At 27.9% G+C, this 58,768-nt stretch overlaps 2 protein-coding genes across 3 annotated transcripts; one reads left to right on the top strand and one right to left on the bottom strand.

Moving 5' to 3' along the window:
- Nucleotides 1-536: 536 nt before the first annotated feature.
- Nucleotides 537-44,470, bottom strand: LOC147815962 (plexin domain-containing protein 1-like). The gene is made up of 11 exons (XM_087156673.1): nucleotides 44,312-44,470; nucleotides 19,785-20,293; nucleotides 15,192-15,332; nucleotides 15,040-15,109; nucleotides 12,943-13,065; nucleotides 12,800-12,853; nucleotides 10,643-10,707; nucleotides 9,327-9,417; nucleotides 4,133-4,228; nucleotides 1,568-1,753; nucleotides 537-577 (listed from the first exon to the last, which is right to left on the bottom strand). The coding sequence occupies exons 1-11, from the start codon at nucleotides 44,397-44,399 to the stop codon at nucleotides 537-539; spliced, it is 1,464 nt and encodes a 487-aa protein (XP_087012799.1). The 5' UTR covers nucleotides 44,400-44,470.
- Nucleotides 44,471-44,561: 91 nt separating this feature from the next.
- LOC107455446 (DNA excision repair protein ERCC-8) lies at nucleotides 44,562-57,149 on the top strand. Of its 2 annotated transcripts, none has more exons than XM_016073013.4 (5): nucleotides 44,562-44,692; nucleotides 46,275-46,453; nucleotides 49,951-50,052; nucleotides 53,103-53,296; nucleotides 55,671-57,149. In XM_016073013.4, exons 2-5 carry the CDS (start codon nucleotides 46,281-46,283, stop codon nucleotides 56,387-56,389), a joined length of 1,188 nt encoding a protein of 395 aa, XP_015928499.1. In that variant the 5' UTR covers nucleotides 44,562-44,692; nucleotides 46,275-46,280; the 3' UTR covers nucleotides 56,390-57,149. The 2 variants fall into 2 exon arrangements, with proteins under 2 accessions (XP_015928499.1, XP_015928498.1); XM_016073012.4 differs by having other exon boundaries at nucleotides 44,682-44,853.
- Nucleotides 57,150-58,768: the final 1,619 nt, after the last annotated feature.

Genomic DNA, 58,768 nt, shown 5'->3' with positions numbered 1-58,768 from the left:
AGAAAAATGCGATTATATGCATTATTCCTAAACTAAATTTGCTTTCAGCAAATTAGTAAAGGAAATAATATTTATATGTTAACACATACATATAGATATATACATATCAAACGCGTTTCAGTAGTGCAGTAAGAAAGATATCAACGAAATACCCTATATATTAACGCAATGAAAAGGGCGATAAAAGTGAAATTTTCATATTACAAGAATTCAAATCGAAAATCATAAAAATTTGTAACGCCAGACGGTCAAGACCAACGTGTGCTACGCGAAAGTTCTTTTAAAAAATAAAAAAAAAATTATCTTATTTAAAAGGGAAAAAAAATGTCTATCAAACAAAAGAAAATTTAAATCTCGAACGAGTTAACAAGGAAACCAAATTTTAAAAACAACAAATACTTTATAGCGCTTTCCATCAAAACTGAACACAAAACAAAATGCTCTAATGGTCGCAGTGGGGAAAAAAATCTACTCCATAACAATGAAATAAAATAAAAAAATAGTAAGTGAAAACAGATCTAAGTGAGTTGTGCAAATCAGAGGACAATTACAATGACACGGCATGAGCAGGCTATGACTAATAAACCAAAAACGAAAAAAAGCATCATAAAAAAAAAGAGCCCACATGGGAATGAAATGTTGCAAATTTATAGATTTCCGCACGTACAATTACGCACGCCGCCATGTCTCTATTATTCGAGTCTGGAAGAAAGGAAATGGCGAGAAAAAATAAAGTCACTCATCTCGTGAAAAAGGTCAACTGCCCATTTAAACTTTCACTTTCTTTTTTTGTCACATTATCAAAAATAACTGCAAAGGGTGGAAATATTGTTGAGTAAATGATGATCTTTGATAATATGTACCCGTTTTATTTGCAGAATGACCTTATTTTTCAATGATTTGGAAGATTATGACGAACTAAAACATTTTTTTTGAGGGAAATTGGAACATAAAAGACCCTTGCTTTTCCATGATTTGGAAGCTTATGACAAACACATTTATTGCTATTGCATATAAAATGGAATATACCCTGAATTATCCGTAGGCTAAAATTCTGTTATGCAGAAATAGCAAATTTTGCCCAAAGAGATTGCAAAGGCCCCGTGATATTTTTGTTTGAGTAAGATTCCATCAAGTAATATTTTGGCCGTAAAAAAAAAAATTCAGCTTGGCGATGTACGTAATGCACCACGGAATTCTTTTATATTTTTATTGATGACAAATAATATAGCGATAATGCATTTAATATAAGTTTGAAAATATATTGTTGAAAAGCCAATTTTATCAATGAAGACAAGTTTTAACGGCTGTAAAAAATTTTTTGACAATTTGGTGATTTTTCGAAGAAATTGTTTATAATGGGTTGACTAGCAACTACATTCTATGGGTTATTGCGGGAAATAACTATAGAATATCGATACATGGGAGAACATAACGTAACAATTGTTTAAAAGAATACAACGAGTATAGTAAACAACTATTGCATCGATTTTTATAGAGAAAAATTTAAAATATATATATATATATATATATATATATATATATATATATATATATATATACATACAATCTACCAAAAAGAAGTAGTGCTGTAATATATATATATATATATATATTTTAAATTTAGCATTGAGCCAATCTTGACGCATTCTGTCAAGCCCATCAGAGCAACGCCTAGTAGCTTGACACCAAACGCAGTCTAATCCTGCGTCAGCTGCCATACAAGATTCACAATCTGTGTAATAGATGCAGGCTAAAAAGAAAAAACATCAATTGCATAATTAGAAAAGAAATTTTATTTCTTTTTATAAGGCTTTCTAAACTTATTTTTAATAAATAAAATTCAGAAAATTGTTAAGTTGTTCAGAATAATCCATTGCAATTTTTTTTCTTAACCTTTGTAAGTAATACTAGGGTTATCTAATATGTAACAGGGTTTAACTTTATTTTTTAAAATAAGTAGTAAAATTTGCTTATTCTATAATACTAGTAGCAAAACCAGGGTTCATACTAGAATTGCTTAAAGCAATATCACAATACATTTTGTGTCACAGAAAATGCAACATTACCAATAAAGATTTTACTATACTGTATTAAAATACTTACATTATTGCCTTAAAAAGATTACTAAATAGTCACCATTGTAATAACTAATAATATTGATACTCAGATAAAAGTTCATACAACAGTTTTATACTATTTTCATGCTACAAGACACCTAAATATGTTTTATCATCAAAATTATGCACTAAATGACTTAGACAAAATATAAGATTTATAAATTTTTGTTTCGAGAACTAAATTTAAATTTTATTATTGATGCAGTTTTGACTAAAATAAATATTACATTACAAGATGAACAATAGAGTACTGCCCATGTAAACTTAATTTTTCATCAAATTTAAATGGCGTTTGCAACAAGGAGTCTTTTTATAACATGAACTCAGCATAACAAACCATGGATTACCACCCACCATTCATTGTAAACCTCAAAAAGGGGAGAATACAAGAAACTGAAAAGAGCACTATATCCTCAAGTAAGGGCATTGGATTTCACATAAAAGGGTACGGTTCTTTATAGATCCACAGTATTCAAAACTCTTGAAATTTTTGTTTCTTATTATAACTATGCATTGTGAAATTAATTTCTGTAATGCCAGATCTAAAATAGTCAATAGCAATAGTAACAAGATTTTTAAAAAGATGGGCGAAACAAGATAACTGTACTAACTGTCGAAAGTAAGATTGGGAAATCGTGATTTATGACGGCATAGTCAAACTTAAGAGCATAAATAAATGATTTTTTAAATTTGAAATTTGCACATCGTATTAAAAATATTGTTACAGGTAAATATTCAATGTCAGAATATTATGTTGTATAACAATGAAATAGAACTACTAAACACGTCAAAAATTATTATTGCTCAAATTTGAAATGTGGAAAGGCTTATATAAATAAAAAATAACTGCTAAGAAAAAGATTAAAAAACTGATCGTTGCAAATCAAGCACACTAAAAATTTATCACTAAAATTAATAACTTATGCGATGTAACAATATTGTAATTAAATACCAGAATTTTAAAAACCACAAGAAAATAGTCCAAAAAGTGATAAATAACTGGCAATAAAGGGATAGTAAAGGATGCTTATATATAATATAAGCATAGTGAACAAAGCACATCAAGAAAATATTACACAAATCTAAAATTCTTGTAATATTACATCAGATTTACAAATAAAATAAATCTAAATTCGAAAAATCTTGTGATAAGGTATTAAAAAACTATAATAAAAAAAAACAAGAATTTAATAACAATTTCTGGTACAGAATCTTTCTGTAGCAGCATTCGATTCTTTTAAACCAGAAATTTGCTACTTGCTAGTTAATAAATCATGCGCTGATGTGTAAGTAAAGGCATACTGTTCCTTATCTTAATGAGAAGTAATTAAAAATTCGCCATGAAATTTTAAACAATTTACAAATTAAGTCTGCAAAATAATTAATCTTAAATTATTATCAGTGACATAGTTGGCTAAAATGTTGGATTAAAAACTGCATAAGAACAGTTTTGTTTTCGAACCATTTTATAAGTAAAGTTCATGGAATATTAATAATAAAATGAACAGCTACATGTCAACATGCAATTTATAAAAATAGAAAGTAGTTATAAGGAGTTAATTTAACAAATAAATTCATCTGTACAAACATAATATTGCAAAGAAATAGTAAATCAAAGTAAGAGGCTATTAACAAAGAACTAAATAAATAAAAATAAAGAACCAAACTATGGAAATATCGCTAATAAATTATGGAAAAAAATAACAATAGCAAACAAATGATACAAACTTTGATAAAACTTCAAAAACTTTTAGCACTCTTTAAGGCAAAAAAAAATGACAGATAACAAATTATTTCCCAGTAATATTAAGTAATTTATGCAAAATTTGAATGCTAATTTTATCATTTTTCTTAAAGATATTGTAAATGAATAAGAGCTGGGATTTTATACATCAGTAGTAGAAAACAATCTTAATTATTTCCCTCTCAAGCAAAGCCTTATATCATTTAGCCTAAGAAATTAAAAAAAAGTTACATTTTTATTTACTAAAAAAAAAAAAAAAAAAACATACTTTTTAAGGCAGTGAAAAGAATAGCAGTCTTGTTTGTAATCTCTTCTTTCTTCATATCAATTCTATGATATTCGTAAATAGTTTTTCTGCGGATAACTAAAAAAATAATATGAACATTTTAATTTTACAATAATATTGCTTTTACTAACAAAATGCTTACGAAAAATAATTTCATATTTTAAAATAGAGCTATTATTATCTCGAAAGGTAACAACATGCAATATATTTTGGATATGAAAAAAGTACTACCAATACAATTGGTTAATAAAAATGAAAATATAAAATTTTAATTAAAAAAATATTCAGACATAAAAAAATATATTTATATCTGATTATATTTTAAATACACTGTAAATTTCATCCCTCATTTTTTGGATTTTCATTAAAAATTATCAAATTTAAAATTTTACTTTAGAGCACAGATCTCATACCAAGAACACATATTTTAGAACTATATTTGGACAGAGGGCATAATTTTTTTGATACTATTTTGATCCTAGGGCTAAAAAATACCACCATAATACTGGAAGTACCTATTACACCTCCTAAGTGCTCTGAAGAACAATTTAAGTTTTAATCAAACTATAGTGATTAAAAATCTGTTCTTTAATTTCACAATATAATTCCTCTTAATACTCTGACATGGGATGTTTCAACATCAGCATTTCAGTTGTTGTGGTACACAAAATAAAATTATTAATCATTTTAAGAGAATGGGCATTTACAACAATCAGTCTTGCCATAAAACATTAGATATAATTTTATAATTTTGCAGCTAGATCTATTAATTCAATAAATAACTCTCATAAATCAATTTTTCTTTTTCAGATCAGAAATGGAATACTTTCTCAATTCGTTAACTTTTGTATCTCAAGCAATACTAATCATTAAAATTTTTCTATTTGAATAAAATATAACTTCCAGATTATATAACAGTACAGTACTACAGAACAGTGAAGTTTAATTACTGCACCATATTTTTTAGGGTCAATAAGCATATATACACCGTAAAGAATCTATGGGTGGGTTATTGAATATAATTATTGTCCCCTGATATTTTTTCTAAGATATTGTAAAGAAGTAAATATTTCTGATTTGTATAAAATATAACAACTTTAATAAAATATGAATAGTTTAATTGAAGAAATAAGATTTTTTTATCTGTTTAGGAAATACTGAAGTTCTGCAATTAATTGTAAATTTTGTAATTACTGTCCCTATTTGAAACGCATTTAAAGGGGACAGTAATTACCTCAGGGTCTAGAATTATTTTACTTGGAAAACTTTTAATGTGTTTGATTAATTTGGTAATGTTATCACATATTTAGTTTCTTTTTTGTCAGATTTCAAGCAATAATAGAAGAATATTTGACAATAGTAACATTGTTAGTAAACATATTGAAATATTTTAAAACTTGAGAGTAAATTTAAGACAGCTATTAATATTAATATAAATTAATCTACTTATAAGTGTTTAGATAATTATAAATATATTTTGTGTTTAACTGTGGTTTGATTTAGAATATCAAAATATTAACTTTGTAAAATAAAACTGAATAACGAAACAAATGTATTATTTTTTAATTTTAAACGTATTAATTTTTAGCTATTTATTTTATTAAATTTTTAATTGGAAATTTATTTGGCATTTTTGTATTCACTTTTTATTCTTATTATGAATCAAATAATTTAGAATATCTGCACAATTGCTTGTTAAAATTTTTGCAATGTTAACATCTCAATTTTGTAATTTAAATTTTGTCAAAATTACCTTCAAAAAATTAAATGTTATAAAAATTTGCCATTTCTGTTTTAATTGCTCATGGATATTTCTTAATATTAGATAAATTGTATAAATATAGGTGATAAACAGAAGATCATGAATTAAACTTCTTCCAGAGTTAACATTAATTGAAATTTTACAGCTCTGCTTAGATGAAATGTAATTGCATGCACAAGACATACAAAAAAAGGGAAATAAGGTTTAATTTAAATAATCACCCCAAGCCAGATTTCTGCACATTTATATGAAATAAATTACATTTGGAAACATAAAACAAATACTAGTATTTTTTTTCATTAAAAAAAACACATCTTAAAAATACAAACGAGAGTTTTAGCTTTAAATTATGTGTTTGTTTACAAAATGTCGTCTTACTTAAAGTAGTATTAAGGATGGTTTTTGCAACAACAAAAAAGTAAAAATTTTCTTACAAATTCTGCATATTTCTTCAAAATTCTAGATATAATCTAATTTTGTAAAAAAATTAAATTTTAAATTAAATATTATTTAAAATGTTTTCTTATAGTTACTAAATAATTAATTCATTAAAAATAAGTATTTTCTTCATGGGCTTTTAAAGCGTGTAACTAAGGGGACAATAATTAAATTTTTCTATCCAATAACAATTTAAAACTGTCACTAAATTTTCATTTTTGAAGTTTTTTCATTGCTGGTTGTTAATATCTATACTTAAATATATGGTCTTAAGAAAAAATTATCAATATTAAGTTCATTATGAGGGGACTAATTATATTAATATTTATATATTAGAATAATTAGTTATCTCATATAATCTATATTAGTCAAATTTATTATGTAAAAATATTAAATTTATTATAAAATTGTCAATATTACTTTATTGTCAAATTTATTATAAAATAAAATATTTGTCAAATATTAATTAATCATATCTATATTAGTCAAAAGTTAATATTTGGAGAAAAATCACATTAAATTTTATCAGTTGAATATAGAATATGTAACAGGAAATTGTGCTTTTTTCTAACATTTACTGAAAAAAGAAAATTTTTTACTATCGTTTCACTGCAGCAAACACACCCCCCGAAACAATAGTCTGACACCATTGCTTCTGGGATTTAAAATACTTATTTAGAAAAAGGCTGTTACCAAAACTCAATCAATATTTCATAGCTGCCAAAATTAGGAACACTATATGCGACAAAATTATATGCATCAATTACAAGAGTAAGACAAAAATTTAACTATTAAATAATAACATTAATAGACATATATTTAAATACCTCATGTAAATTAGTAAGATAAAACTATAAACACTTATCAGGGGTGATTGTGAGCCCAAGTCAAAATTCCAGAAAATTTCTTGAGTTAAAAAAAAAGTTTAAATTGAAAAATTAGAAAAAAAATTCAAACATGTTTTTTTTTCCTTTTTCTCAATATTTCTTAGTTTACTTAAAATATTTTTAAAATTTTACATATACCTATATCATTTATACATACCTACAATGACCTTGAGAAGTAATTAAAATTTACAAATATGTCTTTCTTTCTTGAGTTTATGATTATAACAATTATTTACTGATAAAAAATGAATATTAATCATGAATATAAGCTTATAAAGTATATCTCTGGCTCTCCCTTACGAACAAATAAAATAAACTGCGTTTTTAAGCTCCACCTTTGAAAATTTGATTTCCGGAAACTTCTGTGATCAATGATTCTTTGAAACGTCTGAACCTTCGATATCCGGAAACTTCCGGATCACTATTAGCGAAAAATCCGGATTTTTTCCGGAGCACAATCAGCCCTGACTTATCTTTCGTGGGAAATTTATAATATTAATATTTTATAACTAGGAATACCGGTATAATAGTTTAAAAACAACCATTACCTATTAATATATAATTATTCTTCTCCAGATTATAAAACACAGGTAAATAATAATCTGCATCATAAACAAATATTTTTGATGCAAGTGTTTAAATACTACAAGACATTTTTTTAAAAAATAATAATAGTTTTTAAAGATTCAATTTAGTGAAATGATCAGCAATAGCTATTGGAATAGTATTTTCCAATAAAAAGCTACTAAAAATTACTTTGGCACAATAATCACAGAAGCGCACTTACCGCGATCTTACAGCAATTTCACGAAAATTTGGATTTTAATAAAAATATATCAGATTTTCGGATTTGATTTAAAAATTAGGAACGGAACCAATTCGAAATATTCTGAACAGTTGGCAGCTATATAACATTTATTAAAAATGAAAAATTTTTACTATCGTTCCCACTGCAGCAGATATAAACCCCGAAAAAATAGTCTGAGATCACTGCTTCAGGGATTTAAAATAATTATTCAGAAAAAGGCTGTTACTAAATCCCAATCAATATTTAAAATAGAAAAACATGTCAGAAAAATCTGCTTAATAAATTTTTCTACTAATTTTTCTTTCTTCTTAGCTAAATACAGGGTATCTGCTACATTTTAGATTTTCAAATTCATGACTTTTCATGACTAATTCCAAGAACTTTTCATGACTTATTGAGGTTACTATTTTCTCCGACAAAAACAGAATAATAAATTTAAAAAATGTTCTAATAACATTCATTGAAATGATAAGTATAACCAAAACTGTTTTACTCTGCATCTTCATATTTATTGATTTTAAATTCAAAAAACAGAGTAGAGAAAGAGTTGAAGCAATAAAATAGCTGAAAAAATAATAGCTGAGCAAATAAATTTTTTTTTTTCTGCAGAATTATATTCTAAAGGTAATTTTCTTGTTCATCAGAAAGGAAAGAAATACTCTTGTTTTTTCTATTCTCATTTCAGAGTTAAAAAAATTTGCCAAGAATTTTAAATTGATAAAATAAAAATAATAAAAAAAAAAATAATAATAATGAAATCACAGAAGTTTAAAACATACTCCACTCTAGAAATGATATTTTTTCTTTAATTTTTTGAAAGAACACCATAATTTTTAAAGAACATGATAAAAACATTTTATACTTTAATAAAATATGAATCTGAGTAGGGATTTTGTTACAAATTCAGATATTTGGAACACCATGATATGGGGGGGGGGGAGCAGAGGAATCCCATTCTAAAAATAAAATTTTTCGGCGACCTAACTCCATGACTTTTCATGATTTTTTTTTTAAAAATAGTTAAAATCATGACATTTTATGACAAATTTTGTTCAATGACAAAATTCATGACTTTCCATGATTTTTCCTGACTTTCCAGGTGCACAGATACCCTGTAAATAAGAAATTACGAAATGTTTTTTACATATAACAAATATATTGTAGTAATAAATATATTGTAGTAATAAATGTTAGTGATAAAAATTCGTATAAATGTTAGTGATATAAACATATAACAAATATATTGTAGTAATAAATGTTAGTGATAAAAATACGGCTTACAATAAATGACTCTATCGATGACATATGCATCTGACAATCCAACTTTAACAGGATGGGCATCATCACCGATTTCTGTGACTCCCAAGGGGAGCTAAGGAAAAGATAAAAGGAAATATATAATGCATTAATCAGCAGAAAATTCATTTATCAGATGCACGGATGAGAGTAGTCGGAAAGTAAGACAGAGGAAATCCAAGAATGAATATACATACATATTATAAATCCCGAATACAAATTCAAAATTGGATGAATATGAATCACATGCCGGATTTTAAAATCTTGTGAATAAGTATTGCAACATTTGATTTTAAAATGGGAGAATATGAATACCGATATGTGGCTTTTAAATCATGTGAATATGAAACTCAATATTGGATTTCGGGTAAATACGAATCGCGATGCATAATTTTTAAATCGCGTGAATTCGAATGTCTAATTTTTAAATTACATATAAATACGAAAATCGATGTTTGATATTACAACTGCATAAACGAATCGACATTGGATTTTAAACTCTTGTGAATACGAATCACCACATAGGGTTTTACAAACACGTAAATACAAATTACGTTATTGGATTTTTAAATATCGTAAATAAGAGTTGCAATGTACGATATTTAAATTGTGTGAATAAGAATAGAGATATTAGCAGATTCTGGGCTTGGGTTTTCTAAAAGGGTTGTTTGTATTGGTTTTGTTTAGCCATAATAAATAAAATTTACAAGATTAATTGAATAAGGGAATAAATATTTTCACCGCTAATTCACCGTTTTTGTTTTAAAAATTATTATTTCGTTTGCTTTTGCACCAGCAAACAGGAAGTAACACCTGAATTACGAAAATACGAGCTATCTAGCGAGAATGACAAAAATACGGAAAATCTTATTTTTTGCGAGTTAAAGCGGAAAAAATAGCTAAAATAAGTACAAACGCAGAAGGGTTGGCAGCTACATAGTTTGAATTTTCTGTTTCGAAATTTGAATTTCTGTTGTTCGAAAATAAATATAATAATTTTATTTCAACGACAGAATTTTCAGAAAAAGCAGAATATTTATTTTTAAAAAAAGTTAACTTTTAGAGAATCAGAGTTTTTGATAAAAAGGCAGAAATTTGAGAGATAAAAGCGGAAATCAGCTAAAAAGCGGAAAAATCTCATCCCTGCAGATGCTACAAAGCCCATGTAAAAAGACTTTCAAGTCACAAAAATTTTATAATTTAAATAATCATTTTCGAAACTAGAAATTATTTAAACACAACAATTAATATAAGGAAATAATTATCAAATAGATTAAATCTTTTACTAAAAAAGAACTTACATCCTTGTAGACAAATATGATGTCTCCATTATTCTTTAAAATACATTGAAATGTGAAATTTCCTCCTAAAAGAAAGGGGGGGAAACTGATTAAACTAATATTGATAAAACTTTAAAGCAGATACTCAAATATTCATAAAAACTAGAAGAAAACAGCTGAAACTCTAAGAAAATAGCAAATTAAAAAGAATATAAATATTTCAACATGGCAGACTAAATCAATGATAGAAATATAAGTAAAATCAATTTTTTTTAGAAAATATGATAGCATTTTTTTACGATGCGATTTTCTTTAAATTTTAATAACATAATTTCTTAATAATGTTAGAAACAGGATGACAGGTGCTTACTTAGACCAATCTTTTCAATTCAAATGTCATTCCTGACCTGCGATAACCATAGCACAGAGATCAAATATAGGCCTTGTTTGAATAGTAGTCTAACTCCACTCATAAAAAAATTAGTGTAAACCAAATTTTTGTGTTCGTACAAAGCATTTTTTTATTTTTTTATTAATAATTTTTTTAAACTATTTTTAATTTATTTTAAATACATTTCAAGCTTATTTATGCTTTAAAAGCCAACAAATATAATAGAGTTTCATTGACATTGAACAAGATAAGAAAATTTCAATGTTTCTTTCTCCCAGTAAAGCAAATGTCGATTAGCTTCATTACAATAAAATCTTCAAATTTACTGATACATGACTAAATAGCTCATTTGACTTCCGAATCAGGCACCCAATTCAAGATTATAGAAATGAACATCAACAGAAAGCAGTAACACATCACAGCCAGTTATAAATTAAAATGCTTTCAATAAGTTATTAAAGGTCATCATGAAGCATTAGCTTATTTGTATTCTTTTAAGGTTTAAGGCAATATAGTAGAATAGTTTAGAGAAGCCAAGACAGATTATGGTAAACAAACTAAAAAATAATACACAAAATACAGTGGAAATTCCCACATCTGGAATTGTCAGGACTTCGGAAAGTCCAGAAAACAGATTTTTCCAGATAATAGATCTTTAAGGTTAACATCAAAACATCCTTATTAAATACAAAATAACAAGTAGACCATATGAACACTAATTTCAATCAACGAATAAACCCTCATAGTTTGACTGACTTCCACATGGATTTTAAAATCACTTGATTAGATTCTACAGCTAAACTGCCTGGCTTTTACAATCATTTTTTCGATTAGTAATTAAAAAGACTTCACAAGACTTATTAATGATTCACCAACAATCTGAGTGGATTTACGATCGCCTTTATGCCTGCTATTGCTATGGATTTTCATAGTTTTTTAATGCTATATTATCACACATGGGGAATTTAGAATCATGCATTTGTGGAATTAATTTTTGAGACACTCAATTTGTGATATTATTGTCCCCGTCGTTTTGTCAATCGCATTTTCCAGTTTGCGATTTCCACATTAGTTTTTAAAAATTCAATTTCATTTTTAAAATAATATTAGTAGATCCACAAAATGATTTTGAATAATCACTTAATGATTGGCTTAAGTCATGACAATTTCATCTCAAATCTGCTATTTTTCCAACACGTTAAACTTTTGAGAGAAGCCCTGAAAATAGCGCATTGAGAATCGCCACCTTTAAGAACCCCACGAGGAGTCACGTCCCACAGACAGACCACCTACTAGATGGCTCAGCAACATCGATAATGATCTGAAAACCCTAAAGATTATGAATTGGAAGGGAGTTGCCTTGGACAGGAGACGCTGGCATTTGTCAGCTGTTGAGGAAGGGGCTGTTAGGCTGACAGAGAAGAGAAGAGGTTAAATTTTTGCCCACTTTGACGTTAAATGCGTGATTCTTGGCGGTAACGATCCTTTTATGCGAGACGGGAGAACAAAAATAAGAGAGTTTTTTTTGCACTGTAGTAAAATTTTCAATTCCGTTTCAGTAATATCCAAATTTATTTTTCATATAGCAGAAATCTTATTAAGAATTGAACAAAAATCTGAAGTCAGGTTAATATCATAAAGAAGCAGAAAATTCTCAACCCTACATATTTTGCTTTTAAAAAGGGGAATGAGTTTTGTTCATTTTGATTGTTGAAGAGGTCCTTCCTATAATCTGAAGTCTGGATATAGAACTTCGTACTGTAGTTAAAAATAAAAAAATACTGCACCTTTCTTTTCATCTTGTAAAGTAACTTCGTGCCATTCAATAATAAAAGCAGTACCTGGAAAAACAAGGATACATGTCACAAACATAATGGAATGGCATATGTCAACAAATAAAGAATATTACACACTCTTTAATGCAACCTACCATTATCACAGTATCTCACTGTTGACTCGTTACTTAGACTAGTATCAAAATTTGCCATAAGTGGTGCAATGTATTGGGTAGCAGCTAACCAACTATGCATGTAATCTCCCATGTATATAAATCCTAGGACAAAAGTTAAATTACAAATCTAAGAATATTTTTCAATTAAAAGCTACAAACTGTCAAGTTTGCATCAAAACAAAGTTTTTAAAAAAAAAATGACAAAAGAAAATAAAGCTGTTAATCCAGTGTTTTCATCATAGAAAAAAAATGGGTGAGAATTTCTCACCCTTTCTCAAAAACAGGGTGAGATTTCAGAAAGTTAAGTGAGATTTGTAAAAACTGAAAAAATACAAATAGACTTGGAAAAAAAATTTCTTTCATTATAATACATTTTTAATGTCTTCTATTTTTTAAAGCATTGAATATTCTTGCTGCATCATCATAGAAGATTTTGCCTTTACTAGGTATTTGTCCATCTTACATTAGTGCATAAAAAATTTGAACGTCTTACATGAAAAAACCTTACCTGCGGTAAACACGTGGTTGCAGAGAAATGTGTTCTGAAAGGGGTTCCGTGGTTCGGAGAGGTTGTGTTCTGTTGCTCGAAAAAGTTCTGAACAATACTGGTAAATAGGGAATCTAGATAACGGGGCAAATGTTGAAAATAATGAAAGATCCAGGAAGAAAAGTGAAATGGATTTTATTCTAATTGGCGTAATTCGAAGCTTTTTCCAAAATGCGATAAATTCGCGAATTTTGAAATTGATTTATAGAATGCGCGAATTTCTCGCGGTAATCATTTTTTAATGCGAGAAAAGAAAAAAATATGCGAGATTCTCGCGTTCTCGCTCTGTAGTGAAAACACTGGTTAATCACAATAAAAATCCAAAGAAAACTGTCAAATTAAATTCCTATGGAATGCAATTTTAAATTATACTATTAAAACCATGAATAACTTTTTCAACAAAAAGGAAAAAGGTTGGCAAAAGCAAACACATTTTACTACAACCTCACATTACAATAACCCTCACATTGTGATGACTGATAAATAAAATTTATTTGCTGACTCTATTTTAAAGTCAAATAGAAGGTCCCCACTAAATCATTCAAATATAACAGCTGAAATTTGGATTGGATATTTTTTTCATTCCCACTAAAACTACTTCGGAAATCCGTGTTTGATATTTTTGTGCTATCAAAGAAAGATGCTTGGATTGAGTATCTGTCTATTGACAATAATGGTTTATAAGAAATTATTTAAATCCTTACTTCCTTTTTCGTTACCACATAGTATGTCTTGAATTCTTTTAAAATAAGAAAGACTCCTAAAAATCTTCGGTTTATTTAAAACAGAAAACAGGTTCTCAATTTTTAAAACATAAAGTGTTGAAAAAAAGATGAAATTGACTTACCTGAATATAATTAAAAAAATCAGCATTAAAAAACTCATGATTCAGTATAAAGTAATTTTGTTCCAATTCTTCAAATTTCAGTTTTCCAAGTGTTTTTCAGCACAAAAATTACCAAACTTAAAAAGTTAAGAAGTATGTTTAAAAACTATTTCTCATAACATATAGTAAAAAATACAATTTCAGATTATTCTTTATTAAACCTATTAAAAATCCCCCCCCCCCCAAAAAAAATCTTTGTCAAAAAATAATTTTTCAAATAATACTTTACGGAATATTCGACCAAAGGGGCGAATATTCGTTACACCCCTAAAAATATTGCTATTTAAAATTTTTTTTTTAAAAAACATTAAAATTCCATTAAAATACTGAATTTAATAAAAATATAGCTGCAACTTTTCCTAATTACACTAAATCTCTTTAAAAACCTTTGAATAAAAGAATACCCTTCCTGTGAGATCTGTTTAAGAGTAAATCAAAGTCGAAAAAGATGGTTTAACTACTCAATGAGAACCATCTGGGTAATAAATAATTGAATGAAACTCATATGAAAAATGAACAGGCAACTATGCTTACTTTCAGAATATAAAATAAATTTAAAAATATGAGTAATACATAACATAAAATTCAAAATAATGCTATTTAAGAGGTTTTAAAAAAATAATTAACTGAACAATTTATTTACCTCCAGTTGCAATCGTGATGTTTCTTAAAGGATGGCCATAAAAGGGAAAATCAAATGTTAACACCACAGTCTGTTAGAAGACAAAAAAAAAGTTTGAAAACAGCAATAAAAAAAATCATGTACAAGAGTGAAAATATTAAATTTAGACTCACTGCAGCTTTTCGATGGGAATCTGAGAGCATTCGATGGACAACAACTTCTGATTGAGGTAGAGAATCCAAATCCACCCAGTATGCCATTGCTTGAGCACCGTGCAAAAATAATGTAGAATTGTAATACACATGATGATCTTCCTAATAAGAAATTCAATTAAGTTCACTATTAACAAGTAATATTAAAAAAAATTTATTTTAGTTACTTTTTGTTAAATAATTCACATTTTTTCTCTTATATAAAACTAAAATTAATTCATTAATTTTAATATTTGAAAAAAACTGCATTAACATCAAATATCATCCAGTAAAAGCATGAAAAAAATGTATTTGAAATTCAATAGATGAATAAAAAGCATTTTATTAACGATTGAAAATTGGAACAAGATATATAAATATATAAAGAGAGAGTGTGAACTAATAGTAGGAATTGGAAGGGGGGGAAAAAGGCGTGTGGTATCAGACAACTGTAAAAGTATAAATTTAGTGATGTGGTCCACCGTGTCATGTCCTTTAATTGAATTTCAGTGATACAGCGAATACAAAATAATTAAATATTTAAATGTGCGCAATAAGCCATTTTTTTTGGTTCAAATAGAGCTATAAGATAGGAATTATCACCAATGTTATTTTTAAAATATATAACAAACTGAATGGCTTATAGTAAAATTTAAAACAATAACTAATACTTAACCAATCAGAAAATTCCATTTTGTTTTTCACTCATCCCTATTTAATTAATGAATTAATATTTGGAAAAAACTTTATTAACATCAAGTATCACCCACTACCAGGGTTGGCAAGATTTTGCCGCAGGTGGAAAAAACCATGGTAAATACCGGTAAAAACCGTCCTGGCAAAAACAGGTTTTTGTCAAGTAAATTGGCAAAAAGTGGCAAAAACCTATATTTTCCAAGATGAGAGGACAAAAACACATTTTTGGTACAACATTATTCCTAAAATTGAAACATAAATTAGAAATATAAATAGTAATTACAAAAAAATTAACAAAATTATTATTCCATAATTAAATGATAATGTAATAATATATCATTTTAGTAGTTTAAAACATTATTGATTGGAAAATTTGTGATTATTCTTTTTTGTCCAGTGAAATGAGCTTATTTTAAATTAATATAACTATAATTTAAAGCATAAAATATCTATCAATATATGTAGTTAATTATTGTACAAATAATAATTTTTTATAATAAATAATAATATTATACAAATAATAATATTTATTTATTTGTAAAAAAACATTTATTTTAGGATTCTAAAATGAAAAGATCACAAACTTTCAATCTTTTAAAAATTATTACCATTATATTAATTAATATGTTAAAAATAATTTTTTCATGTAATGTATCAAAATTATTATTCCTTATGATTGATTTAAATTTGTTTCAAGTATTTTGTAATAATATTTAATCAGCAATTTAGATAATTTGGTTTTTGCCGGTTTTTACCAGTTTTTGCCGGTTTTTGCCACTGTCCTGGCAAAAAACCCTTTTTGCCGGCAAAAACTCTAACCCTGCCCACTACGAGTTTTAAAAAATGTATTGGAACTAGTGTTGATGAATAAAAAGTATTTTATTAACAATTGAAAATTTGAACTAGATATTGGGTGAGTGCGAACTAATAGTAGGAATTAATAATAGATTGTAAGCAGGGAAAAATAATAAAAAAAGTTCATACTTAACCGACAGATTACGCAGATTTGTTTGACCAGCTACGTGGAATTACATTTTTATGATGCATTATTTTTTCATTTGAATGATATTTTACTTCGGTATTATAAGTTAGAGTACTATCTGTTTATTGATACTTTTGTGCAGTACTGCTAATTAATCAGTTTCTTTAAGCAATTTTGCAACTGTAAAAAATGACAACATTAAATAGATTTTTTGATGAAGGTAAGGAAATCTATGTGGATAATTTATCAAATGTAGAAAGTGGTGATTAAAAATATGCATAGTCTGCAGCTAGAAATAAAAAAATAAATAAAGCAAAACAAGATTTGAAAATACCACTTTTGTCACGTAATACTTCTCAAAGATGAATGTTTTACCAAACAATTACAAAATAACTTTGCAAATTTTAAGAAATAATGTTGATTTAATAAGGCTACAAAGCTTTAAGACCATGCATGGTAGTGCATGTTTATTTAACTCTCAGGAAAAACTAAAAACCAAGAAAAGCAGACAGATTTGGCCCACCTGTTTTAAGTATTAAAAAAAAAAATTACCAAAGAGGGCAAAAAAAAATTTCTATTAAATTCAATTCAATTTAAGGTGCAAAAGCTCCTTTCTTACATTAACATCCAAGCAATAATCCCTAATTTCATAAAAACAAATATATAAACTATTCCTCTTTTATCTGAAAGATTAATTTTTCAGATAAAAGAGGAATACAATAATGACAATGTAATTTAATGCTTTTTTTACAATGACTTTCATTATATTGCATATTTTCAAACATAACTTTGTTATCAAACTCTAGCTAGCCTATTGTAACAGTGTAGGAAATTTTGTTTTAGGTTAACTAAATTCTTTAAACTGAATTTGTAATATGTAATAACAAATTTAATTATGAGCAGTATATTATGGTATAATTAATAAAGCAATAATTAGTTTAGAATTTACATAACTTTATCATAAAGCTAGTGACAAAAATTTACATTTCTACAATATGAAGAAAAAAAATTTGATTTTTGATTGAAATAAGACAATTGTAACTAGATCAAAAAATACCAACACATATATTACTGAAAGGAGTATCTTAAAATATGGCTTTAACTTATTAAGTCAATAAAAAAACATGAAATTTTTTTAAAAAAATAAATAAAATTAGTAAAGTAGTAAAATTTAATTAAAAAACACAAAATTCATAAACAGAACATGAAAATGGCACATCATTTAATTAGGCACCATACTATACTACCAAGCCCCTTATAATAGTATAAAAAATATCCCACTGCATTGGCTGGTTATGCACTACTTATCCTGATTTAATTAAGACCTCCTTAATTTACAGCAACAATATTTTTATTAAACCGAAATATAATCTGGAACAAATTTCTTTCAAGGTGCATAGCCAAATCTTTCAACAAAACATAAGCACCTTTTAAGTACTCTTTAAGCACTCAAAAAAATATTTTTAAGCACTATAAACATTAACAAAATGCAAAATAAATTTCAAAGACTTTACACGATCACGATAAAATAACAAGTTTCAGACAAAGAACTCTTTTCTTGATTATATTAGCCACCATAAGATCAAGATTTTTCAGTTCGATTTCAGAGGGTGGAAAATGAAGCCTGAAATGGAGAATATCTTGCAAAATGCAGCAGAGTTGCACATGGGAGTGCTAAAATCTCACCAAAATCATCTCAGTAGACGCACAAACGGACTCGGAAGTATTTCATCAATCATGTAAATTGATTGACGCTTTCATATGCTATGGACCAACAGTACGCCTAAATGGATTGTGGGTGAATGAATTGTGAAAAAATTTAATAGATCAATGTGAAAAGGACGCCTTTGCATAATACATGACGAAAATCAATAAAATATAATTTTTGAAAATGGGAAATTAAGCACTTTTTAGAAACACCTAATGAAAAAAAGCACCTTTTAAAAATCGAAGGGGGCTTCTAAAATTCGAAAACAAGTACTGTTAAGCACTCCTTAACACGTTGAATGCCTTGGGGGTCACCGGTGACCAGCACTGAGTTTGTTGGTAGTGCCACGGGGGTCGGGTGACCGGCAAAGCCAAGATTATTAGAAACACATAATTCGAGTAAATTTTTAATGCTTTCAATATTTTTTTTTTTTACCGTTACTAAAATGGTTTGAAGAAATTAATGCAATATAGAACACACAAAAATAGTTTTATTTATATACATATATAACATGTAACCTTAACACGCTGAATACCATGGGGTCACCGGTGACCTCAGTGAATTAAATGCGTCACGAATGATTTTATTTTATTTTATAACCGTCGTTGAACAGCCGACCCAATTTTATAGGTTTACGACTTCTAATGTTCAACACAATAGCCTAGTAATTTTGAACCCAATCCAGAAGACAAGGGAACTCCTGGATCGAGTATTGGGAGAAATCTGCCTTCGTGGAGGGCTTTTTAATGCAGCTAACCCTCATCTGCGTTACATGAAGAGGAAGCACAAGAACCTCTCACGGTTAGCCTGACGGCAAGGGGACTCTAATCCAGGATCCGTCTACCACTGGAGGATATTTCACGTCAGCACTATGGTCGGTGCAAGCCTGATGTGGAATTCGTATGGACTGGGGGATTTGAACCCGGTTCGCCTCAGTGGAAGACGAATGCTCGGCCCCCTGAGCCATCGCGGCTCCGTCACGAATGATTACAAAAATTAACTGTTTTGTTGTAAATAATATTTCATCAAAATATGCAAGGTATACTGAGAAAATCATTTTGGTCAGACGGGCAAGCCATGTAAAATTAGTGTGACATTCAACGTGCTAAAAATGCAATGCACCATGTCATTTCAAAAAAATACATAACAGTAGAAGTATTTTAAAAAGCAAAAAGTACTGAATACTCACAGTAGTATTAGTAATACTGGGTGGTCTAGTAGGAGGCATTTCAGGCATTTCTGTAGTGCTGCTGCTGCTGTTTGTAGAAAGAGTTGTGTTTGCTTCTGTTGCATTTGTCACCGCAGAAGCAGTTGTTTCACTTGTAGGAAGAATGGACATTGTTGTATTAGGCACAGTTGAGTCAGTAATTTTACTAGACGATGTAGTACTAATATTCTCACTAGAATGTGGTGCTTCTGTTGTATTAACAATGGTTTGGGTAACATTGGGTAACCCTGTAGTGTTTTCAGTTTTAGCTTTTGAGTCATATTGTAATGTTTTTAACTGTATGTAACTATTATCACCACCTAACTTTGTGGTGAGTTTCTTTTCAGGCGTGGAAAATGCCTTTTTAATGGGTGTGATAGATCTTTTTACTAGATGATAAGTGTTCCTAGAAATATCTTCTTTAGTCAAAAAGTTTCCCTCATAAGTCTGTAAATTTAAAACATTCATGGATGGAATAAATCTAGAACCTCCTAAAATTGAGAGAAACAATACAAATTAGCATAACTAGGAGACATAATGGAATTAACGATTATGTCAACCTTCATCTATCAAAAGGTACCTCCAGATAGAATCAAGTTAACATGTCTTATATAGTACTAGGAGGCTTCGCCCCCTTCTAGCTGGCGCTCGTCAACCCCGAAACTGCTTTCGCAGTTCATTTCGGATTGCTTCGCAATCTGATGCTCGCTTTACTCGCTCATTGGATACGTTCTTAACGTCTAGCTTTTGTATACTTATTTGAACACTGAAGTTCCGAAAACTTTTCACTGTAGAAAATTCTAAAAATGTGCATTTCAATATTAATTTAAAATTGAAAACAGTTCGCATATTTTTCTTAATCACACTATTCTAAATTTCAGTTGTTGAGAAAAGTAACTGTTGTAAGTTTTGTTTTAAAGTCTTTCCCACCAGAGGGCTAAAACCATGTGTTGTAAAACAATATGAAATAGTACTGAACGCTGGATGCAAAGCATCGGCTTCGATGAAGATAATTTTGTGAGAATTTTTTTGATAATACGGTGAGAATTCACCGGATTAGACATATGATGCTCACTACGTGCTCTTGCGCGCCGAAGCCTATCAATGAAAACTGTTGCCAAGTGCCAACGCGAGAAAAGAAATATCATCGGTTTTATTGATACATACGTATTAGCGTTTTACATAATATAGATAGAATTGGTAATTTATATTTTTAGTGGTAGTTACGCCACAATATTAAGAATCATATAGAGATGAAGACCTTTAATATAATTTTAATGTATCAAAATAGTGGTTAATACAATTCAGGGCTTAAAATTAATGGTGGCCCATAAGCTAGATTCAACTAAAATTAATAAAATATTTATCACCAGTCCCCCCTTGGACTAGAAATTGATATAAAAGGACTGTGTTTTTCTGTTTTCGCCTTATTGTTACAAAATAGTATATTTTATCAAAATTATGAACATTACATATTTTTCATGCTTAATTTTATAGTTTTATGTTTATTTTAAGTTTAATTAAATAGTATTAGAAAACCATGTGTTCCATTAGTTTCTTAATAATCGAAATTGAAGTAACTGCTAAGGCACTGTGCAAAATTTCCATTCAGAGAAAACTTAATAGAGTCAGGCTTTTAGTGTGCTAAAGGAAAAATCAGGTCAACCTTATCTGACTTTTTCTTTTTCAAAAAACATATCTTTATCTACGTTTTTATTATGACGAGGTAATTAAGAAGCTTTCTATTAGACTTTAATCTTCACTTTTCTTGAAAATACTATAATTGGAAAGCTGATATGTTTAGCTTTAAAATTTTCTTGCAAATCTTATGCGTCTTATTAATCTAAATGATAAATTCTTATTTTTTCTGTTTTGCTTTGCGTTTTTTTTTTTTTTTTTTTTTTTTTTTTTTTTATAGGAGCTTTTATGATAGTGCTGCATTTTGAAAAGCGTTTCAGGTAGACATTATCTCTTTTAATGCTTTATGGATTTTTTTCTTTGCATAAAAGTTTTCTTTAAGAATTAAGAGGATAATTTTTCTTTCCTGTTTCTTTTTTTTTTCTTCAACCAAACAATTTTAGCATATTTCCCCCCCCCCCCTTTAATAGCTGTTAGTATTCAGTCAACTTTTTTTTGGCTGAATATTCGGCCTCGTTGCATCCCTACTACGGATCCTGGGTAAAGGGGAGAACAGAGAAATATGTTCGATAAAAAAAGAAGTGCCCGCTTAGAAGACGGGATTGAAAAATTCAAAAATCTAAAGCTGAATGTATTTTTACTAAATTAATATGACAGTTAAATGCCATTAATAAAATAAGTATTTTGATATTTTTATGTTAATAAAGTCATAATAAATAAAATTCAAAGATAACTGTAGAAAAATGCGATTATATGCATTATTCCTAAACTAAATTTGCTTTCAGCAAATTAGTAAAGGAAATAATATTTATATGTTAACACATACATATAGATATATACATATCAAACGCGTTTCAGTAGTGCAGTAAGAAAGATATCAACGAAATACCCTATATATTAACGCAATGAAAAGGGCGATAAAAGTGAAATTTTCATATTACAAGAATTCAAATCGAAAATCATAAAAATTTGTAACGCCAGACGGTCACGACCAACGTGTGCTACGCGAAAGTTCTTTTAAAAAATAAAAAAAAATTATCTTATTTAAAAGGGAAAAAAAATGTCTATCAAACAAAAGAAAATTTAAATCTCGAACGAGTTAACAAGGAAACCAAATTTTAAAAACAACAAATACTTTATAGCGCTTTCCATCAAAACTGAACACAAAACAAAATGCTCTAATGGTCGCAGTGGGGAAAAAAATCTACTCCATAACAATGAAATAAAATAAAAAAATAGTAAGTGAAAACAGATCTAAGTGAGTTGTGCAAATCAGAGGACAATTACAATGACACGGCATGAGCAGGCTATGACTAATAAACCAAAAACGAAAAAAAGCATCATAAAAAAAAAGAGCCCACATGGGAATGAAATGTTGCAAATTTATAGATTTCCGCACGTACAATTACGCACGCCGCCATGTCTCTATTATTCGAGTCTGGAAGAAAGGAAATGGCGAGAAAAAATAAAGTCACTCATCTCGTGAAAAAGGTCAACTGCCCATTTAAACTTTCACTTTCTTTTTTTGTCACATTATCAAAAATAACTGCAAAGGGTGGAAATATTGTTGAGTAAATGATGATCTTTGATAATATGTACCCGTTTTATTTGCAGAATGACCTTATTTTTCAATGATTTGGAAGATTATGACGAACTAAAACATTTTTTTTGAGGGAAATTGGAACATAAAAGACCCTTGCTTTTCCATGATTTGGAAGCTTATGACAAACACATTTATTGCTATTGCATATAAAATGGAATATACCCTGAATTATCCGTAGGCTAAAATTCTGTTATGCAGAAATAGCAAATTTTGCCCAAAGAGATTGCAAAGGCCCCGTGATATTTTTGTTTGAGTAAGATTCCATCAAGTAATATTTTGGCCGTAAAAAAAAAAATTCAGCTTGGCGATGTACGTAATGCACCACGGAATTCTTTTATATTTTTATTGATGACAAATAATATAGCGATAATGCATTTAATATAAGTTTGAAAATATATTGTTGAAAAGCCAATTTTATCAATGAAGACAAGTTTTAACGGCTGTAAAAAATTTTTTGACAATTTGGTGATTTTTCGAAGAAATTGTTTATAATGGGTTGACTAGCAACTACATTCTATGGGTTATTGCGGGAAATAACTATAGAATATCGATACATGGGAGAACATAACGTAACAATTGTTTAAAAGAATACAACGAGTATAGTAAACAACTATTGCATCGATTTTTATAGAGAAAAATTTAAAATATATATATATATATATATATATACATACAATCTACCAAAAAGAAGTAGTGCTGTAATATAAAATAAATAAACTAGTTAGATAGATACTATCATGTGCAAAGACTCGTGGAAAATAATTTAAAATATTGAATATAAGAAATACTTTTTATTTCTATTTAATAGTGATTTCCAGCAATCGATATCTCTGAGATCATCAATTGATATTTGTAATGTAAGGAATCAAAATAAAAAAAAAACTTACATTCATTTAATTGTCCGGGTCACGCATAAAAAAAGGAAATCCTGGCGCGGGTACAGAACAACGCGTTGCAAAGATTCAATCGGCAATATTGATTTGTTTCAAACACGAAATAATGTTTAAACATGTTAGAAAGCATCACAGAAACTTCCATAAAAAAAAATTTTAAAAATTTAAATTTAGATGAAAATAAATCTTTCTGAACACACACCACAGAGAAATGACCACTTAAAAATTGACATGTTCCACTAACTAGATTTTTTTTTTTAGTGCACCAATACCTCAGATGAAAATCCTCCGAAATTTCCCTGACTTTCAGAACTGTTGACATAAATGTTTTTATTTGTTTTTTAAGTTGACACTTCTCCAATTATTTTTTAAGTTGACACTTCTCCAATTATTACAAGCAAAAACCAAACGAGGAAGGAAGAATTCAAACAAAAAGACATGTTTTCTTCTTTTTAAGTCATTTATGACATGTCAAGAGAGAAAAAAAACATGTAAAAGCGGCAGAAAACCTTTGTTGACACTTAACATAATTATTTATGACACAGTTTTTTTTCATTAATGAACAAAATAGTTCTCATGCTGTTCTATTTTGTATTGGATGTTAAATCACCTTTTTGCTTAAGAATATCTTAATTTAAAAGATTGCTTCAATAATATAAAATGCATTAATAAAGCAAAAAGCTTTATTATTTGAGCTACTATATATTCAGGGGTCTGTCCAGACATTTTGTGAAAGGTCCGTTTTTCGTGAAATTGTGAAAAAATCACTCACATTCTTTCAACCAGGGTCCGCTTTTATGAATTTGTGCAAATAGGGACCGTTATTGCAAAAAAAAAAAACTTTTTCAAGGAGTTTTTAAATTGTAAAGACATACAAGATTATGCTCAACACTGTAAAATTATAAGTAAAAAAATTAAATTTTAAAAAATAAACAACAATTGCTGTTTCTAAATTAGAGATGCAACATACAAATATTTGGTTTTTAGCCTATACTGCTGAATGCAGAATATTAATTTCGGACGAATAATGGAAGAATCGTCGGCCGAAGACAAAACTTAATTCGTTTACATCCATCTTTCTTGTTTTCTGCCCTGGAAAGGGTTTATTCGATTAACAAAACAATAATGAAGATAAATAAATTTGTGAAGGGTCCGATTAAAAGAAAAATCATTTTGTGAAGAGTCCGTTTTTAAGTTAAGATATTTTGTGAAGGGTCCGTTTTTAAGTTAAGATATTTTGTGAAGGGTCCGTTTTTAAGTTAAGATATTTTGTGAAGGGTCCGTTTTTAAGTTAAAATATTTTGTGAAGGGTCCGTTTTTATGAGAAGATATTTTGTGAAGGGTCCGTTAACGGACCCAAATTTCTTCTAAACAGACCCCTGATATTGATCCACATTTGAAACAAAACTAAGCACCGAATTGTTCATTTTTTTTAGGGAATTTTTTTTTTTTTGTTTTCATAGGAGCGAAATTAGGGAATTTCTGTGATTTTTACTTATTTGGGAAAAATTCCATTAATTATCCCCGCAATTTTTCAGAACAAAAAAGTAGTTATCAGTTTTCATGGATTCTCCGCTCCCGCAGGCACACTCTTTTCTTTTTCTATACATATCAAGGTTCGTAGCCAAATTATTCAACAAAAAATACAAACATTTTAAGCCCTTTTCAAGTACTCAAAAAATATTTTCAAGCACTTTAAAAAAAAATATCATAATTTGGCAGGGTTGGAAAGTTTTTGACAATTGACGGTTTTATCTTGTTTTAACCGTCAAGTCAAAAGAAAAAAAAAAATTTTGGCATTGTTTTGAAATTTTGAATCATGTAAAACGAATGGCGTTTTCATAAGCTACGGACTGACAAAATGACGAAATAGCTTGGGGTTGAATTGATTGTGAAAACGTTGAATTAATTGAACAATGTGAATAGTGTCTTTTTGCATAATTCGAGGCGAAAATCAACATAACATGGTAATGGGAAAATCTCATATTGAAAAAGGGAAAATTAAGCACTTTTTAAAAAACACCTAATTAAAAAAGCACTTTTAAGGGCTTTTAAAAATCGAAAATAAGCACCTTTAAGCACTTTTTAAAAACGCTACGCACCGACATACATCTTTTAAAAAACAATTTTATACATTAAATCTAAACTTACAATCAAGATTAATAACTGATAGTTTAACGAACCACAAATAAAATTCCACACAAGGAATGGAATGACTGATAAAAAATAAAAAAAATTATCGTGGAATTAATGAAGAAATCTCCGTTTTAAAGTTTCGATGCAATCAATGTTGAGAGACATCTAACCACGAATAATAAACAAGCCATAAGGATCATTAATAGCTTTTATAACTTCAGACACTCATAAAAATAGAAGTTAACAAAGGTCAAATCGTTTACATCATATAAGTTGAACGAGCACGTCACCCTTATGAAACTAAACAAATAAACGCAGACAATCCAGACATATAAGGTTAATGATAATCCCCATTCATTAAATAATAAACAAACACGTTCTTCTTCCTCTCATTCAGACATGCAGCTGAGATAAAATTTTGGTGGATAAAATAAAAACTGATCTAACTTTTCCTCAAAAATAACTTGAAATTAAGTGTAGAGTGCCAATAACAATAGCAAAAAGAAAAGGAAAACCTGAGTAACTTTCGATCTAATGATGGGATTTTTCACGTTCTAACACGAAATGGTTCGAAAGTTTAATCTTAAACATGCTAATTAATTTGTACAGACGATTGTTCAAGTTACAAAAATAAGACACAAAGGCGTACGTTGACTGAATAAACATACATATTTGATGTGCATAAACACTGTAAGAATGTCCGAATCCATACTTCATAATCTTGAATTTAATATACAGTAAGCAAAATGCAAAATAAATAATAAAATAGGAGAATAAATAAAATAAATAGAAATAGACACTTGAATAAATTATTATCTAATGATCCGATTTTCATGTACAATGGAATCGTAATTGTACAGATGATTATTTAAGTCACAAACGATGTCAAATGCAACAATAATTAAAGTGGTTGATCCTTAATAGTTAGGGTAAGCATAACTTTTTAAATTTAGCCAATGTCTAAAACATTTCACAACATGAGTATCGGGTTCTAGATAATTATGGTCATAAATAATATTAATTCATAGTGGTCATAGATAATATTAATTCATAGTGGTCATAGATAATATTAATTCATAGTGGTCTTAGATAATATTAATTCATAGTAATCTTGGATAATATTAATTCAAAAATCTCACGTTAAAACCAGAGAAATCGGCATGCATGGAAATTAGACACAAAAACGTACTTCGACATTTTATTTTTTTTTAACGCACATAATGACTCGACTAACATATGAGTCTCTGAATCTAGTCTCTAAAATTAATTTTAAAAATTAATATATATTGCGCGAAATAAAACAAAAAGTTATGAAATCAGTCAGAAAACCAAACTTTTTCTGAATATAAGCATACTTTTTTTTAAAACACTTATTTGGAATAAACTGATTAAACACGCTCCGCACCATGTTTAACAAAATCAGTGCAAATAATTCCCAAATCGTTGACTGTTTTGTAGAAAAATCAGATGCTTAACATTTTATATTTTGCATTAGTATTATTACAACATTTATATTTTAACGTTAACATTTCATATTTTGCATTACAGACATGAGTTAAGCCTCGTTCAGGCTGACGCAAAGCGAAAATTCAAGATATCAATATTTGAGCAAGGAATTAAGCTATCCACAGACACGCATGTTTGCATAAGTTCAGATCTAAGACACAGAATTTTAAAGTGCAGCTTCAAAATTCAGATTTGAATCTCAGTGCAGAAAAATGAAAGTTAAAAACTTAAAAGAGTTGGCAGCTACGCAATAAATAATTATCGAATACAATAATATCGCGATCGTCAGTGACAGAAATATCGAATACGATAACATTTTGAATGTTTCTTGTAACTGCATATAATAATTGAGTATGATATAAACAAGAGTATTGCTAAGTTTCGTTTGGGAAACAAAAATATTCATCGATGCAAATTTATTAAGGGGCCTGGAAATTCAGAGGATATCGTGATTATCAATATTTACTGTCGATACAACGTGATAGTAAATTTTGATTAGACATGTATCTCAATAAAAATGAAAAATACTGAAATGATACGGTGCTGGTCAATTTAGAATCACAGAAAAATAGCACCGGAAGTAAAAACCACGGAAAAAAGATCACATTAACTATTATTAAAATTTAACTGCCGATTCGTTTTGGCTCATTGAACCCAAATGAAACGTAATTTAATCATTATTTGAACGTAATTACTTTTTTTTTTTTAAAAAAATGATAGGAATATGTAATACTTTGTAAATTTTACAGCAATTTAATATTATTATTATTAATCTTTAATTGATTTCCTTTAAATATATACATATAATTTAATTCGAATTAAAACTTCAGTGCATTTAAACCTTGACACAAATTGAATCGGTTGTTTAATTAGCATAATTACTAACTAGGCTTTTTTTTTTTTTTTTTCTTTTTTGGCCAGAGCAGATTTATTACAGGGTGCGTAGCCAGATTTTACAACAAAAAATAAGCACGTTTTAAGTACTTAAGCACGCAGAAAATATTTTTAATCACTTCCAAAACAAAATCATAATTCTGATCTGTGCAGCATTAAAATTATTTTTTTCTATCGTTTAAAGTTAACAAAAACTTTACATAATCATGATAAAATAACTAGTTTCTGATAAAAATTGGAGAGAAAATTGTGAAAATCTTGCATTTTTTTGTAATTTAGAACAACAATCGATACGGCAAAGAAAAAATCTCTTTATAAGAGACAGAAAATTAAGAGCCATTTACAAACACCGAAAAAAACGCACCTTTAAAAATCGTAAATCAAAATTAAGTGCCTTTAAGCACTTTTTAAAAACGCAAGCACCCTGTATTAACAAATTTTGTGATATTACTAAGATTAGCCAGAGGTCTATTAAGAAGAAATTAGGGTCCGTTAACGGACACTTCACAAAATATCTCCATAAAAAGGACCCTTCACAAAATAATTTATCTTTTAATCGGACCCTTCAAAAATTTGTTTATCTTCATTATTGTTTTGTACGAAACGAACTAAGTTTACCAAGTTTCACTAAGTTTAAATTCAAAGTGTAGTATTCTAAGAAAATATTTCTGCTTCTAAAAGCACCGTGAGCACATTTTTGATATCAAATGATAATTTTGTAAATAAATAATTGATAAATTTATATTTATTCATAAAATTAATTACTAGAATAATATGTAAATAAAAATTCATTTCTGGTATTTTTTAAATAAAATATTATACACTTAAGAATAAGTTTACATAATGCGTAATGTAGCACCCACATCGGTAAGCTACAACAGCGCCACCACATACAAGCCAGTGAATGCTCAGACTTCGAATTAAAACGAAGTCTGAGCATTAACTTCGAAGTCTGAGCATTCACTGGCTTGTATGTGGTGGCGCTGTTGTAGCTTACCGATGTGGGTGCTACAGTAACACATTAAAAGTGATACATTACTAAGTTGTGTTATTTAAAATATGTCAATTGAAATTATTAAAAATGTGAGTGATTTTGTTTCCATTATTCGTCCGAAATGAATATTCTGCGTTGAGCAGTATAGGCTAAATAACAAATATTTGTATGTTGCAACTCTAATTTAGTAGCAGCAATTGTTGAGCATAATCTTGTATCTATTTACGATTTAAAAAACTTCTTGAAAAGGTTTTTAGCAACTTTTGCAATAAAGGGATCCTATTTGCGCAAAATCACAAAAGCAGGACCCTGGTTGAAAGAATGTGACTTACGCTTATTTTATATTCACACATTATGAGCAGTTTTTTCACAATTTTACAATAACAGGACCTTTCACAAAATGTCTGGACAGACCCCTGTTAGCATACAAAAAGATTAATAAATATGTCGCAAATTATGTGATTTATTAGTGTTTGCCCTTACATAGAATTTTCGTTCAATGTAAAATATTTCCCAAAAGTTAAACATAACTATCCCCTGTTTCATAACGCCATCAAGCATAAGACGGGAAACCAGATCAGGGGGAGGAGTTGGAAATTCATTCTAAAAATAATAAAAATAAATAAAAAACGGATACATAACGATATTGTTCGAGCATTTGTAATAATCCAACAATGGGCCCTTTCAAACGAATATAGCTGAGGGCAATGGAACATGATAGATAAAATGTGTTTCGGAATCAGCCTACCGTTGAATTAAAAAAACTAACAACGCCTTTCGAAGCGTCACGCGTCGGAATACGGAACATCGGAATACGAGAGAGAGAAAAAAAATAGTCATTTGGCGACCTTGTCCCGTTCTAATAAAGCATTTTCCAATTCTTGGCGTCAATGAAACGAAAAATAAAGGCCCTTGATTGAGTGACGCACGCGAAAAATTGAATTCCTGGTTTAGAACAACGCAAAAAATTCAAAATTCAATCAACTTTTTTCTTGTTTGGAATTAGTTAACGCAGTGCACAATGCCAGTCAAGGTGAAACTACGTCATCTATCTAGTCGACGAATCCAGAAATTATTTTCTCGCTACATGCTATTTAAAAGTAAAAATGTAATAAACATCTTCAAAAGAAACGTAGTGATAACTGATTATTAAATCAGGAAGTTTTCCTCTGGAAAGCTATGTCTAAAAATATATATACTTGTAATAAACAAGTTGAAACTAAATGACATTGATTTCGAAAAGGCGCATAGCGATATGAGATAGAAAAATAACTGCCGACAAATTTTCTAAAACTGATTCTAAGAGTCTATATATTTATTAGGGATGTAACAAATATTAGGCAAAGTATTTTTCGATTAAGATTTTTTGGGGGTAAATTTGTATAGACTTGGTAAAGAAGATCTAGAATCTATTTTTTTAATATACATTCTTAGAAGTAGTTTTAGCACATATTTGCTAAGTTCTACAGCTTGTTAATTTATTTTCTGAAAGACAAATTGAAAAATTAAAACTAGATTACTTTACACAAAATATGTGTGTTTTATTTTTTTTTAATTATATTCAGGCAAGTTAATTTTCGTAGTTTTTTTTAACGCTTAATGTTTTAAAAATTGAGAACTTTTTTTGCCATTTTCGTAGAACATAGGCTCAACGTTAAAGTTAGATTTCAGAACTAAGAGCAATTTTTTTCTGTTCCTCTATTGTTTTTTTTTTTTTTAATAACTTTTTGTATCAACGTTTTTTTATGAAAACATTTTTTAAAGAGCGTTTCTAACGAACGTTATTCTTTTATGGTCACTTTTTTTTCTAAAAATACGGCTATGTGAAAAAGTCAAATTAAGATTTCTAGCGTTAAATATTTTGTTTAAAAACTATGAACGATTTTCGTGTGGTTTTTTTATCTAGCTTTTCTTTTTCAAAAATCTTACGTTTTTATTAGGACGCGACAATTAAGGTTTCTATTAGACTTTAATCTTCACTTCACTTGAAAACACGGTAAATAGAAAAATTGAAATGTAAAGCTTTTTTACAAAAATTAAGATCGATTTTTATTTTTTCAGTTTTGTTTTTGCATAAACTCTTTGTTCCTCATGGGCGTTTTTACGATAGAGCTGCATTTTTAAAAGCTTTTCAGATAAACATTGTATCTTATGTTACATGGTTAAAAAAAACTAAAAGGATTTTTTTTTCTATTTCTTTTTATTTAAACTTAACAACTTAGTTTTTTAAATATTTAATATTTCTAATTATCTTTATTATCTTAAACATTTCTGTTAAGGTGTTCTTCTCTTTACCCTATACCAACAATACAGAGAGATAATTTTTTACTATTTTTAAATAGAACTAAACTGACTAGACTTATTGATATATAAAAAATACTATTTATAAATGATTTTTTTTATTTTTTTAAATATGTATTCATTCGACAGCCAAATATTTGATATTCGGCCGATATTCCGTGTTCAACTATTCAGACAAATGACTATTCGTTAGATCACTAATATTTATTTTGTTACCTTAAAATTCAAGACAAAGGTCGATTCATACTTTTTTTTTTTTTTTTTTTGGAGAAATGCCCTATTCTAGTGAAAAAATCTACTCATAATTTCGCGAATTTATTGTTGTAGACTCCAGTTTGAGATAAAATACAATAACCACGTCTGCCCATTCTTTTCAGTAAAAAAGCTCAGTCAAACAAAAGGAAAAAACAAAGTTTTCAGGTCTACAAATAAGATCCAGTTTTTGAGCAGGGGAGGGGAGCGTTAAAGAAGGTTCTTCCGTTTCTCAGATTTTTGGAATGAAAAATACTATAATGAATTTGCAGGGGTCTGTCCAGACGTTTTGTGAAAGGTCCTGTTTTTGTAATATTGTGAAAAAACTATTCATAATTTGTGAATATAAAATAAGCGTTAAGTCACATTCTTTTAGCCACGGTCCTGTTTTTGTAAATTTGTGCAAATAGGGTCCTGTTATTGCAAAAATTGCTGAAAACTAGGACTGGGCGATATTAGAAATTATATATCGTGATATATCGTCAGTTTTGCATCGCGATATAGCGATGTATCGCGATATAGTATTTTTGAATTTCATTTACTTTAAGGCACAGAAAGTCAGATTTCTATCAAGACTTCATACGCATATTGATTTAAATCAATTTATAAATTTGAAAATATATATGTTTTGCTAAAGAAAGATATTAAATAAATTGACTAAGATGTACAAATCTTACTTAAAATATTTATTGAAAAAATGTGTGTAGATACAGAATGAAATATTTGCACTTCTTTATCGTTTATAAGGTATAAGCAGTCTTAATTTAAGTTAACCCCTAAAACACCCTTAATGAAAAAAAATATTGTTATCAAACAAAAGCTGATTTTAAAATTTCAAAATATATTTTAATTAAAATAAAAGTTAGATTGACTAAAAGCCGAAGTTTAAAATTAAAAATGTTCGAATTTTAAACTAAAACGTAAACATAAGATTTGTAATAATTTCTTAAAATTTTCGCTCTCTGAAAGATTTCTCAGTTTAAAAATAAAAAAGGAATTTTATAAAGATATCTAGCTGAAATTATTGAAAGAAAATTTAAAAAATTAAAAAAAAAGTTTGTTAAGAAATTCATTATACACTTAAAACAAAGTGTTAAAAATATATTTTTTTTTTTAAAAAGAAACTTTTTTTAACAAATCAATATTTGCTTGTACTATTATGCGTAAATAATAACAGAATTATTAAGTTCGATCGTAATGTTCAAATTCTGAATGAAGAAGTAAACACAAGTTTTGTTATATTTTCTAAAAATGATCACGCAAATAACAAAAGATTTCTTAGTTTAAAAATAAATAAATAAATAAAAGTGAAATTTATCAATATATTTACCTAACAGCATAGAAACAAAATTTAAAAAATAAGTTCGTTAAAAAATTATTTGTATGCTTAAAACAAAGAGCTAAATAAATTTTAGAAAAAAAATGCTTCTTAAACACTATTTTTATTATTATTTCATATAAATAATTAAATTAAATTAAATAATGACCGAATTATGAACGAAAAACAAAGTAGGGCAAAGTTTCTTAATTAAATTCTTAAAAATAAAAACAAAAGAATTGTGATATTCGGTAATATATTTAGCTAATTAACCAATAATATAAAACGAAAATTAAAAAAAAATAATGATTTTACTCTCTAATAAAACGAAGTAGTAATTGATAAAAAAAAAAAAAAGAAATGAATAAAATTCGCGAACTTTTCAAATTCTTTTGAACAAATAAAGTTTATTGACTTATGTCCAAAAAATAAGTTTTGTTTTAACTTTATTTCTAAAAATAAAAACAACTCAAGATTTATAAATTTAAAATCAGTAATAGAAGCCCATTAAATTATTAGAAGTTTTATCCGAAAGGTTTTTAATAAATTAAAAGAAAGTAAAAAAATAACCTAACAAATTTATTTACTTTGTAATTTAATTCCTTATGGGTGCCTTAAATTAGATTTCCGATAATTTTCACATTTAAAAATATAAAAAAAGTTTTGTCAGAAAATAAATAAGAAACTTACCTAATTAATGAAGAAACTTTTCTTTAAAAATTCTTTTCAATAATAGATTGCGTTCAGAACAAGGTTACGACGGTGATCACGAAGTTAATCCCATTGAAAATAATCTACAAGAAACGATTTCAAATCGCGAAGGTGCGAAAACGAACATGTGATATAACGATATAAGGTCTCAAAAGTGATTCTGATTCTACCGCTCATCAGTCAAGGCCGTCTCAACAAAACGAAACAATATCGTCTTCCACAGCGCGAGTTGGCATCGGAACGTAAGAGAAAGTCCTTGCGTGTATCGCTATATCGCTATATCGTTATATCGTCTTCTTCACTCGACGGCTTAAATCAGATTTCTTATGCATCGCTTGGAATGAAAGTTGCTGTATCGGTTTGCCGATATAGGCGTTAAATCGATATGTCGCGATATATCGATTTATAGCCCAGTCCTACTGAAAACCTTTTCAAGAAGTTTTTTAATTGTAAATAGATTCGTAAATAGATACAAGATTCTGCTCAACAATTGCTGTTACTAAATTAGAGATGCAACATACAAATATTTGGTATTTAGCCTATACTGCTCAACACAGAATATTCATTTCGGACGAATAATGGACACAAAATCACTCACATTTTTAATAATTTCAATTGACAAATTTTAAATAGCACAACTGAGTAATGTATCACTCTTAATGTGTTACGCATTAAGTTAACCTAAACAATTCTTAAATTTATAATATTTTATTTAAAAAATTGCCAGAAATAACTTTTATTTAAATAATATTCTATTAATTAATTTTATGAATAAATATAAATTGATCAATTATTTATTTACAAAAAAAAATATGATTTAATATTAATAAGAATGCGAACACGATGTTTAAAAAAGTAGAAATATCTTCTTAGAATACTACATTTAGAACTTAGAGAAACTTAGTTTGTCTTGAACAGTCTTTCTCTCCTCCCCCCCCCCCCCCTGGGGAAGGGTTTATTCGATTAACAAAACAATAATGAAGATAAACAAATTTGTGAAGGGTCCGATTAAAAGATAAATTATTTTGTGAAGGGTTTGTTTTCATGAAAAAATATTTTGTAAACAACCAACGAAGAAATTTGGACCCGTAAACGGACCCAAATTTCTTCTAAACAGACCCCTGATTTGTTTATGTTCTGCGAGATTCCATCAAATACACTGGCTAATCTAAAACAGACCTTGTAACAATTGAATAAAGTTATAATTTTTATTACTACATCGTGAACTTAAGTTCAAAAAATACTTAAATATCAAAAATATGACCCGTGGGCTAGTTATCACGTGAATTGCCAAAAAGGCATAGAATTTAAATAAAAACATAAATAAATAAATGAAAATAAAAAAAAGTATTTAAATTATGTAAAAGAGGGCAAAATCAGTTAAAGATTGCCAAAAATCAGATTCTTAATACGGGCAATTTAAAGTATAATTGGGTATAATATGAAAAAAACACAACTACTTCCACTCTGAAAATTTTACTAGGAATAATATTTACCTTTTAGTTTAATTAATGAGCTGAGTTTTAAATACGTTTACTAAATTCATAAACTTAGATAAAACAACAAAATAAATTATTTAAAAAGGAATTTCCAACCTGACGAGTAGCGACTTATAACAACACACTTCGTTAAATGTTTACTTGTTGTTAGAAATCAGGTTCGCAGAAAATGTTGTTTACTAGTTAAATTTAGTAGGAATAACACGACCTGTGACGTAGGCTATAGTATACCCAATTCAATATATAACGACAAATACGAATTCATAGCAATAAACTCACTTGTTAAGTCGATTGAGTCTAAAATTAAAATAAATAAACAGAATCAACAAATACTCCTGAAACAAATAATTTGTCTTTACCTGATCTCAATATTTATTATTAGAAAAGTTTGTCTTTTAATATATTAAGAATCAATCAAATACTATAAATTTGAAGGGGGGAAAATCAAAAAGAGGAGTTAATCAATAAGGCAAGCGAAGCAATCACGAATGACTGTGTTTTTTTTATCGATATAATTTCTTAACATCTGGGATTATCCTCTCTTGAATGGCTCCAGCTTACGTCTGCCTCGCATAAAAGGTCATTGGACTTCTTTTTAACGCCATTGTTTATAGGTAGTTCAATATTTTTTAACAGAACATCATCCATAATTCCATCTGAATATATTCATTGAGTGAAATGAATCACAGTAATTCTCAATTACCTAAACTGATGAAAATGTGAAATAGATTCAAAGATGAAGCAAAATTGAAAGCCCAAACTGATCGAAATTGTCTGCTGGTTATGACTAAGTAAAAAGAAAAATTAAAGGAAGTTATTTACCTTAAACACATCGTTAGGTTTTATGGCGTGATTTTTTTTTTCTCTCCCAATATTTCGAAGGATTTATGTTTTCACGCCTTTTTTTCCCTAATGATTTTCCTATATATCAAATATTAAAAGGTTAAATTCAACAAAAACTAACAGGATGCGTGAAAGTAATTTGGAAAGACAGTTTATTTTTTTCGAAAATTAAATTTGAGAAGAAAAAAAAATTCCAAATCGTATACGAAGTTACTTATTAAAGGGTAAACTATAATAAAATAATTAAGTGATAAAAGCATTACAAGAAAAAAAAAAAAAATTTTTTTAAAAAGGGAGAAATCGGACTTATTTGTTGTCCGGAAATAACACTAGCCATATTCGTAGAAATCATCGAAAATTCCTTGTTAAGTTGTTAAGGTTTTCGCTCGCATGCACGAATTTATCGCATCCTTTGTGAATGTTCCATTAAAAATATTCTTTTTTGTCAAGTTGACTTATTAATATCAAAGAGATTAGTATTCCTATGACCCTTCAATCGGTACTATACCTACAGCAGAAGTAGACTTTTCGATCGAATCATTATGAAGAACATTTAAAACAGGGTGCGTAGCCAAATCTTTCAACAAAAAATAAGCACTTTTTAAGCACTCAAAAAATATTTTTAAGCACTACATACATAAACAAAATGTAAAATAATTTTCAAAGACTTAACCCAAATCACAAGGGAAACTAGGGAAGTGTGACTCGCCAATTTTGAAATAAACTAGTGGGATGCATGCCTTATGAGGAACAATTTTAGGGGGCAACATTCGTTTCGGCCCATAGAAGGTCTTGTGAGAGATAAAAAATAATTCAATATATGGAAAAATCGGTATTTTATTACTTCAATGCAGACTATTAGTTATTGTAATTGTCTCATAATCCAATTAATTTGTAATTAATTGGATAATTAATTATTTTTTAATTAATAAATTAATCAGAAATTATTAATTAATTAATTGATTTGCAATTACATACTCCAATTAATTTGGAAAGTTTTTTGAAAAAAAAATTAAAAGAATTTGATGTCAATTTTTTTTTTTTTAAATTAACCTAACAGGTTTTTCTGAAAAACTGCAGATACATAAAATTTTCAAAATCAATTTCAACAATAAATATGCATTATATAGTACGTGAAAGTAATTAATTATCTAATTAATTACAAATTAATTGGAGTATGAGACAATTACAATAACTAATAGTCTGCATTGAAGTAATAAAATACTGATTTTTCCATACATTGAATTATTTTTTATCTCTCATAGGACCTTCTATGGGCCGAAACGAATGTTGCCCCCTAAAATTATTCCTCATAAGGCGTACATCCCACTAGTTTATTTCAAAATTGGCGAGTCACACTTCCCTAGTTTCCCTTGTCAGTTATATGTACATGCGGACCCACAAGTATTTCACCTAACATGTAAAATGATTGGTGCTTTCATACACTATGAACCAACGGGGAGCCGTTGAATAGAACAATGTGAAAAGCATGCTTTTGAATAATACCTGGCGAAAACGGACATGGTAAAGAAAAAAATCTCACTTTCAAAAAGGGAAAATTAAGCTCTTTTTAAAAACACCCAATGAAAAAAGCACCTTTAAGGGCTTTTAAAAAAATAAAATCAAAAACAAGCCCCTTTAAGCACTTTCTAAAAACGCTACACACCATGCAAAATCATCCTTTACTTTGCCTCAGACAGATCCTTATGATCCCTGGATCCCCTCATGTGGGAAACTGGGTCATGTGACCCTCAAAAAAATGGAATGGGAATCTAATGTGGGTAGGGATTTTGACACTTAAACAGCAGGTGCATATTGCACTGTGAAAAGTTACATTTACCAGGTGCAACAATGAATTAAGGAAGTCACCTAATTCTCAAATATGGAAAACGTTGGGACAAAAACTAATCAAAATTATATTTCAAACCTCATATGTTTTCGATTTCTTTCATCCCCTACGAAAGAATACTTTCACATTACAGTTTCTTATTTTGAACATCAGTCACCAAATAGACTTAATTTTAAAAAAATTTGATGACAGTTTATTGATAAGTATAGATATAAACATTATTGAGACTCATGTAAAGGACTTCATTCAAGGATTGGCTTCACACAGATTTTTTTTATAGCAACAGTTTCATTTCCGTTGAAATATGTTTGATATAAATGTTTATATACCACAAAGGAATTGATCAGGCATTTGGTGTTTTTTAGAACAGTAATTTAATTTATTTATAGCAGATTCATAACTGTGAAGAAACTTTGGCAAAGAATTTAATTAAATCAGAACCAAGAATAAAAACTTTACTAAAATTACGTACAAACAATTTTTATTTTTACAGCAAAAATTGTTTGGGAAAAGCCTTGTTTAACTTGAAAATTAAAAGATAAAATTTTAAGAAATATACATATTTATTTCAGAGACCCGCTAAAATGAATTGGAATATTTTCATGTGAATGGCTGCTTTAAAACAGGTATAAATAACTAATAGATTGTGGCAACTATGAAGTTTAATAAAAGTACTACTGTTACGGCTCATTAAGATACATCAATACCAAGTAGCTTAGTAAGAGCTACAGAACCCAGGGCTATCTATCCACTCACCTAAAAAAATATTAAACTGTAAAACCGAATAAAAACCTCGTTTAAGTGGGTTTTTAAGAAATGGCATTTAAGGAGTTCTTTGCCAACCTTATTTTTTTCTATTATTACTATAATTATTATTAAAAAAAAAAAAAATTTTAAATATTTTTCTCAAATTATTCTGCTATTTTTTAAGCAAATAATCCTGATTACATAATAAAAATCTTTTAAATTTTCACTTTTTGGAGATACTATATTAAATAAAAGTACCATGGTTCATTATGCTACATCAATACTACATAGTTCAGTTAAAGCTACAGAAACTTCATAATTTACAGAGTAGACAGTAATTCACAAGAATAATGAAAGAGAAATTTTTTGAGTTTTAAAATTGCCTTTAATTTAAAGAAATTATCTTATTTTGATAAAATTTGCACCATTTCCAAACATAGCTTTTTTTAAACAAGGTTAAATTTTAATCAATATTAGGACTCAAAATTTTCGTAATATAAATTTTATTCATTCCTATTAAAGTTTGCAGAACTTATAGTGAAATTTAGACGTAATTAAAATATAGCATTCCTAATCTACTTAATTTTTATATTGATTTGATTTTAGTTCTTACTTTTAATTCAGGCAATACAAAATGTTTTTTTCTGCATTGTTGAAAATGTATCCTTAATTTAAACTTTTAATTGTGTAATAGCTTACCTGTAACAAAATAAAGCTTAAAACTACTTAAAAGAGAAAATTTAAACATATTTTTTTTAAAGTTTTTTTTATTTTTTTTTTTTTAAATTTAATAAAGTTAGATCTTTAAGATAAAAAGTCACTTTTTAAAGTATAATTGTTAATTAAATAAAAATATAGATTTAATAGAGGAGAGTGGCTCATCTTGGGACATTTTTATTTTTGGTCCTAAATTTTAAATTATCTTTTAGATTCAGATATATGTCAGCATCACCTAACCTTGGACCATATTTTGATTCTACTGATTAAGCAAGTGAGAATTTATTAGAATTTTTATTTTTTGAAGCATGTTTATTAAATTTTATATAAAAGTTTAATTAGTTGCAGAAAGAAATTTTAATACAATTTCTTTTAATAATGGGTAATATAATGAAGTATAAAGTTTTGCCTTTAGAAGTTATTAAATTTAATTGATTCTAATGCTAAGTCTAAAAGTATGATATTTTAAAATATCCTATTAAGTATATAGTGCACCTTGGGACAGATGGAGGTGGCCCACCATGGGACACTCGATATGCATAATTAATCATTAAAAACAGATTTTTAACAAAAAGTTATTGTGCATGCAAAGTATTTTTTAATTTATATAATGTGTTTATTAATAGTTATTATTTCTTATTTTAGGAACTCATTAGACTTAACTAATCACAAGAATTGGAAGCAAAAAGTATAAAAATAATGCAGCAATTTGTGCTAACAATGTTGAAAAAGCAACTGCAAATTTTATCAGGGGAAATGACTTGTAAGAAAGCTGCTGAATTCCACAATATTAGTAAGACCACACTGAGCCGCAATTTTATTTCCTTTAAAAAAAGAGAGCAGCCAAATTCTAACTTTAAATAGATTTTAAATATACAGAGTTGCAAAATATTCACAGACGAGGAAGAAACAGATTTGGTTCACTATATGTTACAAGCCTCCAAGCACCATTAAGGATTAACAATATGTGATACACATGCACTAACATATGAGTGCGCTTCGCCAAACCAAATGAACATTCCTCCAAACTGGGAGAAATGTTTAAAAAAATCTGTGAAGATGAGGATTTAATGCTCTCAGAATTAGTGAGAAATACATCCAAAAGAAAACCAGTAAATAGTGATTTGTGTAATGATAACAGTGATGATGATGCTTGCAGCTTAAATGAAATGAACAGTGAAAGTGACAAAATATTTGACGATAAGCAAAAAGTACATCTAGAAAAAAGTAGTGAAACAAGATTACATATTGGAGATTTTGCTCATAGCAAATTTGCTGGTAAAAGATCTGTTGTTGCATTTGTAGATTGTGTTGAAAGAGTTGATAGAGATGAGTAAGAGTTATCAGTTTTGAGAAGAGTGAATCAATCTGCAATATTTACTTATCCCGAAAAAGAAGACAAATCATACATAGATTCAAATGACATTTCGTTAAAACTTAAGCAGAGCAAAGCTTTGAGCATTCTTTAGGTTTGGTATTTAATTCTGAACAATTGGATTTGCATACAAGAAGTTGAAACTAACAAAATAAAACTTTATCAACAAGATTAAAAAATTTAAATTTATTTAGCTATACTATTTTTAGAAAATTTCTACTCAACTTTTCACATCTTTTAAACTGTCCCAAGGTGCCCCACTAGGAGGTACACCTTGGGACAAATAATAAGGTAACTAAACATTTTTTTAAATTTTTTCTATGACAGATACAAAATCTAAACCTAGTTAAAAATGTTTTCAAATGTTAAAAGAATACCAGGTAAAATTTTGAAGAAAATTGATCAAAATAAGAAAATTTAAAAAAATGAAAATAACAAAGTGTCCCAAGGTGAGCCACTCTCCCCTAATAATAATGCTTTCAAAATAAACAACCATTTTCCCTAAATATTGATCAAATACATTGCAATGAATATTTATTGTTTATGAAATCAAAATTTAACTTAATAGTTCCAATGCACCCAGTCTTAAATGTTTTAATTTTTTTCAAAAAAATACAAACTCATCAAAAGACTGAAAACTTTCACAACTCTTTTAATGATTTTTAAAAAAAAAAAAAAAAAAAAAAAAAAAAAAAAAAAAAACTTTGTTACGCAGCAAGCATTTACTTAAATTAATAAGAAATCAAAATTTTTGTCTTTACTTCCATCAGATTTCGACACATTTATATCATTAAAAAATTAACTTTTACAAAACTAAACAAAAAAACTTTAAATAAAAAGAAAATTATTTTTGTATTACAACTCACCTTACTTTCTACATCTTAATTAATATCACAAGAAAATTGTGAACTAAAAAATGTAACATATAATAAAACTAGTTCCAAAAATTTTTTATACAAATAACAATTTTTTTAAACATTATTTCATATTTTTTCAAATAATTTAATTAATTTTTAATAGTAAATTAATATTTAATTATTGCAATGTGTGTGTGTGTTAATTTATGCATTTTCAAATAATAAAATCCAAAATATGACAGTTAAATAATAAGAAACAAGTAAATTTAAAATTTGTAAGAAAGGAATATTTACAAAATTATTTCCCAGGATGAACCATTAATTTAATATCAAATTTTGTGATTAAAAATAATGTATCAACATGTTTACTACACATAGTTTAAACTATTTCATAAAACACTTTAGGAACATGCTTACAAGCGTTTTTGAAAAAGAAAATCTTAATAGTTAACTCCACTGCTTAACATAATACAAAAGATATGACAGTCTATTTACTTTCTAACCAATAACCTATTAAATAGTTAAAAGGTAGGAGTTCAATCTTACAATATATTTAAAAGATTTTAGGATAAAAGATATAACATAAAAAAAAAAGACAATAGTAGTCTAGTTGCTACAAAACCATAACCATGCAAAATAAAATTTGTTCTAAGAAATGAATAAGAACAAAAATTATTACATAGCAAAATAATCTATTACTTCCTTTAAAAAAAAAAAAAAAAAAAAAAAAAAAAACAGCTTCCTATATATATATAAGTATACAAGAATATTCATTTGAGAAAAAAATTAATTCAAAGAATTTACATTTTTGAATATCAAAATTAGCAGTACTGATCAACACCTTACATGCATATATAAGTAAGGGACTCAAACCATCAACATAAGCTTATGTGCAACATAGCCAATGTCTTGAAAAATAGACATCAAAAATTATATATAGACTAAGACTATAAATATTTATATAGTCTAAGACTATATAAACTATACAGAAATAGACTTGAAACATGAAAAATATGATCACATCGCTAAATAAATATCTAAAAATAAAAAGATACTTTTCGGTTAATTGAAAAGTCGCCAAAAAATGTAGAACTTTGCCAATTTTTATTTTATTTATTTTTTTAACACAAAAATTAAAAATTTAAAAAAATGAATTAAATTGAAAATAGTTAAAGTTTCTAGTACCCAGATAACCAAAAAAAGTAACAAAAAAAACTTAAAATTTAGATTGTCGAATTTCAACATCAAAAACTGATTGTTGACAAGTCCTGCAAAAATAATGGTTTAAGTTCTCGAAAATCCTAAGCACTGAAATAGTGAGCAAATTTTTTTTTTTTAGAAAACCATTCAGTTGTACATGCATGAACAAAATTTCGAGTACCTATATTAAATTGAATACATACAATTCATTTTTATAAAATTAGTTTCGATGCTATCTCTAAATTTTAATTAAAATAACTTTAAGCATTTAAGTCAACACAGCAACAAAATGTTAAGCATAGACATCTCACACATATTTATCCATCACTTGGTAAACTAATAACTATCAAAGAATTGCCAGCACTAATAAAATATTTATGTAAGCTTATATTTTAATGTTTAAATTTAATTTGGGGATACTTCCGTATCATTATTTGTCACGCCAACTACAATTGCCAAGGTGCCAAATAAATTTTTAACTATCATTTATTTTATTTTTTTAAATAACATGTAAATGCCCAGGGATAACTATGCATTATGCCATTAGAGTTGGTCCCTTTTTGTGTTGTTTCTTTTAGTTTCTTGCAAGCTGCTGCCTAGCACAATACAGAAATCTCCCATTTAATTCAAATGCGTGCATAGTATGATTGAAATAACTAAACTATATCCAGTAATGTTGATGAACCAACATTTTAGTTTGATAGCAGGAAGATTTTAAATAATGTTGATTAAAAAGTTATGAAAAATAATACAAAATTAAGTTATCTGAATAAATTATACCGTTTGAGAAAAGCAGACTGATGATCTGTTACAGTGTTTAACAAAAAAAACCAGCATTAAATTAGAAATACACTTTTGTCAACTTAAACACCGATTCAATTAAATATTTACTAAGTTAATGTTTCAAGAGATTTTGTTGTGAACATAAAAAGAATGACTGAAACAATTACACGTTTAAAAACCCATCAAGTATACACATAGTTGTAAAATGTAACTACGTTTTTCATAAAATCCCATTTACTTTAGGGTATTTGTCTTAACATTTATTTAATAATAGCTTACATCTTTCAGATGTATTTTGAGGAATAAAATTGAGCTTCATATAATTGCTCTATGTGAAGAAAAATGAAATATAAAGTTGCAAATACTAGTAAGAATTATTTTGTTGTTACTTACCGTAATTAGAGGCTAAAACAACGTTACATAATACATTTAAAAAGCAATAAAAGCTAATAAAGCGCATAACAACCTTACAAGCCGCCATGATTCTAACAATAATGACAAGGAGTTGCCAATGAACTAGAGGTCTCAATGGAACTTTATCTTAACTAAACGAAAATCTGGCAACAAGTTAAATTGATACGAAAAAAGTAATACAACTCCCATCAATGATTATTTCCGAAACGTTCATAATATTAATTTTTAAAAACCGATTATTTCATTTTTTTCAGTTTTTATTTTTAAACGATCTATACTTCTAATCGAAACTCTGCGAAACATTTAGAACCTTTAATCAGAAGAAAGAATGTGGTGAACAGTTCATTCTATCCTGAATGGGTTATCGTCTTTTTGTTTACCTTTCTATGTTTTGTTGTGATGAAATTACTCGAGTAGCTGGATTTTGAACAATCTAAATGATTGTCTAAGAGTTTTTACTAAGAAAAACAATTACTTTTTTTGTAATTTTAAGAAATAACGCTTTAAATTGATACTACATAGTAAATATTTGAATTATTTTTTATCTGTTGTTGCTTAAGTTGATAATTATGTTCTGCTGTTATTTCATCTCAATATTTTCTTTCTTTTCAGCTTTCAATAATCTTGTGTCATATATTTATTGCGTGTAATATTAAATTTTTGCTTTTAAATTAATCAACTCAGGCCTGTCCTTAGTTATATCATATATCTAACTACTAAATTGCAATTCCTAACTTAAATGTGTTAACTTTTTATAGGCTGAAGAAAAATCTTGAAAATTAATTGATTTTTTTGAAGAAACACGTCTTATTATTAAATGTTGCTTTATTTTGAAACAAAGTTAAATTTGTTCTTTCATTTAAACAAACTACTAGGTTGTTAAATGTACTGCACTTTATGTCATAAGTTATGCCCACAGCTTTTCAATATTTTATAAATCTGCTTTTTCTGTTTCATGACATATTTTCTTAAATGTTATTTTTACTTTACTTTACTAAACTTTACCAATGTATATTCAGAAATTTAAGCCAAATGTAAGTTATTTATTTGTAAAAAAAAGGTACTTGGCTATATTTGATTATATTTCCGTGTCATGTTCTTTTGCACCAACTACAATCATCAAGGTTCCAAATAGATTTTAAACTTGTACATTTTTAAAAAAAAAAGAAAAACTATGTAGAGATTTACACAGCGGTAGCTACAAGTTTTACTCTTTGAGTTGGTCCCCCTCAGTGAAGTTTTTTATAGTTTTTCGTGGGCTTCCGCCCATAAATTACCAAAATAATGCGATTTTCTTCCACAGATCAGGATAAGGAAACCTTCTATATTATTTCTTGTAACTAGATAAATACAAAAGCCATGAAAGTAAATATCTAATAACAATTTTAGAAAGGAAATTTCATTAAATTCTTTTTATGTACAGTAGAGCCCTGATTATCTGATAGAGCACTAATGATAGCAAACTTGCTGATAGTCTAAAAAACTCAAAAAATAAAGTGAAAACAAGAAAAATAATTTTCAAATATATTGATGCAGCAGAAATTTTTTTTCTACCTTTAAATTATTTAAAAGATGAATGGTAAAGAAAAATGTATTGTATTTATGCCTCATAAAAGTGTTCAGTTATAAAAGTTCATCATAAAACTGTCCAGTTACACCTTTTTATCACATGCAATATAATTTTTGGATCCTTTTGCCAAACTCATGCACATTTTTTTCTTTTGTGATGAAATATGACTATTACTTGTGTGTACATTTTTTTCATGCAAAAATTGAGTTAAAAAAAAATTTAAGAAAAAGAGAAAAATTTCATATGAGTATACAAAATGCAATCTATTTATGTGGATTATTAGGATTCTTAAATATTTATAATTTATATGATTTTTAAATGTTAATGATATGATTTTCCTTAACCAATTCTAAACTATTTATTTTTACTCAGTAAAACATGCTGAAGTCTTTAGAGCAGTTGCAGTATGGCATGATTAGTCCTAAATCTTTTCAAGCTGCCTCTGCTATGAACAGAATATTTGATATTGAACTTAGCACAAGTTCTAGGATTGAAAGATTTCACAAGGCTGGTGTGAATTGTTTGGACATCGACAAAATAGATGAACGATAGTAAGCTAACAATTTAACAATATTTGTTTAACACTAGAACCTAGTGTTATTTTGATCATTTTTTTGCCATTTCCTATGTTAGTTTTGAAGATACACTTAAGCTTTGAAGCTCATATCTTTTTATTTTCCGTAAATTGTATCTAAATACTATATCAAAATTTCATGCCTTTCTGTTGATTAGTAAAATAAATAATTATGGAAATACCTAAAATAGCTAGAGGGGGTCATTATGACCCCTATAAGAAAAATGTTCATTTTTGAAGTTTTAGTTCTGTTTTTAATTTCGGAGAAGTGCTAACAGTATGAAGAAGAATTGTATAACAGAAATTAGAATCCACCGTGTTAACAAAAACGTCACAAGCTGCAGTTTCCATGAAATTATATTGTATCTTAGATTCGATTACAGAAATAGCTTAGTTTACTAAGCTACTTCGTTCCGGTTCAATTATAATGTCGCTTTCGTGTCTGAAAAAAACCATGTTATGGTTTTTTTCAGACGCGGACGAATAGTATTGGACAGGTTATTCCAAACCTGGACAAATAGTATTGTTGGGGAACAGTTATTGTCATGTAAATAATCATGAAAATTATTGCATAACTTTCAATCCACATAACTTTGATTTTAACTAATATTAAGTCCAAAAAAAAAAATTTATTTTTTTTTTTTTTAAATTGTAAAACGGGCAAATGAATTGCATCCTTAGAAAAGTATAGTGCTCTAACTATGGAATCACACCTAAACTCCAGACGCAGTGGAGTTACTATCTTTAGACTCGGTAAAACTGGCAGATGGATTTCGTTAGTAAAAAAAACCTAACACTACTGGTAACTACATTTAAACAAAAGAAAATGTTCTCCTAATTTCAATGCTGATTCTTCGTCGTGACATTCATATTTTGCACTGCAAATGAAAACTGTATAGTTTCCAGATAGATGAAAAAGAAAAATACCATAATTATGAATAGCATTCACACAGAGTAAAAGCCAAACACTGTCACTTACTACAATAGTACAACATGTCAAAATGGGATGTAGGCTTAGCAGACTAGATGCTAGGGAATTATTCTTAAAGAGGTGAAACTTTTTAGTGTCTTGCATATTTGTACAACATTTGTGATATTGCTGTCTTCAATGCTTGAATCCTTTGCTATCCCAATTATAGTTTGTCTAAAGTAAGAACTCCCCTAGCCATTTGTCTGGACCCATGACGGTGACTATGGCAATGAGGTATAACTATTTCAAGTAGGGGTGTGGGGTAATTGTTTAGGACAAGTTTTGACTCGGGTGGGCGAGAGAAAGGGAATCTTTTTTTTTTTCGGTCTTTGTTTAAGTCTTAGAGTAAAAAGAAGCTACCCTCTCTGAATTGTTTCCATAGCAGCAGACGGCATCAGACTTTATGGCGGGGGGGGGGGGGGGGTTCTTAACATGGACATACTGTGCTCATTGGAAGTTCATTCTTGTGTTTGTTGAAGTATAAATTATTACTTTGCGCATCAAATAGCCCCTAATTGATAATATTTAGTTCCTAAAATATAAGAAACATGGCTTTTAACATCGGAAGTCACAGAATAAAACGAATAAAAGCTAGAAGAAATGAAATATAATTTGTTGATGTCTTGTTGTCACTTTCACGTCACAAGGATATACTGCATAAGCCTACGCTAATACCTAATTGGTGATGGAACTTAACATTTTAAACTATGTGTGTGCTAATGTATATTATTTATAATATCATTTGTTTATTTTGTATAACTTTCGCTCTTGTGAAAGAATAATCTGTTAAATAATATTACATCATTATGTAATATTGTCATTGCGTTAATAATAACAATAATAATAAAATATTTTTAAAAAAAAATTTTTTTTACTGCTCTTACATATTGTATTCTCAACAATATTCATCATTCGTACTTATTGAAATAACATCAATTTCTTATTAGGGTCAAATTGACCCAGAATGGCATTTTAGTTGAGTTCAAAATCCAGGTGTTCCAGTGTTAAAAAACTATTTTATCAATATCTCTTGTACCAAGTAATGTCATGAAGTAATATGAATAATAGTAATATGCCATTGGTCAATTCCATATGTGACAGACATGACATCAGACAGCTTTTTTTTGCCTAATTTTAGATACTAAATATTAAGATATCTTCACTAATTTTTCTGTAAAGTAACTTATATACCTGTCATTATATACCTGTCATTTGTTTCAGTTCAAAAGCATTTTATTTAATGGAATAAAAATATACTGTGACAAACATGACAAATGGTCATGAATTTAAAATGACTGAGATATGTAATCAATTGCTTTTGAAGTGGTGCATAATTATAAGTAAAAATTTTTAGTTTAATGAAACAGGGCTTAATTTTAAGGCATTAAGTAATAAAATTATCAAATTTTTTTAGAAAAAAATATACCTTTTTCAAAAATGTTTTGCTGAGTGTGACAGACATGGTTTGTGCGAAATTTTAAAATGTATTTGGCCTTTTTTTACTATAAATGAAAATATTTAATTTTAATTATACATAAAAGATTGCAAACATTATATTTTATGTGAATGAAATATAAAAAGAAGTAGTTTAGGTTTCTAATATCCTCAAAAAAATTTTAAAATTAGGGCTGAAGTGGTTTTGACTGTTCTGCACTGAATTACAAGTGACAGCTATTTCACTTAATTTTAACTTTCATATAATTTACATAATGTCGATGCCAATACACCTTAACTAAAGTAAACTATTTAAATATATATGAGAGTAATGAATTAAAAAGACGTGTTGTACCCAAACAGGTGTAAATAAATTTTTAAAAAATGGAAACAGTAAATAAGAATTTTGACGTAACATCCATTGATCGGCCAAATTTGCCTTGTCAATTGATGGAATGTTACAAACCTCATAAATATCATGAGATATTTTGTAACTACTTTTCAAATAATTTTTAATGAAGTTTAAAGAAACATTTTTAACTTATTAGTTTAGGCCTTCTGTTCACCAGCGTAAGTACTGAAGAAACAAAAAATCGTTTTAAAATATGAGATTCAGAGGAGAATTTTATCAAAATAGCTTTTAATATACAATAATTTTTAAGCAAAACAAATTTTAAAAAAAATGTTTGATCACCTAAATGCTACTAGTTGTCAAATTAAATATAAATTGTCAAATAGTTTAAAAAATAGATTGATATATAATAAGTGAAAATTCGATCATTAGAACGATAATTATTCAGAGTGTTTTTTTTTTTTCCATGTACAACTTGCTTAATATGTATAGAAAAATCAGTTCTACTACATGTTGTTAAATAAATACGCAAAAAATTCTTATAAAATTTCCAGAGTAGCAACGAAGTAAATAGATTAAATTAAATTAATGATTCACATGCTGTTATTATGTTTTAAATATTGATTATGTATTGATGATTTGTGAAATGTATTAATTCGCTTTTTTTATTTTAAATTTTTTTATTTTTTTGTAATTAATGTGTTTCTTACAATTTTAGTTTACTTTCTGGTGGAAGCAAAGGTTCCCTTTGTATACATGATCTGCAAAATAGTACTGGAAAGTCATCTTACAAAGCAAAGGTTGTGTGTCAGAAAATGAGGTAAACATAAAAAATTTAAACCAATCGAGTCATATATAGCAAATTATTCATCATTTATTAGGAAAATAATACTGTTAACAAATGAAAAAATCATCAAAAATAAAAATTTATTAATAAAATCAAATAACAATTCAGTTAATTATTCTGATTAAAGATGTAACCTAATTATTATCATAATCTGGCTTAAAAAAACTAGGTACCATACTAATTTACTTACTAATTTTATTTGTGTTATTAGTTTAGTCTCAAATTAGTAAATATCTGATGAATTAGAAGTTACTTATGGAAACTATCACTCGGAAACTTGTGTACATTTTGTGTATTTACTCATTTTATTTCTATCTAGTCAATTTGTATTTCAAATTTGATGTAATTTATGAAAACTATCACTTATGTCGTTTTAATTTTATTTCTTTTTAGAATTTGTTATTATTTTTCAATTTGATATTACTAATTTAATTAATATATCTTTCAAGCACCTAGAAAACTATTACAGTAGTAAATATGTAGAAAATACATTGTATAATCTGTTTATATATTCTTCTACTATAAATATTATTGTGTTTTAATGTTACAAATTAACTTGTTTGTATGATTACTTTTTCAACGAACATAAAGCCCAATGTATAAAAACCTTTTTTATGTTGCTGGAGTTATGATATTTTCTTAGGGAAACTATTTGTATTTTATTTGAAGTGATATAAAAAGATGTAATAAAAAACAGAGCAAAAATTATGATTAGGATTTTTATCACTACGAAAAAAAAATTATTAAAGGATAACAATAAAATTTTTATATTGTATCATTTATTTGTATTGAAAAAAAATATATAATGTTTGGTTTAAAATTCTTATTTATTATTTTATATATTTATTTATTAATTTTTTTTGTTAAATAAATTTTGACTTTTTATGACTTATAAAAACTTAAGAATTTATTTTAAGAAAAAAGTTATGCACTTACTCAAAAATGGCCCAGTGGCTAACCACATGCCGTTTTAAAGGCATGAAAATAAAGTTTGACTAGGATCATGCAATGCTGACTGCAAGGAGTACGTGGTTCAGGCCGGCATAACTGAATGTAAATCAAGGCATTAGACTCATACATTGATTCAAACCTGATTTTAGTGATTAACTGCACACAATGCATGACAAATTATATCAAGTATAAAACGTGAACAAATACTATATATATCAAATATATATCGTGAATAAATACTAGTCCAATATATATATATCAAATATATAATGTGAGCAAATACTATATATATAAAATATATATCATGAATAAATAGTACTAGTCAAATATATATATATATATCAAATATATATCTAGAATAATCGTGAATAAATACTACTACTAGAATTATCATGAATAAATACTATATATATCAAATATACATTCTATTTATTCACAAGTTATAGCAAATATATAACTCGTTAAATAAATACAATGATATATGACAAACATTTGCTACTTAGTCATAGTAGTGCAATAAATACTGAAATACAAGTGTCATTTCTATTCAACTCTCTAGAAATTTACATAATGTCAATGCTAACATACCTTAGCAAAATTAAATTATTATTATTATTATTACATTTGTTTCAAGCATTTCTGAAATTTCTAAACCATAATGTAACAAAACGCAATATGTTGCAGTATTCAATAATCCCATTTTTTAGTGGCAGACCATGCAAACACTCAAATAGGTGAAAATAAAAGCTCCAAATATAAACAAAATTAAATAATTTTGACTAGTAATGCCCGTTGATCAACGGAACATTGCAAGTTTCTTTTAAGATATAATTATAAAAATTATGACAGATTAAAAATTTCTTTATCTGTTTAAATGGGAAATGAGAAAATTTTTGTATATTAATGAATAATATTTGCCATCATTCGACTGCATCTTTCAGTCTGCAAAATTAAGTTTGTCAATGATTTTCAACATGTTTTCTAATTCCTATAAATATTTAAAATTTCAATTGACAAATAAATAAAAATAATATTGAATAAACTGAATTTATATTAATTTTAGTTCTTTATTTATATTTTTAACTTTAAAGTGGCACGTAAAATTATTTTTAATAGCTTATAAAAATTTTAAATTAATTTTTTTAAAGTTCCTGGTTATTTTTAAATTTTTAGCTTTAAAATTTTCTTGAAAAAATAAATTGAAAAATGACAATAAATAAATTTAAATAGATCGACAAAAGCTTTTATCTGTTTAAGTTTTTAAACAATTCAGGAAAAGTTTGTATATTTGCAACTGGTTTTACTACCATTAAATAATTTCTTTAATGCTGTAAAATTAAATTTCTGAAAAATTTTCAACATATTTTAAATTCATGTTTTCGTATTACCTTAATTATTTAAAATTTAAACTTACGGAGAATATATTCAGTCAGTCAAAATTTTAATGATTAGTGAGTTAAAAAGGTAACTTGTATCACTCTCAAAAATAGTTTTACAAATTCTCAATAAAATGTTCAAGGTATGTAAAGTTTATGTTATATGGATTTAAAATTTGAGTTTAGTTCTACAATACAAAAGATTCATTATAAAAATACTTATTAATTCTATGTATCCAGTATTTTAGCTATGTTTATTTCATGTATACTAAATCTAAATTTCTTATTACTTTGAATTCTTAACAGAAGAATATGCAAACTGTTTTCACTTGGGGAGCTTAAATTTCTAAGTTTTGGTACAAGTTATGGTTAGTTAATTTCATGTCATGATAAGTTGAAACGCTTAGTGGAGAACAAGTTAAGTGATATTTTGAAAAATAAAACTGAAATTTTTGGGTTTAAGTTCATGTCATTGTCACTTAGTATAAAAATTTAAGTGCATCAATTTTTGTCATCTAATCTCTTGAATCCAGCAGTCTTCAATGTTTAAACAGGTTTCGTAATTAGCTTTCTGTCAGTGTGTTTCTACAATATGAAGCTGATTTTCTGAAGTGTTTTAAATAATAATTACATGAAGTTTTGATTTTTTACTGTGTTACTGCTTTTACAACAAAATTATTTCCTTTGTACTTTTAGTGCCCATAAATTCAGTATTACTACAGTGCAGTGGTTTCCATTTGATACAGGAATTTTTGTCACTAGTGGCATGGACAACAAATTAAAAATTTGGGATACAAATTCCATGAGGCCTGCAGACATAATATCTTTTGACTTTAAAGCTAGTTGTCATGATATGTCACCTGTTTCTACGCAGCATTCCTTAATTGCTGGTAAAAATACGATTTTTCTTTTTTTCCCTTCTCATAAAAAAAAATTCAGTAATTGCAATTTTGTTTTCCTGATTGAAATTAATAGAATTTTAGATTTTATTATTAAACTTCAATGAGTGCATTATTTTTCAAAACAAACAACAACAAAAAAAAGATGAAAGAAAACAAGAAACTGTGAGCAAGTCATTTTGCTTTTTTTTTATTTTAAAATAACAGGCACAAATGTCTCTGTTTTTAAAATTTTGTTTTAGATTTTTAAAACATGCAAGACTGTTTCACTCCTAGCTGTATTAAGAAAAAGATACTGTATCTATAAAATTGACATTGCAAAATTCACATTTTTTTGTACAGTCCATGTAGATTTATAGAATTTTAATAAAATGTTGTTTATTGCATCTTAGGGCCATCCACAATTCATGTCACACTTAGAGGGGTGGAAGGGGATTTGGGAAATGGTAATAGTTTGTGACAAAGAGGTGAGAGGAGTTACAAAAAGTGTGACAGAAAACATATAATTGAGTTATAATATAAACATTTTGATTCAGTAGATTAAATATGTTTTTATTATTTATTTTTATGAATTTCTTTTCATCAAAAAAGTACACTCATAATCATTATTGCTATGCTCACAAAATATTTTATTAGTTAAAGTTAAAAAATATACACAGTGCACTCCCGATTATCCGGGTTAATCACGGGGACAGGTCGCATGGACAATCGAAAAACCGGATAATCCGAAAACTTTTATTAAAGAAAAATTCAATATCAGTACAAAAAATATAAAAATTACTGACATTTGCATGAATAACATCAAACTAAGAATTTTCCTTATTAAAAAATGTGTAATGCGTCTTCTCCACATATCGATACACATATTTTACGAACCGCAGTAATGTCACCGTAATCAAATGCCACCGTGTAATCTAATAAAGTTTCCACAGAGCAGCAGAATGAGAAATTGTATTACATTCATTTACTACATCTTCTGCATCAGTTATTATTATCACTATTTGATTTAACAACATAACAATGTCTTCATCAGTCAAATACTGGAAGCCAGGCTCACATGCATCACTTTGAAACCAATCTTCTAAATTTTCTTCATCAAGAATTTCGAAACCTTAGATTTCTTTTGCTTGTTCGAGAATACTGTTATCATATTTTTCTTGAACATCTGAAAAGGATTGTTCATCAAGCGGTATGATCTTTCTCCAAGATCGTGATAACGTAGACGATTTTACCTTTGACCATGCTGCTGATATTCCATATACTTCAATCCAATAACGAATATTGCTTCCAAAAATTTGGTAGTGTTATAACTTCATGAATCAATTTTTTTTAATCTTGAAAATGTTTCTCTTTATATTTTTTCTGTGACTCCGGAATGAGCATGGATAATCCGCAAACTGGATAATCCGCACACGGATAATCGAGAGTGTACTGTTATTTGAAGCATAATCTATTACTTTGTGCTTTATTTCTGAGCTGCAAGTACTAATTGTTACAGGTAGCAATGGGGGAGAAAGGGTAAAGTATGTTGGGAAGCAAAAGGTGTGACACATTTATGGGCAGCTCATTTTTCTATACACATCAGTAATTTCTTATTAATTTATGTTTTACTCAAATTATTTTGGTCAGCTTCGATCATTACGCTTTTATTTTAAATCAATCTTATCTTTTAAAAATGTTTAGAAATCACTGCATTATTACTTGCATAATAATTATTACTGCATAAGTAGTAGCTTGTAGCTTGGTTTCAAAATACTTTTAAATAATATGGTTAAGATTTAGCATTGAGCCTCAACTCTTATAAAAAATGCAATGGATAAAATGCTAAGAAATAGGAATATTTTGTGAAAATTTGCCTGAATTGTTCAAAATTTCTTCCAATTTTTAATAATTGTGCAGAAAATTGTTAAAAGTCTAATTGCTTAATTTTATTTTCTGATTCTATATTATATTTTCTCATTTTCTTCTTTCTATTCATATCTAAATGTTTTAAGATCTTTTTCTCTTTCACTTAACTAAGTATGGATAAGATTTTTTTTTTCTTTGCCAACTTTCTGTGCTTTTTGGGAAAATTTCTTCGAGTGATAGCTAGGTTCATGTTTTAGTGAGTTATTCTTTGTTTTATAAATTTAATTTAAAGTTATTTTCCATACCACTGCAAGTAAATGATTCAAAAATTTATATTAAATGTTACTTTGTTCCATCTCACTCATGAAACTTTTAAAATGTTGGCAAAAGTTCTGAAAGCCTTAATTCTTGATTGTGTACCACTCAATAAAATATTTTGAAAAAGCATAATTGTTATCATCCCTGCTTTTCTTGTTCAGTTTACTAAATGTAGTGAAGATATTCTTTTGCCTTTCAGTTGCTCTTGGGTACCCACATGTTGTTCTGATTGATCCTAAAACGGGTTCTCGTTGCCATGAGCTACGTGCGCACAAAAATGCAGTTACGTGTACCAGGTGGTCCCCGACTTGTGAATATCTTCTCGCAAGTGGTGGCATTGACAATAAAATATTTTTGTGGGACATCAGATCAGCAAAAGGTTATCTTCAGACTCTGGACCAACACAACGGTTTGCAACACGGAAGCAAAAAGGACTTAAAAACTGCCCACAATGGAGCAATAACTTGTTTGAAGTTTACAAACGACGGTCTTTACTTAGTGTCTTACGGAACAGATAGCCGAATCAGGCTTTGGGACGTTGCCATGTGCAGAAACACTCTGGTCAATTTCGGGAAACTGTTCGATAACACGCTAATGCAATCGCGGTCTATGGACTTGTGCAACGACTCCAATCCTCCTATCCTGTTTGTGCCTAACAGTAAATCAATCCATGTCTATGATCTCTTTTCTGGCTGCAGAATCAAAACTTTGATCGGGCATTTCCGTACAGTGACCAGTTGTGCTTTTAGATCTGCGACGCACGAGCTTCTAAGTTCTGGGCAAGATATGAATATATTGTTGTGGACTCCTGATACAGCTAGAGAGGAAGAGGAAACATTATCTCTGAAAAACTCACAGAATGATGCGGAAGGTAGCCAAATAGTAGATTCTGATAATTGGTCTAGTGGGGAAGATTAACTCTTTATACAAATCTTATTTCCTTATAAGTCAGCATGAAACTCAAAGAGTGTTCCTAAAGTTATAATAGATAATGTAAAATGCTGTATTCAGGGTATCTGCGCTCCTGGAAAGTCATGGATTTCAGTATTGAACAAAATTTGTCATGAAATGTCACGAGCGATTAATTCTCACTTGGGCCGGATCACGCTATTAGTAGAAAATGACATCACTGTTTGGGGAAGGGATATACTGTGTATTGCATAGTATTTTGGCGACAGATTTTATATTTAGTTTTCAAATGCGCTCTATTTACACGTGGTATTAATGCTGAGTAATAAAGACAATATTCACATTTTGCACAGTTTTGTGGTAATTTTTTATTAGAATCTAAGTGAAATTAAGCTATACTGTTTTTATGTCATTAGCAACTGGAGCTGTTCTAGAAATGCAGGGGGGGGGAGGCTAGCCCAAAATTTTAGTCATTACTTTAAACTAAATTTATGTGTTGCTTGATTATGAAGTTTTTAAAATTATTCATAACACAACTAAATTGCGATGTATGAGTAAATTTCAGCTTATATTTATTTCAATTTTTGTTACTTCATAACTGCAAAAGATAATTCTTATGGAAAAACAAACAAACGAAAAAAATAAAACGTATTTGTAATATTACTATACCATCTTATATTTGTAAAAACATTCATTATTTTTATTGTTTTTAGCTTTGATGAATTTAAATCAATTAAAACATAAATATTGTCTGAAATACTGAAGTGGATATTTACCTATCTCCTCACCCTAACGACGACATAATATTAAGTAAACATTTGCAAGGAATAAATAAATTCCAAGCGAGCAAGTGTGCATACGAAATTTGTCGCCAAACTCATACAAACACCAGCCAACAGCCACCATCTCCCTTCCCACAGTGATGTCATTTTCGACCAATAGCGTGATCCGGCCCAAGCGAGAATTAATCGCTCGTGAAATGTCATGATTTTAACTACTTAAAAAAAATCATTGATTTAGGTTGCCGAAAAATTTTAATTTTTAAAAAGTAATTCCTCCCTCCCCCCTCAATTTCACGACGTTCTGAATATCTGAATTTGTAATAAAAACTGCACTGACAGTCATATTTTATTAAAATATTAAATGTTTTTAGCCTGTTCTTTAAAAATTATGCTGTTCTTTCAAAAAATGAAAGAAAGAACATCATTTCTAGAGCGAATTATCTTTTAAACTTCTCTGATTATTTATTATTTTTTTATTTTATCAATTTAAAATTCTAGCTGAAACAAGCCAGTCATCCAGGAATTTTTTTTAATTCGGAAATGAGAACAGAAAAATCCCTAGTATTTCTTTCCTTTCTGATGAACAAGTATAGTATCTTTAGAATATCTCTCATGGGCTGCAATAGTGGTACAACTCAAAAGCACGCGTTTTGGACTAAGAACGGGTGTAAATATGAAAACACACATTCTTTTCAGCAGCAATACTTGCACAACTCATAATTCAACTTGAAGGTAATCTTCGTTTAAGCAAACAAAAGCATTTCCTATGCATTTTGCTTAGCAATGAAAACTTTAAACCCACTTATCGCAAAACTTGATTTTTTGAGTTGTACCGCTATGGAAGCCCATGAGCGATATAATTCTGCAGGAAAAAAAGAGGGAGAAAAATTATTTTCTTTTGTATTTTTTTCAGCCATTTTATAGCTTCAACTCTTTATTTGCCCTGTTTTTTAAATTAAAATCTATAAATATGAAGATATAGAGTATAACAGTCTTGGTTATACCTATCATTTCAATTAATGTTATTATAATGCTTTTTTAAAAAATTTATTATTGTGTTTTTGTCTGAGAAAATAGTAATTTCGGTAAGTCATGAAAAATTCTTCGAATTAGACATGAAAAGTCATGGATTTTAAAATCTAAAATTTATCAGATACCCTGTGTATTCAAGGTGTCTAGCAATCAATTTTTAAAAACATACAGGGAAATATTAGTTTTCCAATTGAAGTAGTGTTAAATTCCTGCTGAAAAATATAGAATATTTTCAAAATGCAATTTTAATTTTATTACTCTCTTGTGCAATTATTTTATCTTTCCTTCTAACCAATAAAATGTTCCTAATTTAGTTTAATTGATGTGTAATAATAGCGACTCAAAATTAGTCAAGTTTGTTTCTTTCATTTATACACATTTGACGAGAAAAAAAAGTATTTCTGTGTTGTATTGTACTATGTAATCCTTTTTTATAGTACCATGTTTATTGTATTTGTATAGTAATTATGCCTATAAAATTACTATATTTGTTGCATAATTTTCTAAATTTAATTTATGATAGATATATTAAACTAATTGTATATATTGTTTAAATATTAATCCTCAATTTATA

The sequence above is a fragment of the Parasteatoda tepidariorum genome, chromosome 2 (assembly GCF_982258835.1).
Source record: "Parasteatoda tepidariorum strain Cologne lab strain chromosome 2, Ptep-v5.0, whole genome shotgun sequence".
Lineage (NCBI taxonomy): Eukaryota > Metazoa > Arthropoda > Arachnida > Araneae > Theridiidae > Parasteatoda > Parasteatoda tepidariorum.
The sequence above is the reverse complement of the archived record's forward strand: the minus strand, read 5'-3'. Positions and strand labels throughout refer to the sequence as shown.

Coding starts and splice junctions, on each gene's coding strand:
- LOC147815962 (XM_087156673.1), bottom strand. CDS start 44,399: ATGGCGGCTTGTAAGGTTGTTATGCGCTTTATTAGCTTTTATTGCTTT. Junction 9,418..10,642: donor TCATATTTGTCTACAAGGAT/GTAAGTTCTTTT, acceptor TCTTTTCCTTAG/CTCCCCTTGGGAGTCACAGA. Junction 1,754..4,132: donor TCTTTTCACTGCCTTAAAAA/GTATGTTTTTTT, acceptor TTTTCTTTTTAG/CCTGCATCTATTACACAGAT.
- LOC107455446 (XM_016073013.4), top strand. CDS start 46,281: ATGCTGAAGTCTTTAGAGCAGTTGCAGTATGGCATGATTAGTCCTAAA. Junction 46,454..49,950: donor GACAAAATAGATGAACGATA/GTAAGCTAACAA, acceptor TTACAATTTTAG/TTTACTTTCTGGTGGAAGCA. Junction 50,053..53,102: donor GTTGTGTGTCAGAAAATGAG/GTAAACATAAAA, acceptor TTGTACTTTTAG/TGCCCATAAATTCAGTATTA.